The following is a 72,089-nucleotide window of genomic DNA, read 5'->3' on the forward strand; positions in this document are numbered from 1 at the left end:
GTTCTCTTTATCATTGTCTTTGGTAGTTGGCAAATTCATTAGCTAGGTGTTAATAATATCTTCCTGCATGGGTTTTTGAAAGAAGAAGTTTGTGTGGCATAACCTCCAGAATTTATAGATAAGAGTCAAACTGATTATGTATGCAAGCTTGATCGAGCCCTATATGGCTTAAATCAGCCTCCTCGTGTATGGTTTGAAAGGTTAAAGGTGCACTTAAAAAAATTAAACTTTGTTGAGTCTAAAGTTGACTCCTTTCTATTTATCTGAATTAAAAAGAAATAAAGTTCTATATCTTGATACATGTAGATGACATAATTGTGACAGAAAACTCTCATGAGGAAGTCAGAAATATCATTAAAGCTCTTAGTCAGAAATTCTTGATAAAAGACTTAGGCGCCCTTCATTATTTCTTGAGTATTGAAGTAATCAAAGACTTGTCAGGCATTATATTGACTCGAAGGAAATACATTACATGTCTCCTACTCAAGTCAGGCATAATAGATTGTAAAAGTATGGTCACTCCTGCAACACCTAATGTTTCTCTTTCAAGATATTCAAGAGAGTTGTTGAAAAACCCTACTCAGTACATAAGCATTGTTGGGGATCTACAATACACTACATTCACACACCTGTATGTTGCCTTTATGGTAAATAAGGCATGTCAATTTATGTGTGAGCCCATGCAAGAACATTGGACTCATGTAAAACATATTATAGGGTATCTAAAAGAGACTTAATTATGGCTTACACGTCAAAATGTTATAGATCTCAAGATGGCAGCATTTTCATATACAGATTGGGCAGCGTTTTTAGCTATGTCACTTTCTTGGGGCCCAACCTATTGTCATGGAGTTCTTTTAAACATTTTACAGTTGCTAGATCAAGTACATAAGTAGATTATAAAACTATTACTGGAGGAGCTTTTAAATTAATGTGGCTTAAGCAACTTTTGAAGGATTTGGATGTTAGTTTTATTAATATTTCAGTTTTGTAGTGTGATAACATAGATGTTACATATCTCACAGCCAATCTAATATGTCATGATAGAACAAAAAATATCGAAATTGACTAGTATTTTGTCAAAGAGAAAACTACTTGAAGTATGTTTTGCTTTATCTAAAGAACATGTAGTTAATGTCCTTACTGAAGCTCTACCATAGCCAAAATTTCACTATTTCAAAGACAAGCTCAATATCTGATAGATTAGCTTGAGGGGACATGTGAAGACAAATCTGGATTCAGGTCCAGACCCAGATAATGTTGAAGTGGGTTTCTCCCAACCAGATCCACACGATGGAATGGATTTGAAGACCAAGGAGAGAACCATTCAAGATTCTTATCTAGGTAGTTGCTCAAAGCAAGGACTTCTTTCCTTCAGGAAAACTGTAATAAGACTCATATACCCAAGCTTTTTGTAATCAAAAGAACTCTTTATGCCAATGAGGCTCCTTATATTTGGAGAATTCTCCACACATTGTAACTTTTGAAAATATATATAAACAAGGTAGGAGTCTCCTCTCAAGGGCATAAAGCCTAGAAAGAGAGAGGTTCTATAGTGGATATAGGTCACATTAGACCTAACCATTATAATTCATGTTTTCTTGTGTTTGTACTTGTGTGTGCATATTGCATGAATTGCATTTTTAGAAATCTAGTTAGTTGATTGGATCCAATTAGATCTTGTATAATTCAAAATTTTCTATTTAAGGGTCATATATGATTGACTATATCTGATTTGGTTAACTTAATAATATAGTCCACATAGTCCAATTGGGCACATCCATAAACTCCAACTCGGTCCATCCAGGAGTTCAATATAATGGTTTGTATCTAATTTGGTTAGCTGGGTCTAACAGTTTATTTCTACTAAGTCCAATATGATTGACTAGATCTGTTTAAGTTAACTTGACGCATACGTTCCAACTATGTCCATTCAGTTCTATAGAGTCCAATATGATTGACACCCTCTCATTTCTTAATTGGATCATACCAAGCCCAATATATAGTTAGGATGGTCAGTTCAATAAATTATCATTAACTAGATCTAATAAGCTGAAATGGATTCATTTTGGTTTGACCAATGTACATCCAGGGGTTCAACATGATTGACTAGATTGAATTTGGTTAGCTGGATCCAAGTTGGTCCAATTGGATCCATTCAAGGTCTATTGAGTAAAATATGACTAATTGCATGATCAATTTAGTTAATTAAATCCATTTAGGACTAACATTAATGATCCATTTAGTTTTGAGAAAATGTTACCAAGCCATATCCACATTGATATAGAATAGGTTTTGGGTCTATAAGAATGAAAGTATAAAACCATGTATGTATCAGGTCATGTTTAAATGGTAGGGAGGTGGTATTTAAAGATAGTTGACAAAAATAAGTTGATAAGAATTGAAGGAAAATGAATATGAAAAGAATTAAAGGAACTCGTCTTATTTATGATAGAAACCTGACCCTAGGGAGAGATGATTTCTATAAATTTGACCTCAGGAAGGCTCTGGCATAGAAAAAAGTTGAGAAAGAGAGAAATATGTTCTCGATCTGGCTAGGTTCTACTTCAAATAGGGCTAACAATAGGGCATAGGAAGAATATGAATCCCTTTGGGTAGGCTGCTATTGAGCAAAATGTGACAAAGGGGAGAAGGAGAAAAGGCATTCTCTCTTGGGTTAGGGCTTAAGAATAGGTTGAACGAAAAAAGAATTAATCTGCTAATTTTTTCATAATTAATCAAGAATAATAAAACTTATTTATAGAGTCTTCCTAAGAGTCCTAAAAGAAGGAAATGATCAAAAATAAGAATCAAAATAGGAAATGGGGGTCCTCGACTAGGTCTCTTGGATGGATCTGGATCCGTAATGGCTTCTAGGGGTTGGATATGGAATGGTTCGTAACAATTTGGTAACACAATATAATTTTTTTTAAGATTCAGCCCTTCATTTCAAGGGATAATTAATTGAAGATTTTAAAATGCATCTAATTTCTTCCTAGAGAAGGATTTGTCAATTTTCTCCTCCCTATGAAGGAGCCCAAAGTAAAGAAATGGGTGGATTTAGAAAACATGAAATCCTTTATACCTCCTTCGCATAAAGAAGTCCAAAAAATAAAAAAATGGATGAATTTGGCATATGCAGGGTCCTTTTCTATTTCTAGGCTCTGTTTGGAAACTGGCAGCTGAGATGTGAGTTTATGTATGTAGATACATGGTCAAACTACTTTGGTTGTGGTATTTGGAAACTAGTAGTTGGGATGGGAGCTTATTCAGTTTGGAGAAGAAGTGAGAATGTCGCCCCTTTATATCCTAATCTTAAATACTCTAATAGCAAAAGTAAGGGTAATACATGTAAAAAAATGGATGTTTCATTACTTTTCTAAATTGACATTCTTGCCATGTTTTCTGACATTGGCTTTCTAAATAAAAAAAAGTCTTACATGGCATCTTGTAAATTTTAAAAAACTCTTGACTTACCATATGTAGTCCCTCTCTTCTCCTAATTGCCATATAAAATGAAATCACTCTTTATAAAAAAATATCCTCCCTCCCTCTCTTAAAATATCTTCATAAATGACCTTTCTCTCATTTCTCATTGGCTATTAAAAAAACTTATACACACGGCCAACCCCACACATAACATTCTTAATAAAATGTGTTTGAAATGCATACATTTTTCTGAGTTTATTCTTCTTATTTATAAAAAAAATTAACATAATCTAGGCTCATTCATATAGATTTTCCATTGTGTTTTAACTTAAATATATTAAGCCAATATAAAAGGGTATTTATTTCTTTTAATTATTTAGTTGTATATTTTAAAAAATTATAATATGTTTTTTAAGACCGATAAACTACCTTTGAAAATCTTTTATTTGAAAAGAGATTTTAGAAAAGTATTTCTTTTGAAACCTGACTTCTTTTCAAAGGGATGTGGGGTCCTTGTTGATATGAGGTTAGGTTATTCCTCCGCAAGTGAAAAGGGATAACGCGATCAAGCTTAAGATTTTTCTGAGAAAATGAACTTTCAAAGCTTCTTTGAACACCTATTAAGTAAGCTTAAAGTGGTGGACCCACCTAAGGCTCAAGAAAATGAAAACAAGTGTGTGAGTTAGTGAAGTGTGTAGAAAAAAAATCACAGGAAAATAAACAATTAAGAATAAGGAAAGAGAATACTTACTCAGGCTTCTAGCGAGTGTTGTCCTTTGCTCAATGAACTAGTGGAGTCTCCTCACCCAACTGCGAGCAGAATATCCTGCAGAGTCTCCACTCTAGTTGAGATTCATATATAAGAAGGACATTCCCCATAGGAAAACTACTCTAGAAAGTGGGAAAGTAGCAAAAAGGTAAACTGTCATAGGCAGGAAGAGTGTTAAGCACTCTTTCCTATTTTCCATGCTTGGTGACCAACCAAGTGAAAAAACTATCCTAAGACCTAGGAAAACTAGCTAGGAACTATCCCATAGGTGGTGTGTCCCTGATGATGCAAGCGAATACGTGGACACTAACACTGACTCATACAATGAATATTTTAATATTATTTTAGTATTTATAATCATTTTTTATTTTATTTTAATAAAAAAATTTAATATTAAAAATACCAAAAAAAATATTTTTTTATTAATGAAAAAAATTAAAACAATGTGTCCGCATTTCCTTTTTTCCAAAAAAAATTGAACTTTCAAGTTGAATATGTGTCACGTGTCCTCATGTCCATGTGTCTTTGTGACATAGGCTAGGAAAGCTACCTAGCATAGGAAGAAAGTTAAAAATTTTACCTAGTGGGGGCACTCCCCAAAGCAAAGGACAAGAAGGAAGAAGGTGGATGCTCCTAATTCTCCACCCAAGCACCCACACTCGAGTGGAGGAGCTCACCCAAGCTCAAGATTTGTAAAAAAGCAGTGTTGTTAAATTATACTCTGAAAACTACCCCCAAACCGCTCCAAAGAGCAATTGAAAAGTGCATGCTAATGAAGTGTGTGCTTTTTTTATAAAAGCATATGCTTCATTGCACTTTGTGCTTTGAAGGTGAAGTGTACGCTTCACTTTATAAAAGGTTATTTTCATATTTCACCCAAAGGAAAAAACAAAAAAGATGCCTTATATACCCTAGTACTTCTCTAAGTCACTGTCATCAGGTAGCAGGGTTAAGGTAGGGTTGTTTAGTCAAGAAAAAAAATAGAGAGGGTGTTCCATGTCTCTAGAGAGCCCCCACTGATCGTCGGATACTCATTTTGGTTGATGGCCTTACAATTTAGTCCTCCCACTCCCTCTTCTTCAACTCTCTCCAATCGAGATTCGAGATTGTTCGACCTCGATTCTAGGGTTGTCGATGACCCAAATTTCATGTTGTAGTGCCACAAACAGTACCCCTATGAGTATACCTTATTTTTACTATTTTTTTCTCTAACTTATTGGTTAGGCACGATGCAAATGTTCATGTTATTATTTTCCAATGTCATAATTTCACTTTTTATAAGAAATTTTATATTTTGAATAATTGTGTGTGAAGCATACACATTTTATGCTTTGAAATGTACGCCTTTCTTTAAAGAGGCCTAACACTTTGCTTGCTTTTTAACTTTTAGCAACAATGGTGAAAATAAACCCAAGAGGGGGTATTTATATGTTTTTCGCCATATCCACCTGCAGGGTTGTCAGTTTTGGAGCGAGTCAAATCTTGATCAGATTCGAATCCAAGGAGGTTGTCGCCAGTCTATAAGATTGGCTTTGGCACTCAAACTAGATTAGGTTGAATCTGGATTCAATCTAGATCCAATACACTTGTAGAGATATGGCTTGCAGAAAATAGATTATCTCACAACCACCAACTGTAGACCAAAAATCTGCCTCACTTTTGCAACCCAGAAAATATGACTCTAGAGGGGTTTTCAGTTCAAACTCAAAACAAAAAAGTTTTAGATCAACATCTCATCTTTTTTATGGCTATAGAAACACTGCTTTTTGAAATATGGTTGTTGAGATATGATCTAACAAGTAGGGGCTAGTCGGAATAAAATAATAATAAAATGATTATTTTCTCACTTCTCGTACATTTTTGGAGGCCTTAGAGACAAAATCCATACTCGCACCAAAAATTAAAATTCCAGCCCCAGATGTCTATTTTCCAACAAGTCATATCACATGGTGATACAACTCACAAAATATTTCCTTGCTGGCAGGGCAGAGTCAAGACAAGAAAATAAAGCATAAATGAATTTTGGATCTTAGATAGATCCAATATTCAAAAATACTAAAAAATGATAAAATTGACTTTGCAACACTAAAATCCTAGAGATCTCTGATTTTGATGTCTAGACAAGTGGTACCACCATGCTTGTCATTATGTGGATCCCCAAATTTTGAAAACCAAAAATAGGGTATTCTGAAAAGGAGTTTGGATCCAAAAATCGGATCTTAATATAAGATGAGTGAGAGATGTGGAGTTCTCTCTTCAAGTTGTGTCTTTTCTTCTCTGTTGAGCAGGGATCAATTGTATCATAGACTTGAAACCTTCAATATCTAAGTTTTAGCTTGCAAGTGACTTGTATCTCATGTGCAAATCCTATAAAAAGTTGAGTTTGATGGTGTAAGCCAACATCAAAATTCAAAAAAGCCAAAAAACAAGACAAGTACGATAAACATTAAAAATAATCATACTTTTTATAATAAATAAACAAAATAAATGCAATAAAAAGTATAAGAAAAATGAATCTCACTTCAGATTTAGGTAGCCCTTTTCTATGGCGTAGACGAGATTGTAAAGACTGGTAGCACTTTGGCTAGATGTGGGTTCTGATAGACTAAGATAAGGGATCTAAACCTAATAGAAGGCTAAGTGGGATTAGCTAGGCTGGACCTACTTGAGCAAAGTTAGGATGCTAGGAAACTAGGTTGGATAGTGATTTCAGTAGAGTATTGGTGCTCTTAGGATCTAGAATTCATATGATAGAAAACTAAGTTGGGTAGTGATTTCAATAGATTATTGGTGCTCCTAGGATCTAGATTTCAGATGCTAGGTTAGGGAGATAAAAGTCTCTATTTATAGTTTTTTAGGTGAATACGAATCTTAATCCTATATATCCGAGATCCAAGGAACCAAATCTTCCTGTGGATAATATGGCAGGATCTAATTAGTTGATGGCTAGCAGGATTCCTTCCTATTGGTTAGGGATTTTCTAGCTTATGGGTTAAGGCTTTAGGATGAAGAGATATATTGAAATGATTTCTAGGATTCCAAATTAGGGGTTAGGTTCAATAAACAAGGATTTTGAATTCTGATGATAGGAATGAGAAGTTTTTATGAATCTTATTTCCTTTTTGATGGTCAAATAAATAGGACATCCAATTAGACATCGATATGGGCTTGGATCATCAAGAATGTCACCTTGTTTATTACCAAATTTGATATGTTGCTCCATAGGGAAGGTACATAGCCTGTCTCCAAAATATCCCATGTCTTCTAATATGTCTAAGGCATGTTTTCTTTGTGAGAGAAATATTCCTTTCCTAGTGTGAGCAACTTCAATGCCAAGAAAGTACTTAAGTTGTCCCAGATCCTTAAGACAAAACCTTTTGTTGAAGTCTCTCTTGAGTTCTTCGATTTGTGTTAAATCATTGCCGGCTATGATAATGCCATCAATGTATTCCAAGATAAAGAACTAGCTATGTTTGACAACTCAAGAGAATAGAGAATAGTCAACTTTGGATTATATGAAACCAATATCCTTCAAGTATGATGATAGCTTTGCAAACTAATTTCTTGATGATTGTTTCAAACCATATAGAGACTTGTTGAGGCGACAAACTCGTTGCGCCCATTGACTAGAGAAACTAGGTGGCAGTTGCATATACACTTCTTCATGTAAGTCTCCATGTAGAAATGTATTATTGACATTAATTTAGTACAAATGCCAATTGTTAATGGCAGCAATGGCACGTAAACATCTCATTGTGACAAGCTTAGAAACCGGAGCATAAGTCTCATTATAATCAAGACCTTTAATCTGAGTGTACCCTTTCCCAACCAATCATGCTTTATAACATTTTATGGAGCCATCAGATCGGTATTTGATTTTGTATACCCATTTGTAGCCAACAAGTTGCTTTCCAACTGGAAAATCTGTGATCATCCAAGTGTTATTCTCCTCAAGTGCTTGTATCTCAACACTCATAGCATCATGACGCTTCTAGTGTTTCATTGCTTGAGAGAACTTATTGTACCCAAGGTAATGACTTTGGCTAATAGAAGCTAAGAAGGCTTGGCGATGATGAGAGAACTTGTTGTACCCAAGGTAATGACTAAGAGAATGTTTAGTACTAGGAATCTCTTCACTCAAATCACCTGATTGGAGCACTGGAGCCACCAATTAACACTTGAAGTCCTTGAGATATGTTGATAGATGATAAGTTCTAATGGATTTGTGGATCATAGGGGTTTTAAGAATAATATTTTCGAGATTCTTGGTTTGGGTGTTTGGATCAATTTGATAAGGTAGTGTATTAAAAATGGATACTTGGGTTTGATCTGATTCTCGAATTTGAGCATGAGGAATTGATTCTTGTAATTCAAATATGTGTGTAGGCAATACTGTGTTGTCTTCTTCGTTGGGAGTTATATAATCTCTAAATGGAAACATATTTTCATAAAATTTTATATTTCGGAAAACAAATATTTTATTTGATTCAAGATCATAGACTTTGTACCCAACTTGGCCATAGGGATAACTAACAAACACACATTCTCTTGCTTGATTATCAAATTTGTGGGTATAATGAATGTTAAAAGCATAACATAAGCATCTAAAAACCTTTAAGTGGTCATATTTGGGTACTTTGTTATATAAGACCTCATGCGACGATTAATGATATACATTGCAGTGAGAATACATTCCCCCCAAAATTTGATTGGTAAGTTGCCTAAAATCTAAGAGCCCGTGCAACATTTAATAAATCTCTATGTTTACATTTAATGACTCCATTTTGTTGTGGAGTTACCACACAACTATGTTGGTGGTTGATTCTTTTTTCTCTAAGGTATGATGCCATATCATTAGTAAAAAAGTCACTACAATTATCCGATCTAACATTTAAGATATTGGTGCTAAATTGATTTTGAGCCAATGCAAAAAAATCATTAACAACACCAAAAGTTTTAGACTTATGACACATAAGATAAGCCCATGTGCATTGGGTAAAGTCGTCTACTATAGTTAAGAAATATTGGGCTCCTGACATGGAGACGGTTTGGTATGAACCTCATATGTCACAATGGATCAACTCAAATGCCTTGTTGTGGATGTGGTGTTGTGAGGGAATGGTAGCCTAGTTTGCTTGACTTTGTGACAAATAGAACATGGAGCATTGGATATTTACTCATGCACTTTATTTGAATTAACAAGAATTTAAAGTTTGTAATTAGATAAATGTCTAAGTCTAAGATGCCAAATAGGCAAGAAAATGATGAAGCACTAAGAACATGTTTACCATCAATCTCAAGAACATATAGGTTACCCTATATCCTACTCGCTCCAATCTTCCTCTTCAAGTGTGGGTCCTAAAATAAGCAATATTCATTCTTGAATATAACTTCACATTTTAGATCACGGATCAACTTGCTAATAGAAATAAGATTAAACTTAAATTGAGGAATACATAAGACATTTTTCAAGATAATTAATGGAGAAATCATGATGCTCTCAGTGTATGTCACAGGGATGAAAAATGTTTGGTAGGCCAATAGGAGGAAAAAATACTTGTATGGGAGAAGAAAAGCTATCTAAAGAGTTTGTAATGTGATCTGTGACACCTGATTCAATAATCTAGGATTGAGACAGAGATAAACAAACTAATAGATTAGAGAGGTTCCCTGTGAGATTGGCCATAGGAGGAAGAGTCAGGTTACCTATTTTGACAAGGGTCATGATCTTGTCATATTATTCTTGGGTAAGTTAAGGAACGACAAGATTTGTTTTTGATTTATCTAGATATAGGCGTCACAATGGAAGCATTAACATTTGCTTGATTGTTGAGGCAAGCATTAGGAGAGTTCCTTGTATAGATGGAAAATCCATAAAGGTAGTATAATTTGGCTTTAACGTGACCCATCTTCCAACAATGGTCACACTTGGGACGAACATGTCCCTAAGGATTCCTTGAATAATCAAGCTTCACAGCGTGGTCGATTTTCTCGACAGTAATGGCAACTGGATCATGAGCAGGAGTGACTCGAAGGTCTCATTGTCTTTCTTCTTAGATTATGAGTGTGTATGCTTTAGAAACACTTAGTAATGGACTCGTGAGAAGTATCTAGCTACAAATGGCATTGTAGCTATCGTTGAGGCCCATTAAATCTTCATGGTTTTGCATGAGCATGGTGGGATAGTGACATATGTAGACATCTCATCCCGCATTCCCTTTAATTGGGTAACATATGCAGCCACCGAAGATTGTGCTTGCTTTAGGTTAATGATCTCTAACATGGGAGCATCAGATTGGAAGAATATTTTTCAAAGCTCTCGCCAAACTTCTGCTGTGGATTTTGTATAAATGACACTCGATGCAAGGTCCTTATGCATCGAGTTAAGATGCCATGACAATACCATGTTATTACATCACTCCCATGAAGCAAATGATGATGATGTTGACTCAGGCTTGGTGATCGATCCATTTTTACAAATATAAGCTTATTCTTGGCGCTCTGAGCCATATGATCATGACTCTACTCCACATAGAAAAATGATCTCTGATTAATTATTGTGAGACTAGCAATATGTTCCAGTTATCAGAATGAAGGAATAATGGATTTGATGTAGACTCTATATTGAACGTTGATCTATTGTTAGTGTTGTTGGCACCATCATTGTTGTTATGGGAGGCCATTATTGATGGCTCTTAATTCCTATGCTTTAATACCATGATAAAATGGTATTGACATGAAGATGAATCAGAGTTAAAAGACTACAGGTAGATATACACTACACAATATTAGGTTAAGGTGATCATTTAATGGATCACTCTTTGCATAGTTACAACAGTAACAACCTAATCAAGACAAAATAGAAAATCAGGTAAGGTCATTTCACCATGATTACGAGAGATCACGATGAAATGGGAAGGTTAACATGATCTGGTAACTTATCAGATTTCATGCTACTGTTAACCTGAAATGGTAAGTTACAGATATCATGAGATTTCATTTTAACTGCAAATGTGATTTGGTAACTTACCAGATTTCACTGTTAACGTGAAATGGTAAGTTACCAGAATCAAGGTAACTTCCAATACCCCTTGGTCTACATTCCTCAAAAGCAAGTATCAACTGGTAGCCCAACAACGAAAAAACTAGAGCAGAAATTCGTATTGGAAGAAAGGATCCATTATTTGGAAAGGTATAGTTATACCCTTTGACTTCTTTATGCTATTTGCCCTCTCTGTTGATCCCCATCTCCAGCTCAAGTGGGTGTTCTCTAAGAGTATGTTTCATGCGGCATTCCTAGCAGGATTGGGACGGAAATATCGCTGGGAATAACGATTTTCAACAAACATTGCATGCGGCGAACGGCCTTCTGTCGCGTCCATAACAGTTTTCAATCTACCTCCCCCCCCCCCCCCTCTATTACAAAATGAACAGGAATGGAGAGAACGAAAAAAAAAAAGCATCAACGGGCGCGAGCCATCATCCTCCTCTTCTTCATTTTCCTAATTTTAATCCTACCCTCCAAAATTTTGCCAGAAACCGACGCGAATCTGGTCACCGACCTCCTCGTGCAGCAGCAGCGGTACCCTTCAGGCGCCATCCATCTCGATGACCACGTCCTCCGCAACATGCCCATGTTCATCGCCGATCGCAACGACCCCTCAAAGTTCTTCTTTTCTTCTACCAGGGCTCCAGAATGCAGCTCGGGGCCGAAAGATTTTCGATCGGGTTCCTTTACACCATCGTGGGGGTGCTCTTGGCGCTAGTCGTTAACGTCCTCGTTTACGCGAAGAACGCAAATTTGTAGAGGGTGTTAATGTTCATTGTGATGTTGGTGTCGTTCTGGACTGTGAAGAAGGTTATTTTTCTGGACAATTGGAAGAAGGGGTACACGATTCGTGCTTTCTGGCCTTCTCCGAGGCATTAAAGGTTATTTTTGCTTGCTTTCAAAATCCTTGTTTCTTGTTTCATCTTTGGATTCAGAATGATGACTGAGATTGGAAACAATCTTATGAAGGATTCAGTGAGACGATTTTGTGAGATTTAGTAGCCTCAAAGTTGTACTTTTTATATTTGATGTGCCTTTGTTTGAGGGGGATGGTTTCCCATATTGAGCTATTGAAATAGAATATACTTTGTCTAGATGGTGTTTGATATTGAAATAATTCTTAATGGCATAGTCACTTAAACATTGTTCCGATCAACGATTTGATTGTCTACTTGTTTCAGCAAGATTTGTGGCATCACAATCTTTTCTGACCATTCAGTTGGATCGAAGCATCATGTTGTGATTCATTCTCTCTTTTTTCCTGTAGATTCTTTGGTCTACACTGGTTTCTGAATCTGATCCAACTCTCTCTAAAGTTCAGTTATTAAATTTTTAAATACCCAAATCTGGTGGTCAAGTGTAGTTACACTATATGTTCAGGTTGTAATCTCCTGATGATGAGAATCAAATTGCCAATGAGGTGGATGCATCTCTCTGTGATATTGATTAAAGGGAATGAACAAGATTAGATATAGGATCCACAGGAGCTGAGGCCTTTTCTGGGAGCGCTGGGATAATTAAGCATGGTAGTTCTTCCCATGAGTTTATTCCTTATCCAATTGGTGCAGTTCAGATCAGTAAAGAAATAATTGTACAATATAACCAGTAAATTAATCAAAATATATGCAAACAAAGGAATAGCCACTATAAAATTTTGAGATGTGTATTTAGGTGAGAAATTTCTCTTTTATCAAAGGATTTTGGCTTTAGATGTTGAAAATAGTTGCCTTTTTTCTTTTATTCTGATGCTCTTGTCTAGGGAGCCTATTATCAATTAGTGAAAAAAAAAATATGCATACAGCTATATACCATAGGCTAGCCATGATCAATGTGAAAATGATTGTTTGAGAAATGTCACCATCTCTTATCTGTAGTTGCGACATTGATTTTTTTTAGTTTTGTAATATGAGAATTGCATCATAAAAAAGAGAACAACAAAAGTTGAGAATTAGAGAGATGGAAACTCAAATGTTGAGAATAACATACTGTTTCATCATTGTTGCCTCCATCTCAAATGTTTCTGTTATGGTGCAAGAGAGTATCAAAATAGCTTATGCTATGCACGTGCATTCTGGTTTTATTATAGTTGCTGGAGTGTGACAAGTGTTGGAGGATTTTTTGCGGCAGGAGTTTTGTATTTTTTCTGAGATTCTGTGTACAACATTGCGGTGGTAAATGGTTGCAGGTATCGTCTAATAACGGAGTGTGGTTAGCTAATTGAAATAAGTGTTAGATGGACAAAGGACTTTACTGTTGAATTTGTGGAGGCTACAATTTTTTGCTGATAAGGATAATCAAACCAGATTTGTTGTCATTTGTTAGAATTGTGTCTCCAGTGATGGAGAGCGTAAGCAATGGAAAGATAAACCCCCTGATTGATCTGCTTGTGCGACCATTCAGTAAGGGTGCTGAATGCAAGTGAAGGGGATTTAACCCCAGCCTGTTAATCAAAAAAAAAAAAGGAAAAGTAGAATCACAACAAAGTAATGGCATATAGTAAATATCAACGCAATTGATGAATATAAGTCGGGAAATCAATAAATTGAACTCTTATTGCAACTTGACTTTTTTGTGATTTTATCATGGTATAGTCCTGATAAATTCAAGAAACTTCCAATATTTGTGACTTACAATAGATTTGAGCAAAAAATCATCAATTGCTATGTTGTACAATAGATTTGAAACTTTCATATTTAGGGCAAAAATCAAATTTCAACTCCACATTGAGGGGAAAAAATCATGATTTTAGATATAATTTCGTAATTGGATCCATATTCGGGCAAAAAAACATAATAAACTTGTTAAAACATGTAAAATGGTGGACAGATCGGGGCATACTATCCAAAATGAAGTAATTCAATTCATTATCCATGACTGTCCAAGTTACCCGTACATCGTCATCAAACAATGGACATTTAGAACATAGCATTTGAGTACGGTTCAAACAAACGTTTGACTTGAAACAGTTGTTATGGAACGAACAGAACCAATGTTTTGTTCCATTCTTTTTGTTTATTTCATCCAACCCTGAACAAGCCATCAAACATACCCTAAAGATGGTCTATTCACATCATGTTGCGTACTTGGAAGATAGTGTGCAATGGCTTCCTAAGGGAGGGTGGTGTATGTTCTCCCTCGATGATTCACTGAATCCCACATCTGTGTTCAGGGGGACGAATGAGCGCCACATATTTATGCACATGGGGCTCGTATTCCCGTGTATGTTGACATAACTTTGCATCGGACTTTGGTGTTGTTGCAAAGACTGAATCACCCTTACTTGCTTTTCTTGCTTTGAAATGACGGTTCGAGAAAATGACAAAAATATCCTCCATTCAAAAGTTGGGAAACTATGGTTTGAGAAAAGGACAAAAAAGTTCTTCATCCAGAAAGTTTGATGTTAACTATTTAAGGTGTAGACGTTAGCTATTCATTAAACTCTTGCGCCATCTGTTGTAACAGTAGCTCCCATTGTCAACGCAAACTTTGCCTTCATTTTCAGTCGAGGTTTCTGCCTTGTTTTGTATCCTGTTTTACAACACATTGTCGCCTTCTCGTGCCTGCCTTGTGTTACAAAACATTTCCGTGTCTTCTCTTCATTTTCGTTGTCGTTAGGCATTATGAAAGAAATCAATGATGCACAAACATTCCAACCAGTGCCATTAAGGCGTCGTGAGTAGCTTTTCATCTCATCATGCTATCGATGAAGAACGCATGTCGTCTTGTGTGCCATTAAGGCATTGTTTTATTACTGCAGGTAGATCTTGTTCTTACGATGGTTGGAAACTTATCGATATTTGTAAGACGTTGGGACCTGTTGACAAGAATGCTTATTTACAAATGCTAGGAAGGGCCTCCACCCCATCAGGTATCCTACATTCACTTATTATATGCATTGTATCTCAAACCGCTGTATTAGTAACATACTACCGATTTGTGAGATATTGTTTTGTTAGTTAATATCGATTTGTTTGCTATTATGTTCAATTTCTTCGGTATCGATTTGTAATTTATTGTGCGATATATTTATCAACCTTTTAGATATTATGGTTTTGTATTGTCGATTTGTAAGTTATTATGTTGAACTGCCGTATTGATTTTTAATATATTATTCGATATGTATATCGATTTGTAAGATATTATATGTTTTGTAATATGTATTCATAAGATATTTGTACACAGACTTTGAAAACGTGTGCGTGCAGAAACACATCGTTACGAGTTCAATAAAAATTGCTGCTCTGTCATTGATTTGTATTGAACTCATTTCACAGCCTCTTGGATCTACTGACAGCGTTATCATCAACACACATGTATGACATTTCGTGTCTTTTATTGGCATGGTAAATGATAACTCGATGCTCAATATAAACAAATATCAAACCGCACTTGCTTTTATACTGTCATTCATTAAATCGATTCTTTGATTTGCTAACCCTTATCGGTATCTGTTGTTATATGCATCCTGATTAAATCATAGTAAACGTATGCGCTTGCTAACACAACATGATATATTGCTTACAAAACATTCCCGTGTCTTCTCTTCTTTTGCATTGTCATTAGGCATTATGGAAGAAAGCAATGACGCACAAACATTTTGACCGGTGCCATTAAAGCGTCGTGAGTAGCTTTCCATCTCATCATGCTGTAGATGAAGAACGCACATCGTCTTGTGTGCCATTTAGGCATTGTTTTGTTACTGCAGGTAGATCTTGTTCTTACGATGGTTGGAAACTTATCGATATTTGTAAGACGCTGGGACCTGTTGACAAGAATGCTTGTTTACAAATGCTAGGAATGGCCTCCACCCCATCAGGTATCCTACATTCACTCATTATATGCATTGTATCTCAAACCGCTGTATTAGTAACATACTACTGATTTGTGAGATATTGTTTTGTTAGTTAATATCGATTTGTTTGCTATTATGCTCAATTTCTTCCGTATCGATTTGTAATTTATTGTGCGATATATTTATTGACCTTTTAGATATTATGGTTTTGTATTGTCGATTTGTAAGTTATTATGTTGAACTGTCGTATCGATTTTCAATATATTATTTGATATGTATATCGATTTGTAAGATATTATATGTTTTGTAATATGTATTCATAAGATATTTGTACACAGACTTTGAAAATGTGTGCGTGCAGAAACACATCGTTACGAGTTCAATAAAAATTGCTGGTCTGTCAGCGATTTGTATTGAACTCGTTTCACAGCCTCTTGGATCTACTGACAGTGTTATCATCAACACACATGTATGACATTTCGTGTCTTTTATTGGCATGGTAAATGACAACTCGATGCTCAGTATAAACAAATATCAAACCACACTTGCTTTTATACTGTCATTCATTAAATCGATTCTTTGACTTGCTAACCCTTATCGGTATCCGTTGTTATATGCATCTTGATTAAATCGTAGTAAATGTATGCGCTTTCTAACACAACATGATATATTGCTTACAAAACATTCCTGTGTCTTCTCTTCTTTTGCGTTGTCGTTAGGCATTACGGAAGAAAGCAATGACGCACAAACATTCTGATCGGTGCCATTAAAGCATCGTGAGTATCTTTCCATTTCATCATGTTGTCGATGAAGAACGCATGTCGTCTTGTGTGCCATTTAGGCATTGTTTTGTTACTGTAGGTAGAACTTGTTCTTACGATGGTTGGAAACTTATCGATATTTGTAAGACGCTGGGACATGTTGACAAGAATGCTTGTTTACAAATGCTAGGAAGGGCCTCTACCCCATCAGGTATCCTACATTCACTCATTATATGCATTGTATCTCAAACCATTGTATTAATAACATACTACCGATTTATGAGATATTGTTTTGTTAGTTAATATCAATTTGTTTGCTATTTTGCTGGCAACAAAAACTGATATATTGCTTATAACATTGTTGAGCATATCATCAGGTTGTAATGAAGATGATTTAGCTCAATCAATTGAAAGTCATGGAGAATCGAACATCTATACTAATGACGCAACTGAAGAATTGAACATCTGCACTAATGATGCACATGATAAGAAGGGTGTAGGCATTAGACCCACTCTTGACTTGAATGTTCCAATAGAAGAAATGAAATTCAATAATGAGGTAGATTATCATGACAGTACACATAATAAAAGTGTAGGCACTGCGAATGAACATGGAAGTACACTTGACTATGTTTCAGTAGAAGGAATGCAGTTTAATAATGAGGAAGCTGCATATAAATTTTACAATGATTATGCCTTAAATGTTAGCTTCAGTGTGAGAAGGTTTTCTTGGTCAAAAAATGCACAGGGTGTCGTGGTGAGAAAGACATATGTTTGTTTCAAGCAAGGTTGGAAGAAATCAATGGGAAATCCAACAAGAAGCATGCCAGAATCAAGATATGGATGTCAAGCGAGAATGGTTTTGAGAAGACATCCGAATGAGAAATTTCTAGTTCATACTTTAATCAGTGATCATAATCATGATTTATCTGCATCATTTATGACTCCTATGTTAAGGTCACATCGTAAGGTAACTGTAGCGCATGCTGTTATGGCTGAAATAGCCGATAGCGTCGGCATTGCACCAAGGAAGACATACAATTTGTTTGCCCACATAGACGGTGGTCGCGATAATGTGTCATTCACACATTTGGATCTAAGAAACCACTTGAAAAGGAAGAGGACAGATAACATGAAGAATAAAGAAATATGTTCTTTGGTTGATTACTTACAGAAGAAATCAAGCAATGACCCTGGTTTCTTTAGTGCAATGCAACTGGATGAAGATGGATATGCTGTGAATATGTTTTGGGCCGATTCAAAGTCAAGAGTAGATTATGAATGCTTCAATGATGTGCTTGTATTTGATACTACAGTAAAGATTAATACTGAACAGTGCCATTTGCGCAGTTTGTCAGAGTGAACCATCACTCAGAGAGTTGTATATTAGGCCGCGCATTTTTGTATGACCAGACCAAGGAAAGCTTTGAGTGGTTGTTCAAAGTATTTACATAGGCAATGAACGAGAAGCAACCTGAAGCTGTACTTACAGATTGTGATCACTCAATTACAGCTGCAGTGCTTCATGTGTGGCCAGATGCACATCATCGGCTATGTTTGTGGCATATCTTTCAAAATGCAACAAAGAACATAGGACACATTTAATCAGAAGACATGTTTTGATAAAAAGTTTACTAGGTGTGTACTTGAGAGCATAGACGAGATCACCTTTAAGTCTGATTGAGAGGAAATGATTCAGACATACAACATTGAAGATTGTCTGTGGTTACAAAATTTATATGCAGAAAAAGAGAAGTGGGCATTGGCATATGAAAGACAATACTTTTGTGCAGGTATGATAAGCACACAAAGAGCTGAATCTATGCATGACACGCTGAAGAAAACCCTGTATTCATGTTTAACAATGTTTTGCTTTATGGAACAATATGAATTATTTATAAACGGTCTAAGACAGAATGAGCTTGAATAAGACGTGAAATGCTTCAATACACGACCTGCAACTTTTGGCATGAAAATATTGATGTGACCTGCAGATCTGTATACACTAACTGTATTTGAATGGATCAAGAAAGATGTGTTTCATGTCATGAATTGCAATATAGAAGGACCCGTGCAAATCGAGAATATGCGCAAATACCGTATTTTATGGGAGGACGAAAAGCATCACAAAAGACAAGAAGCAAATGTCACATACAATGTGGACAATGGAAGAGTTGAATGTTCGTGCAAAATATATGAATTCAAAGGTATTTTATGCTGTCATGCATTAAAGGCACTTAATCAAGAGAAGATATAAGAAATACTGGAGTCTTATGTAATGCGAAGATGGAGAAGACAAGCAAAGATTGAAATGCTTGATATGGACAATGTGAGTAAATCTGGTGTCGACGAGAAGTGTCACATAGCCTCCCGTTACCAACAACTGTGTAGGTCATTTATGCATGTTGCTGATTTGGCATCGAAAAGTGAAGAAGACTATGTATGCATGAGAAAAGCGTCAAGGGAGTTACTTGAAAACATGCAGTTAATTAAGCTTCAGTCCATTGCAGCGAATGAATACCAGTCGAAGATAATGAGATCGAACAACGTAGGTGAAAATCATGCTTCGCTTGACACTCCTGAGAAGTTGCGCCGTAGCCTAAACATCATCTTTAACAAGTCAGTAGTGAACGTTGTTGATTATGATGAACATATTCATGAAGCGAAGGGTATCAAAAGAAAACCTCCCTTTGATCGCAATCGTCGGAGGACAAAGGCTGCACTAGAATTGGTTGGCAAGAAAAGGTCTAAGAAACAACCAACCTCTAATAAAAAGCAACAAAGCCCTTCTCATGAACAGGTATGTAAGACATTATATTGCTTCCCATTACTTGAAGCTTGTCAATATCTAACTCGTGTAATGTCGAACATGCAACAATACCCTAAAGACGTAATACCCAACGTGTTAACTTTCATTCCTCCCGACTAGATTTCCGGCAACGATAGCTTCAGTTTTACAAGTCTTTTGGTATGTAATCAATGTTGGGATGAGGTTTGCATTTCTTGTGAAACTTAAGGCAGTGTTTTATATTTTGTGTTTCATGACAAGCTCTGATGAATTCGCAAGAGAAAACTGGTACGCAGGAATCTAGTTTAGGCTATTAATTAAGTTGTTATGCCTCTTTGCATGACCCGATTTTCACATTATCGGATTTGTTAAGAGTTTAGGGTTTCCTGCAGAGCTCGTTTACTGAGAAATTGTTGGGTTTCTCTTCTTATTCGAACCGCAGCAGAACTCCTAGGACGTCCACTGATCTTGCCGAGGAAGTCTTTTGTATTCGCTGGATTTTGATTTGTCGGTGACGATTTGTGGTTCGTGCTTGGTGGTGCATGAATCGATTTCGTATTCGCTGTATAGCAATTTGTGCAGTCATTCGACTGCCATTTGTATGAGAAATCTATAACAGTCATTTGTATACGCTTAATACATATTTACAATGATTCGTAGTTCAAATACTGTGCATCGATTTTATGAGAAATTTATAACAAAGTAACAATTTCAATACAGAAATCGATGTACGTATAGCATAATACAGTACAAATCGAGATGAAAACTGAACATGAAGCCTCAACCCGATTTCCTATAACATAAACCCTATACCCTAAACTGAATGAACATCAGAGAACACATTTGTGATTTATTCGGTCAACACATGCAAGTAATCGACATTCAGAAATGATAAAAGTAAAGATCTATAAGAAGTGATTGACATTCACAAATCGTTGTAATTCTCTACCTCCTGTACTGAAAATCGCAAAATAAATTTGTGTTGTATGCTGTCAAAAAAACATGGTAATGTTCCCCGTTGAATGATAATAGTCAGCAGCGATAAGGTATGTTTGTCATTCAGAAATCGTAATTTTCCTCGTCGTCATTGAATGTAAATCGCAAGACACATATGTGATTCATACGGACAACAAAGGATGTATTGATAAATTTTTCTTTGATCGTACATTATTCATTGATCATGGTGGTTAAGCAGTAGATCTTTTAGCTCATAAATAGTCGCACAAGTACTGGATAGTGTGATTATCTTCTACTTCGTGAACCAACAATAGTCAAACCGACAGTTCCTTTATAAACCTGGAGTTCATCACTCGAACATGTAACCAGCTATATAGCAAATTATGGTCAATGAGGCAAACGAAGACAGCTACACGACCAACGATGGTGAATCAGGCGTATATTGTCTACACAGCGTCTCTATTTTCATCAAAATCCGTCTCTTTTATGCCATTTTTGCGATTTGTGTTGTGTACTGTATAATGTAATTTCAATATCGTTCAATGCAAATTCCTTATTCATGAAGTTGGGTGAAAACTCAGTCAATCACTCTTGGAGGACATCAAACGAATGCAAAATGAATTCGCACAATGCAACATGATCAATAATTTTATTCGTATGAAACTAGTATGAGTTATCTATATACGTAAGTCATGTGTACGTACGTTAACAACATCATATTTGTTGCAAACAGACTATATCCGATTTCGTCAGTTATATTAAAAGCAACGCAACAAGCAAAACTATAAGCACCGTCAGCCCTTATTTCATGATATATCGGTTGTATTTTATGTTGTTTTTGGTTATTGTTTTCGTCCAGTTGATTCATATTTTAACATTATTGTTAACAATGTTTCAGTTTGCAGACTATCTTACGTCGTTCGCCATACTCTAGTGGATTTAAAGACGACCTACCTTACTGGGTTAACGGTAATCATTGCAGAGACCTTTTGTCAAGTGAAAAAGTAAGTAAACAAACCTAGAGTGCAAGGTTACAATATAACAGTGCGAACAACATTTTTACGATCCATTTGCAGATATTGATTCCTACACTCTGGCAATCTGAAAAACATTGGGTCTTATATGTGATGGATTTACATGAAAAACAACTATGGTGTTATAATTCGTTGGATGTTGACAGTGGTTTACGGCTTGACATTTCTCATCTCGTAAGATTTCATCTATATGAGTAGCGTGTCATGTACTGGGGTCATGAATTTACTTTCGGCCGCATTATTCTCAGATCGGTTTCGTCAAAGGCATTTTGGGAGTCAACGTTAGCGAGTGGATCTATCGCACGACATACCATGCTCCTTTACAAAATAATGGCGTTGATTGCGGCGTATTTGTAATGAAGTATATTGAAGTGATATACAATGGTGTAGAACCCTGTTTCGATGTTGTATGTCATTTCTTGGCCGCTGTTATTGGGGATTAAATGCATGTCTATTGGTTCCACATTACAGTTTTTTTGCAGGTTGACATACCTGGATTCCGCGAAGAACTCTGCAAAAAAATGACGGCCTTTCTAATTGCGGAGGAGAAACTAACGCAGTTGTGTAAACACCCCAAATTTTCACTCACCTTCCTCACATCACCCTCAATCGGCACAATTCAGTTCTCCGAAATCAATGAAGAGCAAAATGGTCATTTTCTGAGTTTAGACCTTGCAGAAAGTCTAAAATTTCATTCTTGAACCTCAAAATTTCTATATTTAGATTCAGAGACATCTTCAAACTACAAATTTTCAAAATCCTATTCCTGACAAGAAGTTAGAATTTCCAATTCTAGATTCAGAATGACATTTCATAGGACATGTCTTTGCATAACATTGCATGAACACTTTGCATCATTTCACTGCATAGCATGTCAGTTTTTGATCCAGAACTCCTGATTTTCAAAATTGTCAATCCAAATTTGATTTTTAAACTTTTCAAAATTGATCTTTAAACTTTTCAAAATTGATTTTTAAAACCCTGGGTATTCAAAATTACCAATTTTTCCCATTTTACCCCCAGGACTTTGAATTACAAAAGTCTTTCTCAAGGAAAATAATCTGGATATTTGGATATTGATTTTATCTCAAAATTTTTTACAGAAAGATTTTAAATCTCTTTACAAAATTTTTTGTATCTCATTTATTCATATTTTTTGCCCTGAAAAACCAATTTTTCCAAATTCTTGAAAATAAACAAAGTTTTATCTCGTGTTATAAAAAATTCAAAAAAAAAAGTTATTTCCTTTGTTTTTTTATCTATTTTCAAATAAATGGACCAGGACCCGCCTTTTGAATTAGCATCATACTTAGATTCCCAGGTAAGTTTCTTATTTTCATGCGGGACCCACCCGGAGATCGCACCAATTTGCAAATTCTTCTTTTTTCTGTTATTTGTTTATTCATTTTTTTTAGTTAGTGGGCCCACTCACATGTGGCACCCCAATTGAAAATAAAAGATTTTCTAAAACAAAATAAACCTTTATTTTCCAAAAGGATTTTAAAAGTAGGTTGAGGTGGCATTTTCATAAAAGCCTCTCATTTATTTCAATACTCATTTTTTTTATTTTATTCCTTTTTATTGATTTGTTTAAATAAATTTTTTTTTTAAAGAAGGATGCAGCCTTAAATGGCACATCCGAACTTCCAAAAAAATAAAATAAATTTCATTTTACCTAAAAACTTAGGTAAATGAAACAAAATTTTGAAAAACAAGATGCGCCCCTTTTGATTTTCAAATATCGGTTTCAAAAAAATTTTCAAAAACTATAACGGTGCTCTTAAAAGAAAATACATTTTTGTAAAAAGGGGGTGAAGGTCTTTAAAAAGACCCAGCCATTGATCGATCAAGGGGGGGATTTTGATTTGCTGGTCTTTTGATTTTTGTAGGGGAGGCCATTCAGCGTGAAGACTATCCACCTCCAACGGTTCCTGCATCTCCTTCAGCCCATCAGCATAGGTAGCCAACGGCTGCTGCCATCCTTCTTCAACCTACCAGCAGGCTGATCTCCATCCCCACTTCAGCCCAGCAGTTGCTTCTTACCTTTCTTCAACCCACCAAAGGCTGCTGCACATCCACCATCAGCTGAGGTCCAACAGCTGCCCATCCTTCTTCAACCCACCAGAGGCTGCCGCACATCCACCATCAGCAGAGGTCCAGCAGCTGCCCATCGTCCTTCATCCCTCCAACCCCATTGAAACTCCATCCAGCAAAAACGCAGGAGACTGCCCTCTTTTCTAATCCCTCCAGCCCCATTAAAACTTCATCCAGCAAAAACGTAGGAGACTGCCCTCTTTTCTAATCCCTACAACCCCATTGTAAGATTCACCGTCTTTCTCTTCTTCTTCTTGGGATTCATCATCTTCCTCTTCTTTTTCTATTTAATTTTTTTTCATTGGATTCCTATTTTCAGCATGTTCTAGATTCAATATTAGAGTTATAATTCTGTTATCGTGCATTTTTTTTTTCAATTCGTGATTCCTTGTTTTCAATTCTGATTTTTCTGTTTTTTTTTCATTCTCATAACTTTCTATTTCCTGTTTTGATTCATTGTCCGATTTCCTGTAGTTCTAATTTCCTTTGTTTTGAATTCATTAAAATTCTTGTTTCTTCATTTAATACTTTATTATATTTTGTATTCGAATTTCCTGTATTGTGCTTGTTTCTCCATTCTTTGTTTGCTATGCTGAATTCCTATTTTCCCTGTTTTCCATTCTTTTGACCATTTTCTTAATGTCATGTGTGTTGTTTTACATTCTTGTAATCATTTTACAGCATTGTTTTCATTTGATAGCATTCTTTTGATCATGTTTTTTTTTTTTCTTTTTATCAGTTCCGGTCTTTGATGGCCAATCATCATCATCCTTATCTATCGGGTTCTAACCCCTAGCATCATCAAGGCTTATATTTTAATACTTCGTACGATCCAGCACTATCACTGTGCTGTGTCTTAACAGCCTCCACCTATCACCCTTCACAGCCATCACTTACAGGATCACCTTTGTATCCTTACTCATTCTCTTTTCTGCAGGTGTGCAGTCTTGAAAATGAGTCATGTTCATGTATGAATATTTTAATATCCATTCAGGCTTTATGGACCATCTTTTGCATGCTTTGTTATGGATATATAGGGAAGCTCCATACCCAATTCTACTGCAAAATATGTTATAATTTGGGAATTACGGCTTCGTGAAATCCCCTACAGAAACTGTATATACCCTGTATTTTCTTATTTTACCCATTATATATAAAATTTCAATTCTTATGTGCATTTTCTCATTATGTGTGTATATATATATATATATATATATATATATATATATATATATATATATATATATATATATATATATATATATCCCTTCATGTGCACTTGTTTCCATATATGAGCATCCATGTATCTATTTTCTCATATAAATACACCTCTATTGTTACATGTCATTTAGCACAAATTTTAGCATTTTGATATATATATATATATATATATATATATATATATATATATATATCTTTGTTGTATATATTATATATATATACCCATTTTCTTGGTTATCTTGTACTAATTCTCATTTTGCAGTGAAATTTGGAGGAAATTGATTCTTTTAACTCTGTATATACATTTTTTTTTATTTTGCTTTATGTCAGAGATGTAATAATCAAGTCTGGAATAAGATTTGCTTTTACTGCGTAGATTAGGATGCATCTCATGTAGTTTGATTCCTGTAATATCTTGATTCTATGATTCATATACCTCAATTTTCAAAATTCACTATGGATGAACACGAATGGCACGTGCACCAACTCTTAGAGAGTTGATGAACTCGGTGGAGTCCATATTTATGGCCCTAGTCGGAATATGGATGAGACCCAGATCCATCATCTTTCTACTAGTCACACTGAGCCTACACTCTTAGGCTATCTTCGAAATGCACATCATATTTTCAATTTTTCAAAATATTGTGAATTAACTCAAATAAACTTTGAACATATTTATGGCCACAGTCAGAATATGTGAAGGATTTATTTTGACTTAATACATATTTTTCAACAAATTTTTCAGAAATCTTTTCAAAGTGCATTCATTCATTCAAATCATCTGCATCATCTGTTTTTCTCATGATTTTCTCAAGAAATTTTCACTTCATGGAAATCGATTTCTCAAGAAACTATGAAGATTTCCGAAGTTGGATTTCCCAAATCAAAGTTTTCCAGTGATTTTCCCTGAAAATATTATTTTCTTAAGATGTCAAAAGGAATTTCTCATCTTTTTCAAGAATCAAAGTTGATTTTCAGACATTTCAAAGACAAGATTCTCAGGAATTCAATTTCCTAAGTTTTGAATTTTCTTCTCCAATGAGTTTTCCTATAAATTTTTCATCATTTTCCTAAGAAAATTCTCAAAGTCTGAGTTTTCCTAAGATATGTTTTCCTTTTCAAATGTTCATCTTTTCTCAAGAATTCCTTCCATTTTCCCAAGATTCTCATTTCTTCATGATTTTCCAAATCTTTATAAACTTTCTCGAGATTTTCCCGAGATTCTCATTTCTTCATGGTTTTCTATATCTTTATAAACTTTCTCAAGATTTCAAATCTTCTTCGTCTGAGTTTTCTGAGAGATTGATTTCCATCTTTTCCTGAAAAAATTTCAACTCTAAATATTTTCTAAGCATACATCATATTTTCCAACTTGCATTTTACAAGATTGCATAGCACATGCCTGAATTTTCTGTGCATTTAGGATAAAATACAATTTCGATGATTTAACTATCTCAAGCACAATTTTGGTCCTTTGTTCGATTACCCCTGTTAAAGGCGGCAAGAACGGTCGAACCTTGTACCGACAGGTCGAGCCCCATCTCATGGATTTTCCCGCAATTTTCCAAAAACGGAGGCGAGTATTTCAAAACAATTTCCAAAATCCGGTCAAGTTTGAATTGCGAAAGCATTCTCCTCTCTCTCCTGCAAGGAAGGGAAGACGGGAAAAAATTTGCGACGATAACAAGCCGCCACGAGGATCTAAAAGGCAACGAATAACGGTGCCCACCACGCTAGAGTAATTTCATGTTCGTCTATTTCAAGTAGATTTTAGAGACGGTACAACCAACTTGTGTGTAATCAATCCTATTTCGACCGAATATTACAAGCCGTTGTTGACTGCATGAATCGTAATCCTATTTCGCGATTTGCATTTAAAGTGTCTCAGCAAAAGAGCGATTTCTGATCAGCAAACATCTCTTACCGCTTTTGACCTTTATCCTGAGCGCATATCTTACAACAAACATGATTTATGCATGCTCTAAAAAAGCATGTATATGTTCGCCCTAAAATAATAATACTCAATGGCGATAAGGAACGTTTGTTGTTCTGAAATCGTAATATTCTTCATCGTCATTGAATGTAAATAATGAAATCTTTTAACTGATAAAAGATGTGCGCTCAACCTACATGATTGACAATCACAAAATTCGATTGCAATATATGCAATCAACAGAGGCTTCTAATGTTCGAAATGATAATAGTCAACATCGATAGAAAATGCTTGATGTTTACACATCGCTTTATTGCTCACACTCACAGAATAAAAATCACAAAAGAGATTCGCGATGAATGCGGTCAACAAGAGCCATTAATGTCGATTTCGTAATTAAAAGTAGTACACATCGATAAGACAGGTTTGTTGTTTTGAAATCGTGGTCTAATGTCATCTTGACTGCTACTACCATGAAATCTTGTGTAATAATTTAAAAAAAAATTGGACTGTGAAACAACGTTTCCTTTAATTATGAGTTTGCGGACATCTGAAATAAGTCTAGACGGATACCTCAATTGCGACGAAATTGGTTATACACTCGATTTAAGAACAAGTCGTTTATGCAGGAATTGTCGGTTTGTTGGTTCCTTATTCACGAAGCAAAGTGGAACACATCCTTAACCTGTGTGATGTGTCATTCATATATAAATGAAACGTCTTATCACCCTCCGCCAGTTTTCAAATAAATACGACAATTTTAAAAAATAGTGAGCAAATCTCAAATAAAATACACTCCGCATTAATGAAATTAAACAATGTCATTTCATACAGCTGTATACAAAACTAATCAATGTGATTGGACATAGTAGTTCAAATCACGGTAGCACATATCGTGTGAGTTTGATTTTAGAAATATTTTTTGATCTTATATAAATCCACAGCTTTGTCCACCCTCGTCCCAACAAATCGCCTTAGATGTAGATTATGGATTTACACCTCAACAATGGGTCGGCCCGAGTCACTCTCCCAACTAATCCCTTCACAGAAAATGAGACATTGTTCAGACTGGTTCACCATTTTCAATTTTAATTCAATGACATTGAGCAATATAACGATTTCTAAGCATCAAGCATCTCTTCTAGCTATACACTATTTTCGTTCACGATGGGTCATATATATTACAATTTTCATTCTCGTAAGTTCAGAAATATAGCGATTTCTGCGAAACAAACCTTTCTTATCGATAATTACTTCATCATTTGTTAAGGGTGAACATTACGTGCCTTTGTGGACCAAATAAAGTGGAAATCTATTTCCGCGATTTTCGTTCACAGAGTGTGAGTTATACAAAGATTTCGGAACAACAACAAAATATCTTTCGTTGTGCAATATTTTTAATTACTGAAGATCAACATTACTAGCATTGGTTCACCGCATACAACATAAAACTATTTGTCGTTACGATTTAATTTTCGTAGCTGAAGCAGTACAATGATTTACAAGAGTGTTTAGTAAAGTTCAAATTATATTTCAACCGAGACAGATTTACAAAATTTGTAGTCTTACAAAATTTGCCTACAGAAATTGGTGTAGACAGTCTCCAAAATCTGATAGAAATCTATTTACATTATTTTAAACTTTTCTGGATCGTGTTGTTCATTTCCTTTGTAAGTAGTCTTGTTGGCTAATTATTTATGTCTGTCGACTTTTTAAACTCAATCAAATTTCAGCATAGTTCGTCGCGTACTTTCGGTATATTTTCCTGCAACAAAATATGTAATGTGAAACCAATATATAAAAGGATTCCCCAATAACAGTGGATACAAAGCTCATACAGCATCGAAACAAGGTTTTTCTTCATTGTATATTGCTTAAATATGCTTCATTACGAATATGTCACAATCGATTTCATTAGTTTGTAAATGAGCATCGTCAGCATATAGCAACATCCACTCAGCAATGTCGACACCCAAAAGGTCGTTTAGGAATCCCGCCTGTGATAAATGGAGAATATAGTAAAATCTGGTCCACCGCAAATAGCTATGATTCACCTATGGACAAAAGCTTACCAAATGCATAGCATCATGTTCTACACCACTGTGGCAGTCCAATGAGTTGTAGCACCATAGTTGTTTTTCCAGTAAATTCATCTCGTATAAGACCCAATGTTCGGGATTTTGCCAGAGTGTAGGAAGTAAAATCTGCAAATTGATACAATGTTTTATAAATCCATAGACATATTGTGATGGAGATGTTAGGACTAAACCTTGGAGAAGAGGTTTGTTCACTTACCTTTTCAAAATTCGAAAAATCTACACAGTGATCATCGGTATTCCAACAAGGTAGTGCATCTACGAATCCACTGGTGTAGGGCTTTCGCCGGACGTATGTCTGTTGCATGAAATAGTAAGGTTTAACCACCAAGAAACGTGAGTAAGTCATAAAAGCAAATAAAACAATAGCAGAACAGACATACCATAAAATAAGGGGTGATAATGCATACGGTATTGCTTGTTGCGTTGCTTTGAATATAATTGACGAAATCACACATTGTCTGGTTGCAAAAATTTACAAACTTCAAAACATACTAACCGATGAGCTAGAAAATGATAGTGGTTATATACATACAAAATTACTGATAGTATTCCCGTCTGCAAATTCATCTTGCATTTGATTAATGTTCTCTTCGAACTCTTTAGGGCGTTGTCGCTCACCCTTGTCTGTGGATGTTGCATTGAGTGCACCATGAGCATAGTATTCAGAATTCGACATTAAAATTATTTTCTACAGTAAACAACACAAATCGAATATACGGCATAAAAAGGCAAATGTTGCCTAAACCGGTCACGAGGTTCAAAAAATATACGCCTTAAGCGCTAGTGCTGGTCCTGTAGATGTGGTTATCTTCTTCGTCGTCGACGCTGACTGTCTATCTGTCATCTTCTTCTTCGTCGTCATGCCTAGTTGTATTCCTCCCATCGTCCTCTTCTTCGGTGTCATGCCTGGACGAAGATATCGATGACCCCTTTACGACGCAGCTACAGAATCGACGACATCAGTCAAATATAAAGAAAATGTCGTTTCACATACCGCCCTTTTTCAAAAACCGCTCGCATATTAATTGATTGTGTTTTAAATAAATAAAAAAATGTCGTTTCGACTGCATATTATAATAATAGTTGAGTGGGAGATTGACTCGACCCGACCAAACCCGGAGGTATGTATAATCTTTGATGATTATTGTATTGATTATCATATATGGATACATCGATATATTCATGCCACATACTTTCCTTATCGGTTTTTTTAACAACAAACGTTCATTATCGCTTTAGACTATTATCATTTAACATCGGCAAAATTGTTCCGTCTTGTTGTCCGCATACATCGCAAATTGATGTTGACTTACACCGTTTACAAAGGGCGATTATTACAGGCCATTGGTGGTTGCATGAATCTCTAACCTATTACTCGGCAAAACATTAGTAAACTTTGTTAATTGCATACAATTGAAATTAACATGTACAACAATTATTGACAATATACGTCGCATTCAAGGATGTTGAGCTAATGGATCCATTTTTGGCTCCAATAATCATGTATGAGTTTTGCGATTTTTATTCATTGCCGACGAGGAAAATTGTGATTTCTAAACAACAGACGTTCCATTTCCTACATGGCCAGCCTATTGATGACCTATATCCCTTTCCACTTAGTGTACTCTAAAACATGTGAGGCGTGTCAGTAGTATGACGATTGGATGAGAATGCCTTATGACCTCGATTAATGCTTTGTGCATGTTGTTCAGCAATATTGCCATTTGTAATCAACAAAATCTTCTTACTGATGATTTCGTTTACGAAAGCCGAATATTATAAGGCGTTGTTGACCTCATGAATTGCAATCCTATTTCGTGGATTGTATTTAAAGTGTCCCTGCAAATGAGCGATTTCTGAGCAGGAACCATATTGTATCGCTTTTGGCCGGCAACCTATTGCACAATTTGAATTTACTGATGATCATCAATAGTGATTTCTGAGTATAAAACTTTTCTTATCGCTGTTGACTGTTATCATTTACGACGTCAGAACTTGTTCAATTATTGTTCACGACATACATCACAAATCCTTTTTGCAATTTTCTATCAAGACGGAGACAACTACAATGATTGCTGAACAGAAATGATCTATTATATCGATGTTGACCTTAATCATTTCCTAACGTCGATTACGGAACCTTGTTGACGGCATAAATTGCATGTGTTCTGCGTTTTTTATTAAAAAACGATGAGTTATATTGTGATTTGTGAACAATATTACTCATGCCAATCAGACATCTATTGTGATTTTCATTGCGATCTTCATTAAAAAATGCTGAGTTATATTGCGAGTTATATTGCGATTTTCATTCAATCAAAAAGGTTACGCAATGCCACGATTTCTGAACAACAGACATCTATTTTCGATTACAGTTTATTTATTTACGAGATCCATAGACGAAACATGTATGTTAGATGTAATAAAAAAGAATTAAACAGTAAAAGAATGTCATGTTACGACAATTACTTATAGAATTACAACAAATAACTATAGTGATTTCTGAGCATAAAACTTTTCTTATCGCTGTTGATTGTTATCATTTACGATGTCAGAACTTGTTCAATTATTGTTCACGGTATACATCGCAAATCCTTTTTGCGATTTTCTATCAAGACGAAGACAAATACAGTGATTGCTGAACATAAATGATCTATTATATCGATGCTGACCTTAATCATTTCCTAACGTTGATTACGGGACCTTGTTGACCGCATAAATCGCATGTGTTCTGCAATTTTTATTAAAAAATGATGAGTTATATTGCGATTTGTGAACAATATTACTCGTACCAATCAGACATCTATTACGATTTTCATTAAAAAATGACGAGTTATATTGCGAGTTATATTGCGATTTTCATTCAATCAAAGAAGTTAGGCAATGCCACGATTTCTGAACAACAAACATTTATTTTTTATTACAGTTTATTTATTTACGAGATCCATAGACGAAACATGTCTGTTAGATGTAATAAAAAAGAATTAAACAATAAAAGAATGTCACATTACGACAATTACTTATAGAATTACAACAAATAGCTATCGTGATAAAAAATAATAGCTAGAGTTTATTCTGTGGCACTTGACGAATCAGATGAAATATGATAGAGAACTCGTCTCTTTCTTTTTCTTGGTGGACTGTCTATCCTCGGTGGCCTCTTGGTTGCGTCCAGCTGATTAAAAAAAATGGTCATCATCTCTACCACTGAGTTCAATTGTCTCCACATATTGCTTACATTCGTCCTTAATTTCTTATTCTCTCTCTCCATCAGTTCGAACCTTATGGCGGAGACAACGTTCTCTTTTGTAACAAGTGTTTACTCTTCATTGTGATTTGTTACTGAGAGAATCATTGTTGTAACCAGAGGGAGACGACGGATGGGTTGTAGATGCTGGGATGCAACATGAAAATGGGCAGTTGGAAGGCATGGGTTCCCAATTTTCTCAATCTTCAAATTTTCGCCGCATAGGTTCTCAATACCTTTGGAAATAGAAGGGATCAAATTGTCGTCCTTTATAATCATACGATACGGCATGGATACCACCTGTGTTCCAAATTAATAATTCGTCCCTGTAGCGTTCGCGCCAATTCACGTTCCTGCCCCCATCACTATTCATCTTATTTCTCACTTCCAAAGGCTTGTTTGGGATAGACTGCCCCAAGCCAGATTGTAGAAAAACTCGACTACCATGCTGCAACTCGGCTTCATAATTGGAAAACAGCCACAAATTGCGGTCAGACAATCTAGCAGCCTCTGCAACAACATCTTGGTCATCGTCCTCCCCATCTCCATACAGTCTCCACAAAACCTGTACATTGGTAATTCTTTTTAATAACGAGTGACAAATATATTACAATTTACTTAAGAATGATATGGCGACAACGATATGTACTAAGGAAGACAAAATCCTACAGCGATGATTACTTAAGAATGCTAAACATTACAACGATTTATAATACTGAATGATAAATGCTGAACTGATTATAAACAATTTTAGAACGCTTACTTCATTTAGTTGCAGCCCATCTAAAATGGACTTAGCATTATGAACTGTAACATTTATTCTAGCCCAGCGACCGATCTTTGAAAAGCCATAAATCACAGAGCCACATTGTGGACGCAATGGGATAATATGTTCCCACACCCAAGCCTAACAAAAATAATTTATTAGTAACAGTACAACCTTCAATGAGCTTAATCTACAATTACTAAGTATGTAATAAACAAATACCTGAACAAATGGCCAAAATCCCTCGACTATTTTCGTACCCTTAATCGCACGGTAGAGTTGATTGTACAAGTGTGCGAGCATAGCAGCACCCACATGTAACTTACTCTCAAACCAGAACAATCTGAAAATAAAGTAAGACCAAAAAAATAAAGAAGGAAGCCACGCAACTCTTGGTCAGCTATTTCAGATGCACAAGTAGCGGAGCGGCCTTCCCATTTATTACGAAAAAATGAGACCTTCATTGATGTGGAATTGATTCCACCAGAAATACATTGACTTTATTCATCCATCGACATTCCTAGAAGGGCCGTGCATTTTTCCCTTGCGTTATAGTTTGAATCCCAAAATAGGACAGCATTGTCAACGCAATTAAGGCCAGTTATCCGCACCACATCTTCTAGGGTCATGGTGATCTCAAAAGAATCAAACTAGAATGTGTTCGTCTTATCATTTCACTTATTTACCAGGAGGGTCATCGTCTTCCAGCAAATTTTAAAATATTGCTGGTTCAAAAGGCCACCGAAGTGCATATTTCGTAATCGGTCCTTCTGATATGCACTCAGCTGACCATACCATGACTGAACTACAGGCCACTGACACCGACCTCCGAGCTTTTCACCTGGTGCTCTACTTCTCCTCTGACCTCCCTGTAACACACAATAACATATTATCCCTATCAATTGTAAATTAGTACCATTTGTACTTATAAATAATATTCTACTAATCGCTATAAGTAATATTGGTTGCACACACACTATCACAGTAATCGCTATACATATTAATACTTAACACAGTAATCGCTATACAAATATCGCTAAACATATTATTAAATCTTCACAGATAGGACAAATTTATTTACCTTAGTCGCACTTTTCTTTTGTTCAACCAATCCCTCCAACCTAGGCCTTTCTGGTTGGTCCACTGCCTTTCTCTTTCCTTCTCTTCCTCCTCCACCTTCTCCTTCCTTTCTCTTTCCTTCATTTTCTCGTCCTCCTTCTCCTTGTGCCGCCTTTCTTTCTCTTGCTCATGTTGTTTCCTTCTTTCCTCCACTTCCTCCTCCTGCTTCTTTTTTTCTCTTTTCTTTTCTTCCTCCTCCTCCTTCTCCTTCTCCTTCTCCTTCCTTTCTCTTTCCTTCTTTTTCTCATCTTCTTTCTCTTTCCTTTGCCTTTCCTTCCCTTGCTCAAACTCCTTCTCTTTCCTTTGCCTTTCCTTCTCTTCCTTAAACTCCTTCTCCCTCCTTCGCCTTTCCTTTTCTTCCTAATCCTGAAGCTTATTCTGTTCCTTTTCTTCCTCATTCTTATTCAATTGCTTTCGCCTCTCCTCCGCCTCCTTCAGTAGCTTTACCCTGTTTCGCATTGCTATATGCTCCAACAACAGCTTTCGTGTTTCCGTCTTAGCATCCTCCTTTAGATTGTTCAATTTCCTTTCTTTCTCCTCCTCATTCTTTTTTTGCCTTTCCCTCTCCTCTGCCTTCTTCCTTTGCCTTTTCTTTTCATTCTCCTCCTTATTTCTTTGTTTTGCCTTCTCTTGGTCATCCTTCTTCTACATCTTTAGTTCTTTAGTATTCTTCTTTTAGTCCACAGTCTCGATATCTAATGGATAATCCTCCGTATAATACAATTCTAGCGCTTTTTCTCTGTCTTTATCATTCTCAATCTTAAGTATATTTTGGTACCTTTCAAAAAACTGAGATAGATGGGACTGGCGGATCACTTCTCTAATACACAACCCATAGAACGATGGGGTATCTCTTCTCTGATGAGCTGCAGACATTGCTAACCTGCACAACACATTAAACGATCATCATGATTACAAATTGTCGCAATATTTGGCTTCATAAGTATACATCGTTGTAAGATTTAGCAAACTTATGTACAAATCGAGGTATCTTAATAAACACACATCGCTATTGCTTTGAATGTATAAATCATCGTTGATTCAAACTTACAAATCGTTGTATAAATCACAACCTTCAGATTGCATAACAAAACCTTACACGAAACTCACCAAAGAGATAGGATTTTGGGTATTCCAACTGTAGAGTAAGAAACAGTCAGAACATATACGCAACAGATGGTGGCAACGATGCTACGACTGCGCGTAAGACGGAAATGGATGCTCTGGCGGTAGCAGAGCAAAGGGAAGGATGCTCCGGCGGCAACAAAAGAAGGCAATGGATGATCCAACGACAACAGATGAAGGCAAAGTATGCTCCAGCGACAACAGATGAAGGAAATAGATAATCCGACGATAACAAATGAAGGCAAAGTATGCTCCGGTAGACTTTTTTGCTTAAGGCGAAAATGAATTATTTTGAACTATTTAAATCCTACAACATAAAGCTTGCTTGCTACATACGAAAACTTTGTTGAAAATTTTGGCACGATCACGATGGAGGGCAGTTTTGTCCTTTTCATGAACCACCATTTTTGTTTTCTAGATAGAGGGCATTTAGGTCCGTTCCAGGAAGAGGAAGAGAATGGCAGTAAAGGGTACTTAAGTCTTTACGACAGTACCAAATTACGATGTTATGTGATGCGAACACACATGGGAATACTAGCCGGTCTGCATCTTATACGTGGCGCTCATTGGGAGCCCCCAAACATGAGATGTAGCTACTGTCCCTGTTCGGGGGGGTTAACATATAACCTGCTTCGGCTTCCTAAAGATACACTATGGAGCTCTGTTCCACCACCACTTGCGGGGTTCTTCGCTCTGATCCTACCTGCTGGTAATGTCAATACCAATGTTGTCAGTATTTGTGTGTGTATCGGCCTGTACAGTCTTATCAGCAGAAGATCGATCTGCATCACCCTTGAATATGCTATTTTTTAATAAATATAAAAAAATACTGAAAATTAATTTTTTTAATATTATTTTAATGTTTTAACACGTGTCATGTTCTAATTGATATGCAATGTATTTTTAATACTTTTTTGGACGATACAGAATGATTCACTTGGGTTTCGGTCAATACAACTCAATAGTTAGCCAAGCGATACTGACAATATTCGGAGCAGGTTATATGTTCCCCCCCGAACAGGGCCGGTACTCTATCTCATGTTCGGGTGTTCCCAAAGAGCGCCACGTATAAGATGCAGATCGACATGTATCCCCATGTGTGTCCGCATCATATTGCATCGTAATTTGGTGTTGTTGCAAATACTTAAGTACCCTTTACCGCCATTCTTTTCCTCTTCCTCGAACGGACATAAATGCCCTCTATCTAGAAAAATGAATCGGTGGTTCGTGAAAAGGACAAAAATGCCCTCCATTGTTATCGCGCCAAAATGTTCCGTAAAGTTTGTGTATGCAGCAAGCTATATGTTGTAGGATTTAAATAGTTCAAAACAATCCATTCTTGCCCTAAGCAGAAAACTCTATCGGAGCATACTTTGCTTTCATCTGTGTACAACGGAGCATCCTTTCCTTTGTTCTAGAGCATCTGTTTCCGTCTTACGCGCAGTCGCAGCATCATTGCCACCTTCTGTTGCGTATTAGTTGTTACTGTTGCTTACTCTACAGTTGGAATATCCAAAATCCTATCGTTTCAGTGAGTTTCGTGTAAGGTTTCGTTATTCAATCTGTAGGTTGCTTCTTATATAACGACTTGTAAGTTTGATAAATCTTACAAAGATGTGTACTTATGAACCCAAATATTGCGACGATTTGTAATCATGATGATCATTTAATGTGTTGTGCAGGTTAGCAATGTCTACGCTCATCAGAGAAGAGATGCTCTGTCATTCTATGGTTTGTGTATTAGAGAAGTCATCCGCCAGTCTCATTTATCTAAGGTTTTTGAGAGGTACCAAAATATACTTAAGATTGAGAACGATGAAGACAAGGAGAAAGCCTTGGAATTGTATTATGCGGAGGATTATTCCTTAGATATCGAGGCTGCAAACCAAAGGAAGAATGCTGAAGAACGAAAGATGCAGAAGAAGGATGACGAAGAGAAGGCAAAACAAAGAAATATAGAGGAGAATGAAAAGAGAAGGCGGAGGAAGATGGCAGAGCAGAGGGAAAGGCAAAAAAAGAATGAGGAGGATTGGCAAAGGTATTTTAACAAGCTAATGATGGAGGCAAGGGCAGAATTGGATAAGGGGACCTTGGAGAATAAAGCAAGGCGAAACAAGGCAAAGCTACTGAAGGAGGCGAAGGAGAGGCAAAGGCAAATGAATAAGGAGGAGGAAGAGAAGGAATGGAATAAGACTCAGAATGAGAAAGAAAAGGAAAGGCGAAGGAGGGAGAAGGAGTTTGAGGAAGGTAAGAAAATGCAAAGGCAGAAGAAGGAGGATGAGAAAGAGAAAGAAAGGCGGCGGAAGGAGAAGGAGGAGGAGGAAAAAAAGGAAAGAGAAAGGAAGAAGCAGGAGGATGAAGTACAGGAAAGAAGGAAACAAGAATTGATAGAGAAAGAAAGGTGACGGAAGGAGAAGGAGGAGGAGGAAGAAAAGGAAAGAGAAAGGAAAAAGCAAGAGGATGAAGTGCAGGAAAGAAGGAAGCAAGACTTGGAAGAGAAAGAAAGGTGGCAGGAGGAGAAGGAGGAGGAGGAAAAAAATGAAAGAGAAAGGAAGAAGCAGGAGGAGGAAGTGCATGAAAGAAGAAAACAATATTTGGAAGAGAAAGAAAGGCGGCGGAAAGAGAAGGAGGAGGAAGAAAATGAAAGAGAAAGGAAGAAGCAGGAGGAGGAAGTGCAGGAAAGAAGAAAACAATATTTGGAAGACAAAGAAAGGCGACGGAAGGAGGAAGACGAGAAAAAGGAGAGAGAAAGGAAGGAGAAGGAGGAGAAAAAGGAAGTTGAAGGAGGACGAGGAAAGGAAGGAGAAGGCGATAAAGGAGAGAGAAAGGAAGGAGAAGGAGAATGATGAAAGGAAGGAGAGAGAAAGAAAAGAGAAGGAGGACAATAAAAGGAAGGAGAGAGAAAGGAAGAAGAAGGAGGAGGTGAAAAAAGAAAGAGAACGGAAGGAGAAGGAGGAGGAGAAAAATGATAGAGAAAGGAAGGAGAAGGAGGACGAGCAAAAGAAGGAGAGAGGAAGGAGAAGGAGCGCGAGAAAAGGAAGGAGAGAATGAGAAAGGAGAAGGAGGGCGAGAAAAAGAAGGAGAGGGAAAGGAAGGCGATGGTGGAGCCGGTAGAGAAGGAAAGGGAAAGGCAGTTGGAGGTAGTGGACCCACCCAAAAAGCCTAGGTTGGAGGAAGAACATGAGAAAAGAGCGACCAAGGTAAATAAATATGTCCTGTCTTTGAAGATTTAATAATATGTTTAGCGATTTTGGTATAGTGATTATTGTGTTAGGTATTAATATGTATAGCGATTACTGTGATAGTCTGTGTGCAACCAATATTATTTATAGCGATTAGTAGAATATTATTTATAAGTATAAATTGAACTAATTTATAATTGGTAGGAATAATATGTTATTTTGTGTTATAGGGAGGTCACAGGAGAAGTAGAGCACTAGGTGAAAAGCTCAGAGAACGGTGTCAATGGCCTGTAGTTCTGTCGTGGTATGGTCAGCTGAGTGCATATCAGAAGGACCCATTACGAAATATGCACTTCGATGCCCTTTTGGACCAACAATATTTTGAAACTTGCTGGAATACCATGACCCACCTGGTAAATAAGTGGAATGATAAGACTAACGCATTCCAGTTTGATTCTTTTGAGATCACCATGAATCTAGAAGATGTGGTGAGGATCACTGGCCTTAAGTGCGATGGCAGTGTTGTCCTATTACGGCATTCAAACTATAACGCAAGGGAAAAATGCACGGCCCTTTTAGGAATGTCAATGGACGAATAGAGTCAATGTATTTTTGGTGAAATGAAGTCCACATCAATGAAAGTCTTATTTTTTCGTAATAAATGGGAAGGTCGCTCCACTACTTGTGCATCTAAAACAGTTGACCAAGAGTTGCGCGGCTTCTTTATTTTTTTGGTCTTACATTATTTTCCGATTGTTCTGGTTCGAGAATAAGTTTCATGTGGCTGCAGTACATGGCAGACTTAGACGAAGTCGACAACTATGTCTGGAGTGCCGCTTTGCTCGCACAATTGTACAGTCAACTCTACCATGCAAGTAATGGTACGAAAATAGTTGGGGGATTTTGGCCATTTGTTCAGGTATTTGTTGATTGCATACTTAATAATTATAGACTAATTTCATTGAAGGTTGTAGTGTATCTAATAATAATTTTTTTGTTAGGCTTGGGCGTGGGAACATATTATCCTATTGCGTCCATGTGGTGCCCCTACAAGTTGTGGTTTTCTAAAGATCGGTCGCTGAGCTAGAATAAATGTCATAGTTCATAATGCTAAGTCCATTTTAGATGGACTGTAACTGAATGATGTAAACGTTCTAAAATTATTTACAATCGTGTCAGCATTTATCATTGAGTATTATAAATCGTTGTAATGTTTAGCATTCTTAAGTAATCATCATTGCAGGATTGTCTTTCGTAGTACATATCGTTGTCGTCATATCATGCTTAAGTAAATTGTAATATATTTGTCACTCGTTATTAAAAAGAATTACCAATGTACAGGTTTTGTGGAGACCTTATGGAGATGGGGAGGACGATGACCAAGACGTTGTTGCAGACGCTGCTAGATTGTCTGACCGCGATTTGTGGTTGTTTTGCAATTATGAAGCCGAGTTGCAGCATGGTAGTCGAGTTCTCCTACAATCTGACTTGGGGCAGTCTGTCCCAAATATGCCTTTGGAAGTGAGAAGAAAGATGAATAGTGGTGGATGTAGGAACGTGAATTGGAGCGAACTCTACAGGGACGAATTATTCATTTGGAACTCAGGTGGTGTCCGTGCCGTATCGTATGATTCTAACGGACAACAATTTGATCCATTCTATTTCGAAAGCTATTGGGAACCAATGCGCTGAAATCTGTCGATTGATAAAATTGGGAACCCATGCATCCCAACTGCCCCTCTCATGTTGCAGCTCAGCCTCTACAACCAAAATGTCGTCTCTTTTTTGTTACAACAACGATTCCCTCAGTAACAAAGCGCCATGAAGAGCGAACACTTGCTACAAAAGAGAACATTGTCTCTGCCGCAAGGTTCAATCTTATGGAGAGAGAGGATATGAAATTAAGGACATAAATTAGTAATATGGGGATACAATTGAACTCAGTGGTAGAGATAATGACCAGCTTTTTTAGTAAGATGGACGCAACCCAGAGGCCACCCAGGATAGACAGTCCACCAATAAAAATAGAGAGACAAGTGTATAGTATTTCATCTGATTCGTCAAGTGCATAGTAATAAACCCTGGGCATTCTTTTTTATCACGATAGTTGTTTGTTGTAATTGTATAATTAATTGTCGTAACTTGACATTCTTTTATTGTTTAATTCTTGATTATTACATGTAACAGACACGTTTCGTCTGTGGATCTCGTAAATAAATAAACTTTAATCGAAAATAGATGTCTGTTGTTCAGAATGTGTGGCATTGACTAAGGTCGCCATCGTTATGATAGAGCATTTCTGCCCAGCAATCATTGTATTTGTCTCCGCCTCGATAATACATCGCAAAAAGGATTTGCGATATAGGTCGTGAACAATAATTTAATGAGTTCTGATGTCATAAATGATATCAGTGAACAGCGATAAGAAAAGTTTGATGCTCAGAAATCGCTATTGATGATCATAAGTAAATTGTAAGTAAATTGCAATGGCGCAATAGGATGCCGGCCAGCCAAAATCGGTACGATATTGTTCCCTGTCAGAAATCGCTCATTTGCGGGGACACCTGCAATGCAAACCGCAAAATAGGATTGCAATTCATGAGGTCAACAACGCAAACGGCAATGGCTTGTCCCTTTGTAAATGTTGTAAGTCAACAAGGATTTGCGGTGTTAAATGATACTAGTATAAAGCGACAATGAACGTTTGTTGTTAAAAAACCGACAAGGGCTAAGATATGTGGCATGAATATATCGATGTATCCATGTTTGATAATCAATTCAATAATCGTAAAAGATTATTCATACCTGGAAAACGAGTTTGTTCGGGTCGAGTCAATCTCCCACTCAACCATTGTTATAATATGAAGTCGAAACGATAATTTTTTAATTATTTAAAACCCAATCATTTAAGTTGCGGGTTGTTTTAGATAAAGGGCGGTATTCGAAACGACGGTTTTTTAATTATTTAAAATGCAATCATTTAATTTGCGGGTTATTTTCGAAAAAGGGCGGCATGGGGAAAGATGTATTTTTAATTATTTAAAATAAAATCATTTAATTTGCGGGCGTTATCGAACAAGGGCGGCATGTGAAAAGATGTATTATTAAATATTTAAAACGCAATCATTTAATTTGGGGGCGGTTTTCGAAAAAGGGCGGCATGCCAAAGGACGTTTTCTTTATATTTGACTGACGACGTCGATTCCGTATCTGCGTTGCAAAGGTGGCATCGATATCTTCATCCAGGCATGGCACCGAAGAAGATGACGATGGGAGCAATACGACCAGGCATGGCGCCGAAGAAGAAGACGATGGGAGCAGTACGACTAGGCATGGTGCTAAAGGAGAGGACGATTGGAGCAATACGACCAGGCATGGCGCCAAAGGAGAGCACGATGGGAGCAATACGACCGGGCACGACGCCGAAGAAGAAGACAACCACTTCCACAGAACCAACTGTAGCGCTTAAGATGTATATTTTTTGAACCTCCTGACCGGTTTAGTCAACATTTGTCTTTTCACGTCATATTTTGGCTTGTGTTGTTTACTGTAGAAAATAATTTCAATGTCGAATTCTGAATACTACGCTCATGGTGCACTCAGTGCAACATCCACAGACAAGGGTGGGCAGCAACGCCCTAACGAGGTCATAGATGACATCGAGCAGATGCAAGATGAATTTGCAGACGGGAACACTATCAGTAATTTTGTACGTACGCAACCACTATCATTTTCTAGGTTTTCGGTTTGTGTGTTCTAAAGTTCATAAATTTTTGCAACCAGACAATGTGTGATTTTGTCAATTATATTCAAAGCAATGAAATGAGCAATACAATACGCATCATCACCCCTTATTTCATGGTATGTCTTGTCTGCCATTGTTTTATTTGCTTTTATGACTTAGTCACTTTTCGTGGTGGTTAAACCTTACTATTTCGTGCAACAGATGTACGTCCGACAAAAGCCATACATCAGTGGATTCCTAGATGCACTACCGTGTTGGAACAACAATGATGAGTTCGTAGACTTTTCGAATTTTGAAAAGGTAAGTGAACAAACCTTTTCTCCAAGGTTTAGTCGTTACATCTCCATCACGATATGTCTATGGAATTATAAATTATTGTATCGATTCACAAATTTTACTTCCTACGCTGTGGAAAAATCCAGAACATTGGGTCTTATACGAGATGAATTTTGTGGAAAAACAACTATGGTGCTACAACTCATTAGACTGCCACAGTGGTGTAGAACGTGACGCTATGCATTTGGTAAGCTTCTGCCCATAGGTGAATCTTAGCTATTTGAGGTGGACCGGACTATACTATATTTTCCCTTTATCATAGACGGGATTCCTAAACGACTATGTGGGTCTCGACATTGCCGAGTGGATGTTGCTCTGTGCTGACGATGCTCGTGTACAAAGTAATGGGGTCGATTGTGGCACATTCGTAATGAAGCATATTGAAGCAATATACAACGTTGAAGAACCTTTTTTTGACGATGTATGAGCTTTGCATCCGCTGTTATTGGGGATTCCTGTTATATATTGGTTTCACATTACATATTTTTGTTGCAAAAAGATATACCGGAATTACACGAGGAAATATACAGAAATTTGATTGAGTTTAAAGAGAATGGGAGACAAAATATGTAATGTGAAACCTATCGATTGCTCTCTGTGTACAACTTAACGAGCTCCGCCATCACCGTTCTCGCCCAACTCCGACGATGCAGTCTTAACATGGTGAGGAGCGGTCGTTCCTCTCCCTCGCGAGGAGGAGGTTTCAGAGGAGTGGTCGTTCCAATGACGGGGGTTTATCTAACCCCGTATCTGAATCGTCTTGTTTCTGGTATCAACACAATCGGAGAGACAGACACAGAGAGATAGAGACAAACTGGAGATATGTAGAAGAAGGACTTCCGGTAGTCAAATTTTGTAGGACTACAAATTTTATAAATCTGTCTCCGTTGAAATATAATTTGACATTACAAAACACGCTTATAAATCATTGTACAACTTCATCTACGAAAACTAAATCGTATTGAGAAATAGTTTTGTGTTGTATGCGCATAACAAATGCTAGTAATGATGCTCTTCGGTAATTAAAAATAATGTACAGCGAAAGATATTTTGTTGTTGTTTTGAAATCGTTGTATAACTCGCATTACGTGAACGAAAAGCCCGGAAATAGATTTCCGCGATTTGTGGTCCACAAAGGCACGTAATGTTCACTTTGAACAAATGACGAAGTATTTATCCATAAGAAAGATTTGTTCTCAGAAATCGCTATGTTGCTGAACTTGCGATAATGAAATAGAACATGACGCTATGCATTTGGTAAGCTTCTGCCCATAGGTGAATTGTAGCTATTTGAGGTAGACCAGACTATACTATATTTTCCCTTTATCACAGGCGGGATTCCTAAACGACTATGTGGGTCTCGACATTGCCGAGTGGATGTTGCTCTGTGCTGATGATGCTCCTATACAAAGTAATGGGGTCGATTGTGGCATATTCGTAATGAAGCATATTGAAGCAATATACAAAGGAGAAGAACCTTTTTTCGATGATGTATAAGCTTTGTATCCGCTGTTATTGGGGATTCCTATTATATATTGGTTTCACATTACATATTTTTGTTGCAGGAAGATATATCGAAATTACGCGAGGAAATATGCAGAAATTTAATTAAGTTTAAAAAGAACGGGAGACAAAATCTTAATGTGAAACCTATCGATTGCTCTCTCTATACAACCTAACGAGCTCTGCCATCACCGTTCTCGCCCAACTCCGGCGGTGCAGTCGGAACATGGTGAGGAGCGGTCGTTCCTCTCTCTCGCTAGGAGGAGGTTTCAGAGGAGTGGTCGTTCCGGTGACGGGGGTTCATCTAACCCGGTATCTGAATCATCTTGTTTCTGGTATCAACACAATCGGAGAGACAGACACAGAGAGATAGAGACAAACTGGAGATATGTAGGAAAAGGACTTCCGGTAGTCAAATTTTGTAGGACTACAAATTTTGTAAATCTGTCTCTGTTGAAATATAATTTGAACATTACAAAACACTCTTGTAAATCGATGTACAACTTCATCTACGAAAACTAAATCGTATCGAGAAATAGTTTTGTGTTGTATGCGCTTATCAAATGCTAGTAATGATGCTCTTCGGTAATTAAAAATATTGTACAGCGAAAGATATTTTGTTGTTGTTCTGAAATCGTTGTATAGCTCACATTACGTGAACGAAAAACCCAGTAATAGATTTCCGCGATTTGTGGTCCACAAAGGCACGTAATGTTCACTTTGAACAAATGATGAAGTATTTATCCATAAGAAAGGTTTGTTCTCAGAAATCGTTGTGTTGCTGAACTTGCGAGAATGAAATAGAACATGATGCGATGCATTTGGTAAGCTTCTGCCCATAGGTGGATCGTAGCTATTTGAGGTAGATCGGACTATACTATACTTTCCCTTTATCACAGGTGGGATTCCTAAACAACTATGTGGGTCTCGACATTGCCGAGTGGATGTTGCTCTGTGCTGACGATGCTCCTTTACAAAGTAATGGGGTCGATTGTGGCATATTCGTAATGAAGCATATTGAAGCAATATACAAAGGAGAAGAACCTTTTTTTTACAATGTATGAGCTTTGCATCCGCTGTTATTGGGGATTCATGTTATATATTGGTTTTTACATTACATATTTTTGTTGCAGGAAGATATATCAGAATTACACGAGGAAATATACAGAAATTTGATTGAGTTTAAAAAGAATGGGAGACAAAATATGTAATGTGAAACCTATCGATTGCTCTCTCTGTACAACCTAACAAGCTCCGCCATCACCATTCTCGCCCAACTCCGGCGATGCCATCTTAACATGGTGAGGAGCGGTCGTTCCTCTCCCTCGCGAGGAGGAGGTTTCAGAGGAGCGATCGTTCCAATGACGGGGGTTTATCTAACCCAGTATCTGAATCGTCTTGTTTCTGGTATCAACACAATCGGAGAGTGGTGTGAGTTTTATGAAAACCCTTTTTAAAATAATATTTTTAATGAAAATCCAGTGAAAGCCAGACACCAAAAATAAAAAAACTGGCTCGCACAAGTAGTGGAGTCCGGGTCGATCTCAGGGAACGGAAAATACTTCGTATTCAAACACACAATCTAAACTACTCTTTATTGCCAAAATAAAAAAATTAATTAAATAATTAACTAACTAAAGAGTGTTGCCCTACGCAGAGGGCTTAAATGAATAAAAGAATAAAATGGCCTTATTACAACCCAATAAATTGAATAGATGAAATAAAATCCTAATCTAAAAGAAAAGGTAAAAGTCTTCAGTGCTTCGATGCTTCTCGTCTCTTTTTGAGATAATGCATGTTTTCTTGAAATGAGGACTTTCTGAGGGCCTGGAGGGACCTCAGAGGGTACGTTGAAGGCACACAAAGAGCTTTATCACACGTTAAACAATTTCCTGCGACACAAAAATAAACCACAACGCAGAAACAAAACAAAAAAAATCTACAAGGAAATGAAAGTATGATGAAAAATCACAAAAAAGCATGTAAAGACATGAACCCACTAATATGACACATAACCGCGAACAAAGCAATTCAACTACAAGCTAATGAATTAGCTTATGCAAACAACACCTAACAATGAATTTGCCTACATAGAAATGAACTGATGAAATAATCAATTAAGACGTTCACTAATGCAATCAAATGAATGTGACTGATGTAACCAATATTAAATCAACTACTCACAAAATCATGTGTATTGCAGCAAATACTTCAATGGACTAACTAATATCACAAATGCTGAATCACATGTTAGCTTACACTATCTATTACACACTATAATGAGAAATAAAACACTCAAACAAAGGAACGTCAAGCATGCTAACACAGTAAAACAAAATACCATCACTCAAACAGATGCAAGACCCTAATTTAGTAACACATGTGTGGATTAAACCGTAAACAGTCAACACCACTCACTCTAGCTGTTGTGTGGATGATGAATGATATTAAAACTAGAAAGAACCAGGAACACACCCAACACAACAAAAAAAAAAACGCTGATGCAAAATACTAACCCACTAATAATGGATGGCTGTGTCTAAAAAGAATGCATACTGACTAACAGAACTGACATGGGATTTGGACTCTAACTAACCTAAACAAACAATCAGACAATGCACAAAATTCAAATCACTGGAACGCATGACTACTAACATTAAGACTGACTAACCTAAACACAACAGATATAGAAACAGGAAGCCGATCAATTAAACACATGGGTTAAGAAACATCAAGACTTATACGCAAACCAACAAGAACATTGAAAGATTATGACAGGCTGAGATCGAACTACCAATGGAAATAAGAACAAAATAGACTGATGAGTGCAGCCCACACATCAAACCTACTTATCAAAAAAAAAACATTAACCCTAAAAAAAAACTGACAAAGAATTCAATATATAATTTTATTTTGATTTTATTTTAAATAGAATGTGCTGACACACGTAAAAAGAAAAGGAAAGGAAAAGGACACTCACCGTGTGCTTCCACCAGACTGCTTGAGAGAACAACGGTTGATCCTGGGTTGTTGCAGCACTTCTCCAATGAAGAGGATGAGATAGTCGGTGATGGAGAGGTTACAGCAAGAAGACAAGAAAAGGGAGAAGAAGTGGGAGAAGGAAGGAAGGGGGAATCGACCTTTAGAGAGGGGGAAAACAAGAGAGAAGGAAGAGAGAGAGAGAGAGAGAGAGAGAGAGAGAGAGAGAGATGAGATGAGAGGCGTCAATCCCAAAGAGAGAGAGACGTCCCTTTTTTTTGCTGTAGAAGACTACTTATAATATTAAATTAGGGTAAAGCAAATTTTTTCAAAACCAGTCCCACACTTTTCAATAGTTTTCAAAAGACTCACTTTTAGCAAAACATATTTTATTGACTAAAAAGAAAACTTCCTAAACTAATTAAAAATTACAAATTAGCTAATACAAACCTAAGCTAACTAAACTACCATTAATAAAATCTAATCTAATAAAAATACTAAAACCGTAGAGAAAGCGTTGAAAACTCGATTTTCTGATAAAATTTGATTCAATGCGATTTCTCAGAACTAACAATAAAAATGGGTTTTTAGAGCGATTTTTAACACGGATCATGCATAAATAATGATTAATAAAATGCAAATATTATGCATAATCAAATACCCCCATGCTTATTGTTTGCTAGTCCTCAAGCAAACTGAAGCAAAAGCAAAAATACTAAACTAGACACAATAAAAACCTAACTCACTTTCGTAGGAATCACGGTTGCATTTAGCATATGCAACAAGCCCTTTCAACCCCTGAGTTACCCCAGTGGACGAGTAAGGTCTCGTGAGGGTTTGCAGTGATGCTACCCACAAACATCTGTGTCAAGTATGCATAAGATTTTGAAAACACAAAGCATTAGGCAGTTAAGGAGTTCGTTTCCACAAATATTTCATGCCATTGCATCATCAAAACAGGATTAGAGTCTTCTACTTGCCACCACAGAATAAAATATTTTCTTTCACTTTTCTAAATAGCATAATCATTTATGTTTCATCCTTAGAAATTCAAATACATACATATCATTATTTACTTATCCTCACTCATATGTGTTCTGCACAGGTTTTCTCAATATTTGCTTTTAAGCAATGAACTTTTCTCTTTTACGCTCTTTTCTCTTTCTTGATTTTCAATTTTCCACATTTTTCAATCAAATTTTTTTTTTCTGAGCACTATACCCAATTTCCAGTTTTTGTGACCCGTGTAGCGAGCTTTGGGTCAGTGACTCCCAGGCCAGACGACCTTAGGGCACCAGATACAAAGTATCCCTCAGACTTAATTGCTCGAGTCACTAGACCTTCAATTTTCTATAGTTTACGTATAGTCTACTTCTCTGTCATGTGCAATGTCAATATCTATTAGGCTCTCTATAAAGTCCATGTAACGAGCTTTTGGGCCGATGACTCCGAAACCAGATGGCTTTAGGGCACCAGGTGTAAACACCCCTCAGGCTCTACTTGCTCGAACAAAATAGGCCACAGATATCAACGTAGACAAAGAATTGACTTTCTTCGTTATCCTTTTCAACATGGACTCAAACACTTCAACTTGTGTCTAAGCTCAGCTACTAGGGAGTACAAAGATATCAAACAACTAAACGTATGCTCGTTTCACTTTTTGAGCTCATAAACGCAATATTGTTCATTTGCTTAGTTTTTCAATAAAACTGTGCATATCCATACTTGTGTTTCAAAATAAACTCTAACATGCATCTATAATCATTTCTTTGAAATCCAAATAAACAATCACAATTTTCTAGATTCGTGTTAGAAAAAGTTTTTCGTGGGGCTTAAAAATTCTCTAAAAACGTTAGATGTTGCAAAGCAGTCATATAAGTTCAAACTCATTCCCTAAAAGCCTAATTTTAATGAGTTGACATAAAAAAATGCAAATATAAAGACATGAAAAGTTTAGGTGTGCAAACTACACCCTCCCCCATGCTTGAATGACACTGTCCTCAGTGGCACTCCCCCATGCTTGTATGAAACTAAGAGGCTGCACTTGAGAACAAAATAATTGGGAGAAAAGAGCAGAAGTCACCTGAGATGACATATGAATGCATGTCCTACGATTACACAAGAGTGCATACCTGATCTAACAAAACACTCATGAGATACAAGAAAGCAAAGCAAAATAACGAAAAACCATCTATGATATTTACTAGATCCTACTTAAAATACAGCATACAAACCTGTGCTCCCCCTCATGCATCCACGAGGTTAATAGCCTCAATGTCATGCTGCACCACCATATCAGAAATGTAGGGCTTCAGTCACTGCCCATTAACTTTGAAAATGCTACCCGTTCGAGGGTCCAAAAGATCTACCGCTCCATGTGGAAAAACTCTATGGACTATGAATGGTCCATCCCATCTGGACTTCAGCTTCCCTGGAAAAAGATGGAGACGTGAATGATAAAGCCACACCTTTTGACCAGGCTCGAACTGCTTCCTCACAATATGTTGATCATGGAAATGCTTGGTTCGAGCCTTGTATATTTTGGCACTCTCGTAGGCTTCGTTGTGCAACTCCTCAAGCTCACTCAACTGCAACTTCCTCTCAGCTCCAGCTTGGACCATATCAAAATTGAACTTCTTGATAGGCCAATATGCCCTATGCTCCAATTCAACAGGAAGGTGGCATGGTTTCCCAAAAACCAATCGGTATGGGGACATGCCAATCGGAGTCTTGAAAGCAGTCCTATAGGCCCAAAGAGAATCATCAAGGCGCTGAGACCAGTCCTTGCAGTCTGGCCGGGCTGTTTTTTCAAGAATTTGCTTGATCTCCCTATTGGAGACCTCGACTTGGCCACTAGTCTGTGGGTGGTACGGTGTGGCAATCCGATGATGTACCGAGTATTTCCTAAGTAAAGAAGTTACTTGTACATTACGAAAGTGCGTACCACCATCACTAATGATCGCTCTATGGACTCCGAACCGACTAAAAATGTTGTGCTTGATAAATCGGAGCACCTCCTTATGATCATTGGTTCGGGTGGCCACGGCCTCGACCCATTTGGAGACATAATCAACCGCCACTAGAATATAAATAAATCCGAACGAAGGCGGGAAATGACCCATAAAATCAATGCCCCACACATCAAAAATCTCAACAATCAAAATAGGAAAGAGGGGCATCATATCACGCTTGGCGATGCGTCCTGTCTGCTGACAGCGCAAGCACCTCCTACAAAAATCATGGGCATCTCTATGCAGTGTCGGCCACCAAAATCCTGACCGGAGGACCTTCGCGGCGGTCTTTCGACTAGAAAAATGGCCTCCACAAGCCAAGGAATGACAAAATGATAGAATGGAGTCATACTCCTCCTCAGGAACGCACCTCCGAATCATCTGATCTGGGCATAATCGAAACAACTCTGGTTCCTCCCAAAAATAGTGCTTTACCTGCGAGAAAAATCGATCTCTCTCATTGTGGTTCCAGTGCGAAGGGTACTCTCCAGTCACCAAAAAGTTTATGATATGCGCAAACCAAGGCAAATGCTTGACATGAAAGAGCTGCTCATCCAGAAATGAATCATCAATCTGCCCCTGATCAATGGATGTCTCCACTGTTAGTCTGGATAAATGATCTGCTACAAGATTCTCACATCCACTCTTATCTCGAATCTCGAGATCAAATTCTTGTAACAGAAGGATCCATCGAATGAGACGCGGTTTGGCATCCTTTTTACTCATCAAATATTGCAATGCTGCATGATCTGAGTAAATGATGACCTTGGAGCCTAACAAATATGATCGAAACTTCTCAAGAGCAAAAACCACGGCTAGTAATTCCTTCTCTGTGGTGGTATAATGCATTTGCGCATCAGAGAGGGTCCTACTAGCATAATAAATCACATGAGATCGTCGCTCAATCTTCTGACCGAGAATCGCTCCAACCGCGTAATCTGACGCGTCACACATAATCTCAAATGGCACTGACCACTCAGGAGATCGAAGAATAGGAGCAGTAGTCAGAGCTTCCTTCAGGGCCAAGAATGCCTTCAGACAGGCATCATCAAACACAAACGACTGATCTTTCGTTAGCAGGTTGCACAACGGTTGAGAAATCTGGCTAAAATCCTTAATGAACCTTCTATAAAAACCTGCGTGCCCTAGAAATGATTGCACCTGCCGCACAGAGGTCGGTGGAGCTAATCTAGCAATGGTCTCCACAATATGTCCAAGAACAATCCCCTGTCTCACCATGAAATGACTCTTTTTCCAACTAAGAATCAGATTTGTCTCCCTACAACGTTGAAGCACACGAGATAACTTTTGGAGACAATCGTCAAATGAAGAGCTATAGACCGAGAAATCATCCATGAAAATCTCCAGGACATCATCCATCATATGTGAGAAGATCGCCATCATGCACCGCTGAAATGTAGCCGGGGCATTACAGAGCCCGAACGACATTCTCCTATAAGCAAAAGTGCCATATGGACAGGTGAACGTCGTTTTCTCCTGGTCCTCGGGATGAACGGCCACCTTGTTGTATCCTGAATAACCATCCAAGAAACAAAAATACTGCTGGCCCGCGAGTTTCTCCAAGATCTGGTCGATGAACGGCAGAGGGAAGTGATCCTTCCTAGTTGCACTGTTCAACTTTCTATAATCTATGCATACTCGCCATCCCGTGGTAGTCCTCATGGGGACACTTTCTCCTTTTTCATTTGTCTCTACAGTGAGCCCAGACTTCTTGGGGACAACCTGGGTAGGGCTCACCCACTGACTATCGGAGATGGGATAAATGATCCCCGCATCCAACCATTTGACTACCTCCTTCTTTACCACCTCCTTCATATGGGGATTTAGTCTCCTTTGCGCCTCTCTTGAGGGTTTAGCCCCCTCATCCATGATAATCTGATGCATGCAAAAGGAGGGGTCTATCCCCTTCAGATCTGCCACCGACCATCCAATCGCCTCTTTATGCTCGTGCAAGACCTGTAACAGCTGACACTCCTGTGTGTCAGTCAGGTCTGCGAAAATAATGACGGGGAGAGTCTGATCCTTGCCTAGGAAGGCATACTTGAGTGAGGCTGGTAAGGGCTTCAACTCAAGCTCTGGCGGACTCTCTATGGATGGTCGGGCCGGCTTTTCTGCCAATTCAGGAAGCGGCTCGAAGTGCCAGGTCCAACTCAGATCACCTGTCCGACTCTCTATTGACCCATGGCAATCTTCTTCGAGTGATTCATCAACCTCCTCTTGAGGTGGATCACTCAATAACCAGGTATGCTCTGCTTCTACCAGGTCCTGAATGAAGTCGACCTTGAAAGAAGCCTCATCGCCGGCAGGTCCCATCGCCGCATGAAAAATGTTCAGCCTCATCTTTCTGTTTCCAAATGAGACATCCATCGCGCCTGTGCAACAATTAATGCACGCATTGGCAGTAGCCATAAAGGGGCATCTAAGAATGATGGGGGTCTGTCGCATATCATTAACTCCCTCCATATCTAAAATGATGAAGTCGACAGGGAAGTAGAAGTCCTCTACCTTGACTAGAACATCTTTCAGAATCCCTCGCGGGACCTTGATTGATCTATCTGCAAGCTGCAGGGTCATAGGTGTTGGCTTCATCTCCTTTAATCCAAATTTGTCATAAAAAAAACCCGGCAAGATATTGACACTTGCCCCAAGGTCGAGCAATGCACGCTCGACAGTGATGTCTCCTATGACACATGAAATAATTGGAGTCCCTGGGTCCTTAAGCTTTGGTGGGGTTTGATGCTGCAACACCGCACTCACCTGCTCAGTCAAGTATATCTTCTTCGGCACTTGTGACTTTAACTTTCTTTTCTGCGTACAAAGCTCCTTTAGAAACTTTGCGTATGCAGGGACTTGTTGAATGGCATCAAGCAAGGGGAGGTTTATCTGGACGTGCTTGAATATCTCAAGCATCTCTTGCATGTTCACTCCATGCTTGCCTAATGACTTCGGTCTCTCTAGCGCCTCAGGAAAGGGGGCTTTGGGAGTATAGGACTTTGAAGGCTCAGTTGGTAGAGCCCTCTCGCTTTCCTGAGGTGGGACGGTAGGGACAGGCTGCTTCTCACTCGTTCTCTCTCTTTCTTCTGCAGCCTCCCTCGCCTGGTATTGCTTCCCATTCCTAAGGGTTATTACCGCTTGAGCCTGCTCTTGATGGACATCTGTCATGTGCAAGCCATGCATCGGCTCCTTACCCCTAGGGTTCACCACCGGTTGGCTAGGTAAAGCCCCCTCACTCCGCCTGCTAAGCGCCTCGGCGAGTTGTCCCATCTGTGTCTCAAGCTTTGCAATAGAATGTGTATTGGAGCTCAGATTTGCCTTGATATCCGAGAAGGCTTGCAGCATCTTGTCCTCAAAGGACTGGCTGGATGAAGGCTCCTGAGACTGGGGTTGATTATAAGTAGGCTGAGCTGAAGAGTAGCTAGTTCTCTGAAATCCAGGCGCATAACCGCCTTGCCTGGGTTGGCTTTGGGAAGGGTTGAGAGGTTGGGCTTGTGGATTTCTCCATGAAAAATTAGGATGGTTCCGCCAGCCCGGGTTATATGTACTAGAATATGGATTGGGTGCGGGCCTAGCGAAACTCTGCGCCATCTGAGTTTGCTCCTGGACAAACTCAGGGTATTGTGGCGCAACGGGGCAATCAACAACATGGTGTGCAGGGCTAGCACACAACGCACACACCTGTAGGACTGGAGAGGGACCTGACAACAACTGATCTAATTTCTGAGACAGTTTGTCGACCTTGTTTTGCAACTCAAGGTGCATCCCTATCTCGAATATACCAGCCTTCTTCACGCCATCTTGCACAGGTGTGGCCCTCTCAGATCGTGAAGCAGAAGCATGGTGCATGGAGTTCTCGCTTAAGGTCTCAAAAAGGGCCCATGCTTCATCTTCACTTTTGAGCATAAAAGTGCCCCCACAGGCAGCGTCAACCATTTGACGGTTCTTCTCAGTGAGACCATCATAAAAATATTGCACCAGTTGCCAGCGGGGCACCTGGTGGTGGGGACACTTGCGAAGAAGATCTTTCATCCTCTCCCACGTTTCATGAAACATTTCTCCCTCGATCTGTGAAAAGCTAGTGATGGCTTTTCGATACTGGTTCGTCTTACCAATTGGGAAGTATTTCTTTAAAAACTCCCTTTGCATATGTTCCCAAGTGGTAATTTGAACTGTATCGAGGGCCTTCAGCCAATGCTTGGCTTTATCCTTAAGGGAGAAGGGGAATAACGTCAACCTTAACGCATCATCTCCAAAATTGTTGATTCGCACCGTAGAGCAGATCTCGAGAAATTCGTCGAGATGACGGTATGGGTCTTCGTTGCTAAGGCCATAAAAGGAGGGTAACATCTGGATGACACTGGCCTTGATTTCAAAATGGTTCGCTCCCACATCAGGTCTTGTGATGCAGGAGGCAGGAGTGTATGTGTTGGGCATGAAGTACTCCCTAAGAGGACGGATCAACTGCTGATCTTCATCCATGGGGCTGGATTGATGGGCTCTCCTAAAGAAAGATTCGGGATCCTCAACAAATTCGGCAAGCTCAGGTTCAAGCGAATGTCGCCTGTGCATGCACCAAAGGGTAGACCGGTGCAGCAACCGTCCTAAATTGGGGTTTTCTACCTAACTAACGCGCTAGCGGCCAAACCACACAAACCACAAAATGAGTAACAAAAACAATTACTGAAAACAAGAAATAACAAGCACCACGCAGTTGCACTCAGTAGAGAATTTATGAAAATGAAATCTATGTTCACGGTACCAATAGTACACAGTCACTTCTAAGAGGAACCTAATGGGTGAGCTGTGCAGAAAAGTAAGCTTGTCTCTACGGTATGCACACACGTGGTTCTAAGCCTAAATGCGAAAAGCAAACTAAACAATCCTAATTAAAGAACTGAATTAAACTAACAACCTATAAATACGAGAACAAACACAAGACAATAACGTGAATACTAGTATTTCGCCGTTCCCCGGCAACAACGCCAAAATTTGGTGTGAGTTTTATTAAAACCCTTTTTAAAATAATATTTTTAATGAAAATCCAGTGAAAGTCAGACACCAAAAATAAAAAACCCAGCTCGCACAAGTAGTGGAGTCCGGGTCGATCTCAGGGAATGGAAAGTACTTCGTATTCAAACACACAATCTAAACTACTCTTTATTGCCAAAATAAAAAAATTAATTAAATAATTAACTAACTAAAGAGTGTTGCCCTACGCAGAGGGCTTAAATGAATAAAAGAATAAAATGGCCTTATTACAACCCAATAAATTGAATAGATGAAATAAAATCCTAATCTAAAAGAAAAGGTAAAAGTCTTCAGTGCTTCGATGCTTCTCGTCTCTTTTTGAGATAATGCATGTTTTCTTGAACTGAGGACTTTCTGAGGGCCTGGAGGGACCTCAGATGGTACGTCAAAGGCACACAAAGAGCTTTATCACACGTTAAACAATTTCCTGCGACACAAAATAAACCACAACGCAGAAACAAAACAAAAAAAAATCTACAAGGAAATGAAAGTATGATGAAAAATCACAAAAAAGCATGTAAAGACATGAACCCACTAATATGACACATAACCGCGAACAAAGCAATTCAACTACAAGCTAATGAATTAGCTTATGCAAACAACACCTAACAATGAATTTGCCTACATAGAAATGAACTGATGAAATAATCAATTAAGACGTTCACTAATGCAATCAAATGAATGTGACTGATGTAACCAATATTAAATCAACTACTCACAAAATCATGTGTATTGCAGCAAATACTTCAATGGACTAACTAATATCACAAATGCTGAATCACATGTTAGCTTACACTATCTATTACACACTATAATGAGAAATAAAACACTCAAACAAAGGAACGTCAAGCATGCTAACACAGTAAAACAAAATACCATCACTCAAACAGATGCAAGACCCTAATTTAGTAACACATGTGTGGATTAAACCGTAAACAGTCAACACCACTCACTCTAGCTGTTGTGTGGATGATGAATGATATTAAAACTAGAAAGAACCAGGAACACACCCAACACAACAAAAAAAAAATGCTGATGCAAAATACTAACCCACTAATAATGGATGGCTGTGTCTAAAAAGAATGCATACTGACTAACAGAACTGACATGGGATTTGGACTCTAACTAACCTAAACAAACAATCAGACAATGCACAAAATTCAAATCACTGGAACGCATGACTACTAACATTAAGACTGACTAACCTAAACACAACAGATATAGAAACAGCAAGCCGATCAATTAAACACATGGGTTAAGAAACATCAAGACTAATACGCAAACCAACGAGAACATTGAAAGATTATGACAGGCTGAGATCGAACTACCAATGGAAATAAGAACAAAATAGACTGATGAGTGCAGCCCACACATCAAACCTACTTATCAAAAAAAAAATATTAACCCTAAAAAAAAACTGACAAAGAATTCAATATATAATTTTATTTTGATTTTATTTTAAATAGAATGTGCTGACACACGTAAAAAGAAAAGGAAAGCAAAAGGACACTCACCGTGTGCTTCCACCAGACTGCTTGAGAGAACAACGGTTGATCCTGGGTTGTTGCAACACTTCTCCAATGAAGAGGATGAGATAGTCGGTGATGGAGAGGTTACAGCAAGAAGACAAGAAAAGGGAGAAGAAGTGGGAGAAGGAAGGAGGGGGGAATCGACCTTTAGAGAGGGGGAAAACAAGAGAGAAGGAAGAGAGAGAGAGAGAGAGAGAGAGATGAGATGAGAGGCGTCAATCCCAAAGAGAGAGAGACGTCCCTTTTTTTTGCTATAGAAGACTACTTATAATATTAAATTAGGGTAAAGCAAATTTTTTCAAAACCAGTCCCACACTTTTCAATAGTTTTCAAAAGACTCACTTTTAGCAAAACATATTTTATTGACTAAAAAGAAAACTTCCTAAACTAATTAAAAATTACAAATTAGCTAATACAAACCTAAGCTAACTAAACTACCATTAATAAAATCTAAATCTAATAAAAATACTACAACCGTAGAGAAAGCGTTGAAAACTCGATTTTCTGATAAAATTTGATTCAATGCGATTTCTCAGAACTAACAATAAAAATGGGTTTTTAGAGCGATTTTTAACACAGATCATGCATAAATAATGATTAATAAAATGCAAATATTATGCATGATCAGAGAGACAGACACAGAGAGATAGAGACAGACTGGAGATATGTAGAAGAAGGACTTCCGGTAGTCAAATTTTGTAGGACTACAAATTTTGTAAATTTGTCTCCGTTGAAATATAATTTTAACATTACAAAACACTCTTGTAAATCATTGTACAGCTTTATCTACGAAAACTAAATCGTATTGAGAAATAGTTTTGTGTTGTATGCGCTTAACAAATGCTAGTAATGATGCTCTTCGGTAATTAAAAATAATGTACAACGAAAGATATTTTGTTGTTGTTTTGAAATCGTTGTATAGCTCGCATTACGTGAACGAAAAGCCCGGAAATAGATTTCTGCGATTTGTGGTCCACAAAGGCACGTAATGTTCGCTTTGAACAAATGACGAAGTATTTGTCCATAAGAAAGGTTTGTTCTCAGAAATCGCTGTGTTGCTGAACTTGCAAGAATGAAATAGAACATGACACTATGCATTTGGTAAGCTTTTGCCCATAGGTGAATCGTAGCTATTTGAGGTAGACCAGACTATACTATATTTTCCCTTTATCACAGACGGGATTCCTAAACGACTATGTGGGTCTCGACATTGTCGAGTGGATGTTGCTCTGTGCTGACGATGCTCCTGTACAAAGTAATGGGGTCGATTGTGGCATATTCGTAATGAAGCATATTAAAGCAATATATAAAGGAGAAGAACCTTTTTTCGATGATGTATAAGCTTTGTATCCGATGTTATTGGGGATTCCTGTTATATATTGGTTTCACAATACATATTTTTGTTGCAGGAAGATATACCGAAATTACGCGAGGAAATATGCAGAAATTTGATTAAGTTTAAAAAGAACGGGAGACAAAATATGTATTGTGAAACCTATCGATTGCTCTCTCTATACAACCTAACGAGCTCTGCCATCACCGTTCTCGCCCAACTCCGGCGGTGCAGTCGCAACATGGTGAGGAGCGATCGTTCCTCTCCCTCACGAGGATGAGGTTTCAGAGGAGCGGTCGTTCCGGTGATGGGGGTTAATCTAACCCGGTATCTGAATCATCTTGTTTCTGGTATCAACACAATCGGAGAGACAGACACAGAGAGATAGAGACAGACTGGAGATATGTAGGAGAAGGACTTCCGGTAGTCAAATTTTGTAGGACTACAAATTTTGTAAATTCGTCTCCGTTGAAATATAATTTGAACATTACAAAATACTCTTGTAAATCGATGTACAACTTCATCTACGAAAACTAAATCGTATCGAGAAATAGTTTTGTGTTGTATGCGCTTAACAAATGCTAGTAATGATGCTCTTCGGTAATTAAAAATACTGTACAGCGAAAGATATTTTTTTGTTGTTCTGAAATCGTTGTATAGCTCACATTACGTGAACGAAAAGCCCAGTAATAGATTTTCGCGATTTGTGGTCCACAAACGCACGTAATGTTCACTTTGAACAAATGACAAAGTATTTATCCTTAAGAAAGGTTTGTTCTCAGAAATCGTTGTGTTGCTGAACTTGCGAGAATGAAATCGTAATATATATGCCCCATCGTGAACGAATGTAGTGCATGGCTAGATGAGAGTGACTCGCGTCGACCAATGTCGAGGTGTAAATCCGTAATGTACACCTAAGGCGATTTGTTGGGACGCGTGTGGACGAAGTTCTGGATTTATATATGAACAAAAAGTATTTCTATAATCAAACCCACACGCTACGTGCTACCGTGATTTGAACTACCAGGTCCAATCGCATTAATTTGTTTTAAGAATAGGTCTCTGACATGTTGTTCTTCAATTTCATTAATGTGGAGGGTATTTTATTTGAGATTTGCTCTTTGTTTATTAAAACTATCGTATTTATTTGAAAATTGGCGGAGGGTGATAGGACGTTTCATTAATATTTGAATGACCCATCACACAGGTTAAGGATGTGTTCCACTATGCTTCGCGAATAAGGAACCAACAAACTGACAATTCCTGCAAAAAATGACTTGTTCTTGAATCGAGTGTATAGGCGGATTTGACGCAGTTGTGTTATCCGTGCAGACTCTTTTCATATGTATGCAATATCATAATTAAAGGAAAAGTCATTTTAAATTCAAAAAAATTTCAAATTCTTACACGAGATTTCATGGTAGTAGTAGTGAAGATGACGTTAGACCACCATTTGTCAACAGCAAACCCGTCTTATCGATATGTACTATTTGTAATTACAGAAGCGACATTAATGGCTCTTGTTCACTGCATTCATCTCGAATCTCTTCAGTGATTTTCATTTTGTGCGTGTCAGCAATAAGGCGATATTTAAACATCAAACATTTCATAACGATGTTGAAAATTATCATTTCGAACATTAGAAGGCTTCTTTCATTGCATACATCGCAATCTAAATCTGCGACTGTCAATCATGCGGGTTGGGCACCGTTGGTCGTTGCTTTTTAGATCCTTGTGGCGGCTTAGTTAGTTTTGCCTTCGCAATTAAAAAGGACATCAATTTTTGGCAGAGTTCTTCGCGGAATCCAGGTATATCAACCTGCAAAAACAAATTCTAATGTGGAACCAATAGACATGCATTTAATCACTAATAACAGAGGCCAAGAAATGGCATACAGCGTCGAAACAGGGTTTTGCACCATTGTATATCGCTTCAATGTACTTCATTACAAATACGTCGCAATCAACGCCATTATTTTGTAAAGGAGCATGGTATGTTGTGCGATAGATCCACTCGTTAATGTCGACTCCCAAAATGGCTTTGACGAAACCGATCTGAGAATAATGCGATCGAAAGTAAATTCATGACCACAGTACACGACACGATACTCATATAGATGGAATCTTACGATATGGGAAATGTCAAGCCGTAAACCACTGTCAACTTTCAACGAATTGTAACACCATAGTTGTTTTTCGTGTAAATCCATCACGTATAAGACTCATTGCTTTTCAGCATTCCAGAGTGTAGGAATCAATATCTGCAAATGGATCATAAAAAAAGTTGTTAGCACTGTTATGCTGTGACCTTGCACTCTAGGGGTGTTTACTTACTTTTTCATTAGAAAAAAGGTATCCGCAATGATTACCGTTAACCCAATAAGGTAGGCCGTCTTTAAATCCACTAGAGTATGGCAAACAGTGTAAGATAGTTTGCAAACCGAAACCTTATTAACAACAATGTTAACATACGAACCAACTGGACTAAATCAATAACCAAAAGCAACATAAAATACAACTGATATACCATGAAATACGGGCTGACGATGCTTATAGTCTTGCTTGGAGCGTTGCTTTTAATATAACTGACGAAATCGGATATAGTATACATGGCTTACGTATATAGACAACTCCTACTACTTTCATACGAACAAAATTACTGATCATGTTGCACTGTGTGAATTCATTGTGCATTCTTTTGATGTCCTGCAGGAGTGATTCACTAAGTTTTCGCCCAACTTCGTCGGTGGATGTTCTACTGAAATGAACAAGGACATTGCAATGAACGGTATTGAAATTAAATTATAGAGTACACAACACAAAGCGCAAATATGGCATGAAAGAGACGGATTTTGATGAAAATGGAGACGATGTGTAGACAATATCGTATTGATTTGCCATTGTTGGTCGTGTAGCTGTCTTCCTTTGCCTCACATGTTCGAGGGAGGAACTCTAGGTTTATAAAGGTACCGTCGCTTTGACTATTGCTGGTTCACGAAGTAGACGATAATCACACCGTCCAGTGCTTGTGCGACTATCTATGAGCCAAAAGATCTACTGTTCAACCACCGTGATAAATGAATAATGTACGATTAATCAAAAAACTTAATATACATCCTTTGTTGTTCGTACGCAACACATATGTGTATTGCGAATTGTAAACAACAAACGTTTCGTTCCTTACTAGGCCAGCCTATTGAGGACCTATTTCCCTTTACTCGTAGAGTACTGTGGAACATGCGAGGCGCGTAAGTAGTACATCGATTGGATGAGGTGGTCTTATGACCTCGATCAATAGAGACAAAGAAGAGGAGGAAGGAGAAGAGGAATAATTGCCATAGTCCACTAGATTTCAAGAAGGCCTACCTTACTGGGATAACGTTAATAATTACGGAGATCCTTATGTCTAGTGAAAAATTAAGTAAACAATCCTCGAATGGAAGCTTATAGCAAAACAATTCTAACACCATTGGTCGACCGATTTGCATATATTGATTCTTACACTCTAGCAATCTTAAAAGCATTCAGTCTTATAAGTGATGGATTACAATGGAAAACAATTTTGGTGTTACATTCAAAGTTGTTTGTGACTGGTTTCCCTCCTTATTCAATTCCGTAGCAGAATTCCAAGTGCGCCGCCTGATCATGTTGAGGTTGTCCTTCCTATTCGCTGGACAACGATTTGTAGTAGTGATCATCAGCTGAATGACGATTTGTAGTAGTTCTTTGTCTGTGTCTATGAACTCAACTCCATTTTCATTCTTTGTTGTTCTCTCCTCTTTAACAGCCACAACTATCTTTTGATACTTGTCAACAAGCCACCGGTAGAAGGATGGCACACCTATCGCTGAATAGTTTGTGCTATGAGCTGGACAACGATTTGTGGCTTCTGCAGGAAGTCGATTCATGGCATCACTGAATGGAAATTTGTGGTTATCGTTGAATAGCGATTTGTGACATCGCAGCATAGTGATTTGTGGTTGTCCTTTGAATGTCAATCTAAGCGGGCTGAGAAGGGTTGTTTAAGTAAGCTTTTTTTGGGCCATTGATTAAGGTTGTGATTCATTTTATGATCTGAGTAAGCTTTCATCTGCGTTTTTCAGGTAGGTGGTTGCACAATGTTGGACTTGAGTAATGATAATAAAAGGAAATCATTTTATGATCTGAGTTTTTTTGGTTGATTTAAACAAGTTCCTTATTTATTGAATTGCGATTTACATCCAATAAATAGAATGTGTCCCAACATAGCTGCAAACCTCCTCCCAACATTGATTATATACCAAAAGACTTCTAAAGCGCAATTTACGATAAATAAAATAATAATCTATTTTACAAGATGTTTATACGCACAAGTACAAAGAAAAAGAAGGGCACTCGTAGCTTGTGAACATGACACTATCTTAGAAGTAGATTGGTAGCTATGTTGGGACACATTCTATTTATTGGATGTAAATCACAAATCAATAAATAAAGGACTTGTTTAAATCAACCAAAAAAACTCAGATCATAAAATGATTTCATTTTATTATCATTACACAAGTCCAACATTGTACAACCACTTACCTGGAAAACGCAGGTGAAAGCTTTCTTACATCATAAAATGAATCGCAACCTTGATCAATGGCCCAAAAGAGCTTACTGGAACAACCCTTCTCACCCCGCTTGGATTGACATTCCAACAATACCCGCAAATCACTATGCTGCGATGCCACAAATCGCTATTTAACGATAACCACAAATCGCCATTCAGTGATGTCATGAATCGGCTTCCTGCAGAAGCCATAAATCGCTATCTATCGATTTAAGCAAATCCAACAACGGACCGCAAGTCGTCACTGACAAATCACTATAAACTCTTAACAAATCCGACAATGTGGAAATCGGGTCATGCAAAGGGGCATGACAACTAAATTAATAGCCCACACGAGATTCCTGTGTCCCATACCTATCTGTCGAATGCATCAGAGTTTGTCATGAAATAGAAAATATAAGACACTCATTAAGTTTCACAAGAAATGCAAACCTCCTCCCAACATTGATTACATACCAAAAGTCTTGTAAAACTGAAGCTATTGTTGCCAGAAATCTGGTCGGGAGGAATGAAGGTTTCAACGTTTGGTGTTACTTCTATAGGGTATTGCTGCATGTTGGACATTAAACGAGTTAGATATTGACAAGCTTCACGTAATGGAAAGCAATATAATGTCTTACATACATGTTCATTCGAAGGGCTTTGTTGTTTTTTATTACAGGTTGGTTGTTTCTTAGTCCCTTTCTTGCCAACCAATTCTAGTGCACCCTTTACCCTCCGACGACTGCGATCAGAGGCAGGTTTTCTTTTCATACCCTTTGCTTCATAAATATGTCCATCATAATCAACAACGTTCACTACTGACTTGTTGAAGATAATGTTTACGCTTCGGCGCAACTTTTTAGGAGTGTCAAGTGAAACATGATTTTCACCTACACTGTTCGATCCCATTATCTTCGGCTGGTATTCATTTGCTGCAACTGACTTAAGGTGAATTAACTCCAAGTTTTCAAGTAACTCCATTGAAGCTTTTCTCACGCATACATAGCCTTCTTCACTTCTCAATGCCAAATCAGCAACATGCATAAATGACCTACACAGTTGTTGGTAACGGGAGGCTATGTGGCACTTTTCGTCAACACCAAATTTACTCACATTGTCCATAACAATGGTTTCAATCTTTGCACGTCTCTTCCATCTTCGCATTACGTAAGACTCAAGTATTTCTTGTATCTTCTCTTGATTGAGTGCCTTTAATGCATGACAGCATAAAATACCTTTGAATTCATACATTTTGCATGAACATTCAACTCTTCTATTGTCAACATTGTACGTGACATGTGCTTCTCGCCTTTCGTGATACTTTTCGCCCTGCCATAAAATATGATATTTGTGCATATTCTTGGTTTGCGCAAGTCCTTCTATTTTGCAATTCATGACATGTAACACCTCTTTCTTAATCCATTCAAATACAGTTAGTGTATACAGAGTTGCTGGTCACATCAATATTTTCATGTCAAAAGTTAGAGGTCGTGTATTGAAGCATTTCACGTCTTGTTCAAGCTCATTCTGTCTTAGACCGTCTATAAATAATTCATATTGTTCCATGAAACGAAACATTGTCAAACATGAATACAGGATTTTCTTCAACGTGGCATGCATAGATTCAGCTCTTTGTGTGCTTATCATACCAGCACAAAAGTATTGTCTTCCATATGCCAATGCCCACTTCTCTTTTTCTGTATATAAATTTTGTAACCACAGACAATCTTCAAGGTCGTATGTCTGAATCATTTCCTCCCAATCAGACATAAAGGTGATCTCGTCTATGCTCTCAAGCACACACCTAGTAAACTTTTTGTCAAACCCTGTCTTTTGATTAAATATATGTCCTTTGTTCTTTGCTGCATTTTGAAAGATATGACACAAACATAGGCGATGATGTGAAGCATTGCATCCGCAATTGCGTGATCACCATCTGTAAGTATAGCTTCAGGTTGCTTCACATTCATTGCCTGTGTAAATACTCTAAACAACCACTCAAAGCTTTCCTTGGTCTAGTCATACAAAAACGCCCCGCCTAATATACAACTTTGTGCGTGATGGTTCACTCCGACAAACTGCGCAAATGGCCATTGTTCAGTATTAATCTTTACTATAGTATCAAATACAAACACATCATTGAAGCATTCATAATCTACTCTTGACTTTGAATCTGCCCAAAACATATTCACAACATATCCATCTTCGTCCACTTGCATTGCACTAAAGAAACCATGTTCATTGCTTGATTTATTCTGTAAGTAATCAACCAAAGAACATATTTCTCCTTTTTTCATGTTATCTGTCATCTTCCTTCTCAAGTGGTTTCTTAGATCCAAAGGTGTGAATTACACATTATCACGACCACCGTCGATGTGGGCAAACAAATTGTATGTCTTCCTTGGTGCAATGCCGGCGCTATCGGTTATTTCAGTCATTGCAGCATGTGCTACAGTTACTTTACGATGTGACCTTAGCATAGGAGTCATAAATAATGCAGATAAATCATGATTATGATCACTTATTAAAGTACGAACTACAAATTTCCCATTCGGATGTCTTCTCAAAACCATTCTCGCTTGACATCCACATCTTGATTCTGGCATGCTCCTTGTTGGATTTTCCATTGATTTCTTCCAACCTTGCTTGGAACAAACATACGTCTTTCTAACCAAGACACCCAGTGCATTTTTTGACCAAGAAAATCTTCTCACACTAAAGCCAACTTTTAAGGCATAATCATTGTAAAATTTATATGCAGCTTCCTCATTATTAAACTGCATTCCTTCTACAGGAACAGAGTCAAGTGTAATTCCATGTACATTCCCAGTTCCTACACAGTTATTATGTGTACTGACATCAAAATCTACCTCATTATTGAATTGCATTTCCACTACTGGAACATTCAAGTCTAGTGTGCTTCCATTTACATTCCTGATGCCTACTCTTTTATTATGTGTACTGTCATGGTAATATACCTCATTATTGAATTGCATTTCTTCTACTGGAACATTCAAGTCAAGAGTGGCTCTAATGCCTGCACCTTTCTTTTCATGTGGATCAATAGCGCAGTTGTTCAATTCTTTAGTTGCGTCACTAGTATAGATGTTCAATTCTCCAAATCTTTCAATTGATTGAGCTACATCATATTTATTACAACCTTATGATAAGCTCAACAAAGTTTTAAGCAATATATCAATTGGTGTTTGCAGCAAAATAGCAAACAAATCGATATTAACTAACAAAAATATATCTCACAAAAAATGGGAGTATGTTACTAATACAGAGGTTTGAGATACAATGCATATAATGAGTGAATGTAGGATACCTGATGGGGTAGAGGCCCTTCCTAGCATTTGTAAACAACCATTCTTGTCAACAGGTCCCAGCGTCTTACAAATATCGATAAGTTTCCAACCATCGTAAGAACAAGATCTACCTGCAATAAACAAACAATGCCTTAATGACACACAAGACGACATGCCTTCTTCATTGATAGCATGATGAGATGGAAAGCTACTCATGCCGCCTTAATGGCACTGGTTGGAATGTTTATGCATCATTGCTTTCTTCCATAATGCCTAACAACAACGAAAAAGAAGATAAGAAAGTGGAATGTTTTGTAAGCAATATATCAATTTGTGTTAGCAAGCGCATACTTTTACTGTCATTTAATCAGGATGCATATAACAACGGATACTGATAAGGTCAAGCAAGTCAAAGCAACGATTTAATGAATGACAGTATCCAAGCAAGTGTGGTTTGATATTTGCTTATACTGAGCATCGAGTTGTCACTTACCATGGCAATAAAAGATACATGTCGTACATGTGTGTTGACGATAACGCTCTCATTATATCGACGATGCTGTAAAGCGAGTTCAATAGAAATCGCTGACAGAGCAGCGGTATGAATGCAAAAATTGCCTCCACAATCGTGTAACGATGTGGTTCTGCACGCACACGTTTTCAAAGTCTATGTACAAATATCTTAGAAATACATATTACAAAACATATAATATCTTACAAAGCGATATGAATATCAAATAATATATTGAAAATCGATACGGCAGTTCAGCATAATAACTTACAACTCGACAATACAAAACCATAATATCTAAAAGGTCGATAAATATATCGCACAATAAATTATAAATCGATACGAAAGAAATCGAGTAAAATACCAAACAAATCGATATTAACTAACAAAGATATATCTCACAAAAATGGGAGTATGTTACTATTACAGCGGTTGGAGATACAATGCATATAATGAGTGAATGTAGGATACCTGATGGGGTAGAGGCCCTTCCTAGCATTTGTAAACAAGCATTCTTGTCAACAGGTACCAGCGTCTTACAAATATCGATAAGTTTCCAACCATCGTAAGAACAAGATCTACCTGCAATAACCAAACAATGCCTTAATGACACACAAGACGACATGCCTTCTTCATCGATAGCATGATGAGATGGAAAGCTACTCACGCCGCCTTAATGGCACTGGTTGGAATTTTTGTGCATCATTGCTTTCTTCCATAATGCCTAACGACAGCAAAAATAAAGAGAAGATAGGGGAATGTTTTGTAACACAAGGCAGACACGAGAAGGTGACAATGTGTTGTAAAATAGGATAAAAAACAAGGCGGAAACCTCAACTGGAGACAAAGGCAAAGTTTGGGTTGATAATGGGAGCTATTGTTACAGCAGATGGCAGAGGAGTTTCATGAATAGGGAACGTCTCCACTTTAAATAGTTAACATCAAACTTTCTGGATGGAGGACTTTTTTGTCCTTTTCTCGAACCGTATTTTCCCAACTTTTGAATGAAGGATATTTTTGTCATTTCCTCAAACCGTCATTTCAGGGCAAGAAAAGCAAGTAAGGGTGATTAAGTCTTTGCAACAGCACCATAGTCTGATGCAAAGTTATGTCATCATACACGGGAATACGAGCCCCATGTGCCTAAATATGTGTCGCTCATTCGACCCCTCGAACACAGACGTGGGATTCAGTGAATCATCGGGGGCGAACATACACCACTCTCTCGACAATATTGGTCAATACGATGGATAGGTAGGTTACAAAGGCCTGGGTATCATTTTGCATGGAGGTGCAGGTGTGTGGAAACGCCTCCGCATCAGCTTCACATCTCTTATGATTCTGCACCATTTTTTTTTTTCAAGGCCTCTTCAAAGCAACGAGGCCCCTGCAGGTGGGGACGTCATCGTGTTTTAGACAACTCGTTCTGGCTGCGCACGTTGCCAAGCGACCCAACAAGTGGAAACGAATATGGAAATGGTGGCTTTTCTTGGCTTTCTGGCGAATATGGGAAGAGCGCAATCGCAGAATTTTTTTGTGAACAGGCATCATATTTTCAATTCAAAGCCATATTTTCCACTCGGCCAGAATGGTTTGGTAACAAGCGGATATCTCTTAGATGGGTGATCTGCGGCTTGGCCTTTCATGTCCCAAGCCTCCTAATGTACTTCAACATCTTTGCTGCTTTTGCTGGTTGGCCCCTGGTAATCCTAATTATCATGTTCTGCTTACTTTATAATCAATGACTTTCAACATTTTTATGTTATATGAGATAGGCAGCAAGACTACGTGTGGTGCAAGTCATTTTGGTGTGATCACAAGACAAAAGCTAGTCTAATCGTAGCAATCAAAGAGAAAGAGAGAGAGTTTAGACAACTCGAGAAACAATTACGACCTACAAAAATGGGAAGGATCCCTTGCTGCGAGAAGGACAACGTGAAAAGGGGCCAGTGGACACCCCAGGAAGATGCTAAACTCGTCTCTTACATTGCCCAACATGTTACCCCTAATTGGTGGCTCATACCCAAGAATGTGGTCTCTCTCTCTCTCTCTCTCTCTCTCTCTCTCTATATATATATATATATATATATATATATATATATATATATATATATATATATATATATAAAAGAACTGAACATATTATGCCCCATAGGTTTTAAGTGTTTTATAATAGATCTGAACCGTTTAGCGTTTTTGCCTAGAAAAGATGCTGTGCTCAACGTGAGTGACCTTCATTTGACTACTTAACGAGTGAGCAGCTACCAGTTTTCATATATATATATATATATATATATATATATATATATATATATATATATATATATATATATATATATATATATATATATATATATGAACCGTTTACCGTTTAGCCTTTTTGCCAAGAAAAGATGCTGTGCTCAACGTGAGTACCTTCATTTGACTACTTAACGAGTGAGCAGCTACCAGTTTTCATATATATATATATATATATATATATATATATATATATATATATATATATATATATATATATATATATATATATATATATAGTGGTGGAGCCACATTGAGGGTGGGGAACGTTGCCCACCCTGATCTTTTAAGTGTGCCCCACTTTCCCCTGTGAATATAGCTGTCAAAGTTGCGCCATGTTTAGGCTCTAGCCATCCTTGGAGTTTAAATTGGACATTGTTTTGGATGCAGAAGTTTGGTTGCGTGTGATCCATTTTCATCACCAATTTGAGACTACTGTTGAGACATGATTATTACTGGGTCAGTGTCAAGTTTAGTTGGATAAAAGCCTTGGTGGCAGTTAATTCTTTGTTTCCCTGTAACCCAAAGTTCGGATGAAAAGGGGTCAAATTTGATTCGGATCCAGTTTCAAGTTTGAAGAGTTAGTCCAGTTTCAAAATGAGATCAAAATTAAATATCACATTGAGCTGGGTTCTAGATTTTTTTATGAGTTGTGTTGTGTTTCAGAATGTACTGAAATTGGGTAAAAACTATTGCTATCATGTGTAAAATGTAAAAAATGGATAAGATTTTACTACATATATTGGATCCATCCATATTTGTTTACACCAAATCAGATATGAATTAGAAGCAGACCTGACCATATTGTTATATGCACTTCATGACCCAAATAGATGAGTTTGTGTCCACGGTAGTTTAGATTTTTATCTCTACCTATATATATATATATATATATATAGGGCAGAGATAAAGAGAGAGAGAGTAGAGTGTAGCTCTTGGTCAATATGTGCTTGAGCACCTACGTTTTCTTGTTGACCATCATGCACTTGAATCTTGATGGAGGTTCAGTGCAAAAAAAAAAACATCAAAAATGGCTCAAACAGCCCCATAAGGGCTTTAAGGGTGCACTTGAAGTGCCGGTAAAGGTCCCAGCAGAAAATAGACCTTTAATGGCACCCCAAGTGTGCCGCTAAAGTCTCGAAGGAAATGCTCGGTATTAGAAAATTATAATGCTGCATGTATCTCTTGAGTCATTATCGGTGCACTAAGACCACCGCTAAAGCCCCTTTAGGCACTTTTTGAGCCATTTTTTATGGGATTTTTTTTGTGCTTACCGACATCAAGCGCGCGATGGACGGTCAGCATGATCAAGTAGGTACTCAAGCACCTATTGATCAAGCTGCTAGGCTGTACTATATATATGATTGACTCTTATGATGACTAGATCTTAGATGTTTGAGTTGTTTGAATACGAAAAACCAGCTTCTTATAAGGTCCATTGCTATATCAACCTTGACACGACCCATGCCCAACCTATTTTCTTACCAGGCTAGTCCAGAGAGAGATTAGGAAGCTGAGAATCCACACTAATAAGGGCAGGACAAGTTTCTTAAAATCTAGGCATTTTAATTTCAAAAAGTTATATGGATTTGAAATCCATTTGAAATATATATATATATAGAGAGAGAGAGAGAGAGAGCAACATATTTGACCAGTTACTATTTAACGTACCACTGAGGTTTGAACCTGAAACATCCCACCACAAGGAGACGTGCACTGACAGCTCTTACCAACAAAAAAATTGTTTTTCTAAAGCTCAAACTCTAAAAAAAGGTGCTCACATGGCGATCAAAAATCCAAAAGCTGATTATTAAGCATGTGAAACACAAGGTCAGGTTGAAAAAAAAAACCTAAGAAAACTCTGAAAATCCCAGTTTATACGATTGTGATTAGGAGGTTTTTGAGTAATTTGCAGACAGTCGATTTGGGGAGGGTGGTGTATGTTCTCCCCCGATGAATTAGAAAGCCGAATGTTATAAGGCATTGTTGAACTTATGAATTGCAATCCTATTTCGCGGTTTGCATTTAAGGTGTCCCTGCAAATGAACGATATCTGAGCAGAAACCATATTGTACCGCTTTTGGCCAGCAACCTATTGCGCGATTTGAATTTACTGATGATCATCAATAGCGATTTATGAGCATCAAACTTTTCTTATCACTGTTGACTGTTATCATTTACGACGTCAGAACTTGTTCAATTATTGTTCACGGCATATATCGTAAATCCTTTTTGCGATTTTCTATCAAGATGGAGACAAATACAACGATTGCTGAACAGAAATTATCTATTATATCGATGCTGACATTGTTGACCGCATAAATCGCATGTGTTTTGCAATTTTCATTCAAAAATGATGAGTTATATTGCAATTTGTGAATAATATTACTCGTGCCAATCAGACATCTATTGCAATTTTCATTGCGATTTTCATTCAAAAACGACGAGTTATATTGCGATTCTTGTTCAATCAAGGAGGTTAGGCAATGCCATGATTTCTGAACAACAGACATCTATTTTCGATTACAGTTTATTTATTTACGAGATCTATAGACGAAACATGTTTATTAGATTTAATAAAAAAGAATTAAACAATAAAAGAATGTCACGTTACGACAATTACTTATAGAATTACAACAAATAACTATCGTGATAAAAAAGAATAGCTAGGGTTTATTCTGTGGCACTTGACGAATCATATGAAATATGATAGAGAACTCCTCTCTTTCTTTTTCTTGGTGGACTGTCTATCTTCGGTGGCCTCTTGGTTGCGTCCATCTGATTAAAAAAACTGGTCATCATCTCTACCACTGAGTTCAATTATATCCTCATATTGCTTACATATGTCCTTAATTTCTTATTCTCCCTCTCCATCAGTTCGAACCTTGCAGCGGAGACAACGTTCTCTTTTGTAACAAGTGTTCGCTCTTTATCAGGATTTGTTACTAAGGGAATCGTTGTTGTAACCGGAGGGGGACGACGGACGGGTTGTAGATGCTGGGATGCAACATGAAAAGGGGCAGTTTTAAGGCATGGGTTCCCAATTTTCTCAATCTCCAGATTTTGCCGCATAGGTTTACAATAAAAGGAATCAAATTGTCGTCCTTTATAATCATACGATACGGCACAGACACCATCTGTGTTCCAAATTAATAATTTGTCCCTATAGCATTCGCGCCAATTCACGTTCCTGCCCCCACCACTATTCATCTTCCTTCTCACTTCCAAAGGCTTATTTGGGATAGACTACCACAAGCCACATTGTAGGAGAACCTGACTGTCATGTTGCAACTCGGTTTCATAATTATAAAACAGCCACAAATCGCGGTCAGACAATCTAGCAGCCTCTGCAACGTCTTGGTCATCGTCCTCCACATCTCTATACGGTCTCCACAAAACCTGTACATTGGTAATTCTTTTTAATAACGAGTCACAAATATATTACAATTTACTTAACAATGATAAGGTGACAATGATATATACTAAGGAAGACAAAATCCTGCAGCGATGATTGTTTAAGAATGCTAAACATTACAACGATTTATAATACTGA

This window comes from Nuphar pumila, chromosome 5 (genome assembly GCF_984573655.1).
Source record: "Nuphar pumila chromosome 5, dmNupPumi1.hap1.1, whole genome shotgun sequence".
NCBI classification, from domain to species: domain Eukaryota; kingdom Viridiplantae; phylum Streptophyta; class Magnoliopsida; order Nymphaeales; family Nymphaeaceae; genus Nuphar; species Nuphar pumila.